Source organism: Hordeum vulgare, chromosome 5H (genome assembly GCF_904849725.1).
Source record: "Hordeum vulgare subsp. vulgare chromosome 5H, MorexV3_pseudomolecules_assembly, whole genome shotgun sequence".
Taxonomy (NCBI): domain Eukaryota; kingdom Viridiplantae; phylum Streptophyta; class Magnoliopsida; order Poales; family Poaceae; genus Hordeum; species Hordeum vulgare.
The window spans coordinates 529040997-529113085 of record NC_058522.1 but is presented as its reverse complement, the minus strand read 5'-3'; the positions used below and the strand labels follow the sequence as shown (position 1 = coordinate 529113085).

General features: G+C 44.8%; 3 protein-coding genes, 2 non-coding genes and 4 pseudogenes across 5 annotated transcripts; 1 reads left to right on the top strand and 8 right to left on the bottom strand.

Moving 5' to 3' along the window:
• The first annotated feature begins 22333 nt into the window (after positions 1-22333).
• LOC123452292 (LRR receptor-like serine/threonine-protein kinase RPK2) lies at positions 22334-27438 on the top strand. Its single transcript, XM_045128925.1, has 4 exons — positions 22334-25724; positions 26362-26426; positions 26677-26881; positions 27005-27438. The coding sequence occupies exon 1, from the start codon at positions 22596-22598 to the stop codon at positions 25677-25679; it is 3084 nt and encodes a 1027-aa protein (XP_044984860.1). The 5' UTR covers positions 22334-22595; the 3' UTR covers positions 25680-25724; positions 26362-26426; positions 26677-26881; positions 27005-27438.
• A 237-nt stretch (positions 27439-27675) lies between these two features.
• On the bottom strand, positions 27676-27748 carry TRNAR-ACG. Its single transcript has one exon. It is a non-coding gene; the product is annotated as a tRNA-Arg (tRNA).
• A 6586-nt stretch (positions 27749-34334) lies between these two features.
• Positions 34335-36748, bottom strand: LOC123452290 (60S ribosomal protein L13a-4). Its single transcript, XM_045128922.1, has 4 exons — positions 36396-36748; positions 36160-36276; positions 35988-36075; positions 34335-34675 (listed from the first exon to the last, which is right to left on the bottom strand). Exons 1-4 carry the CDS (start codon positions 36665-36667, stop codon positions 34532-34534), a joined length of 621 nt encoding a protein of 206 aa, XP_044984857.1. The 5' UTR covers positions 36668-36748; the 3' UTR covers positions 34335-34531.
• Positions 34790-34872, bottom strand: LOC123400500. The gene has a single exon (XR_006610745.1). It is a non-coding gene; the product is annotated as a small nucleolar RNA SNORD24 (small nucleolar RNA).
• Positions 34975-35050, bottom strand: LOC123400532 (annotated as a pseudogene).
• On the bottom strand, positions 35163-35238 carry LOC123400533 (annotated as a pseudogene).
• LOC123400531 lies at positions 35348-35423 on the bottom strand (annotated as a pseudogene).
• On the bottom strand, positions 35568-35643 carry LOC123400530 (annotated as a pseudogene).
• A 1144-nt stretch (positions 36749-37892) lies between the features above and the next one.
• Positions 37893-42536, bottom strand: LOC123452289. Its single transcript, XM_045128921.1, has 8 exons — positions 42407-42536; positions 41379-41695; positions 39128-41276; positions 38946-39027; positions 38796-38862; positions 38519-38704; positions 38351-38411; positions 37893-38253 (listed from the first exon to the last, which is right to left on the bottom strand). The coding sequence occupies exons 1-8, from the start codon at positions 42519-42521 to the stop codon at positions 38081-38083; spliced, it is 3150 nt and encodes a 1049-aa protein (XP_044984856.1). The 5' UTR covers positions 42522-42536; the 3' UTR covers positions 37893-38080.
• Positions 42537-72089: the final 29553 nt, after the last annotated feature.

Sequence of the window (72089 nt, the reverse complement as noted above, 5' to 3'; positions counted from 1 at the left end):
CTTGTATTTGCCAGTCAAGAATGTGCCATCGATAGACAACACCGGACGACAATGCTTGAATGCCTCGATGCATTGCCCAAAACTCCAGAACGCATGGTGAAACACTCCGTCAATTTCCTCCACCTCATGGCACATGCCAGAGTTTCTATGTGTGATTTCTCCCAACATCCTCGGGAGAATATTGTATGCGGCCTCATAATCACCATGCAATATCCTGATTGCATTTGCCTTCGCCTTCCATACCTTCCCATAATTGACCGGGTATCCAAATCGTTCATGAAACGTACTCATGAGAAACTTCACCTTCACAGTTGGATCATGGGATATCTCATTCAACAATTTGTATCCTAAAAATTCAAACATGAGTTGATGGTGTCCCTTTCTTTGGTCGGCCTTGTTAGGCGGTATGTACGTGTGAGTGGCAACACAACTCTTCAGCACCCATTGCCCGGTTTCTTGAGTTTTTCTTCCACGTACCTTCCAAGGGCAACCTTCTTTGTCACATTTGATGATGTACCGCATATTTTGGTCAGAATGATCAATGACAAAGGGCCTATGGTTCCTAATGGCATGGTCACTCAACCATATCTTGAACTCTTGCAAGCAAGCAAACTTGATGCCTTTCTTCAAATAAGCATTCTCATCCTCATCCTTGGGTTTAAGGTCACCAACCTTCGAGCATCGTGTGGGTTCAAGCAACCCCAATCTCATGCCACCATCAACAACAGCCTTGTCGACAAGGCTAAGATCACGAAACAATGCGACACCTCTTTCCTTCCCTGTAACCTTCTTGAAAATTTCATTTTCTTGTGCAGTGCATCCATCCTCGTCCAATTCCTCCGTCGGACCTTCATCATCCGAGTTATAACCATACATACGAGTATCGGGGAGGTTACGATCCATGTCTTGCTGGTGCAGAATCACATCCAAGTTTCCAATGGGATTATAATGAATCTCTTCGGCTTCCTCATAAATGTCAACATGGTCAATGTCATCATCGTGAACATGAGCATCGACAGGATCAACATGAGCATTGTCATCTCGAACATTAACCTTTTCCTCATGAATTAACATGGCTCTATCATTCATCTCAGCTTCATTTGGTGGTTGACTGGAAGACCTGGGGACATACACCGCCACCCTTGCATCATGTATTGGGGAGGAGGCATGTCGGTTCAAGTCAATTTGCAGCAAAGGAGGCTCAACCTTGGTGGCAAACAATTCAAGGGACTTGTCTTGCGATTCAACTACTTTATTCGTGTAAACCTTCCAATGCAATTCTGAGATGATACGCATACTCTTCGATCGAGACGTCACCCCCACTCCGACATCATACATTCCAATGAGTTTAACATCAACATTTGGATCAATCCAATTCAACACACTCCTAACTTTGACAACAAAGTCTTCATAAGTTGGGCTTGAGTAAAAACCATGGATTCTTCCCCTTCATCGGCATTGCCTTTCACAAATGTCCCCTTATCCAAATAATGTACATGAACGAGATCATCCATCTATGTAGATGACAGAATTCTCGTCAATGATAGGCAAACAACAAAATATGAATCAAATAACTTATAAGAATTCTTGGATCAAAAAGTTATGCACACTAGATTCAAATGACAATGCCTAACCCTAACACTAACCCTAACAACACTAACCCTAACCCTAACACTAACCCTAACACTATAGATCAGTATGACTAGTCATACTACACACATTAAAGCATCAAAACAACCATATCATCCAACAAATCCATTGTTTTCAAACAAAAACGACCTAATTAGGGTTTGTATACACGTACAGAATGCCACCAAATGATATGATTCCAACCAACCAAAAATAAGGGGGTGAGGGAGGTACCTTGAGTGATGGAAATGGACTTGATCCACTAGAGAAAACTCAAGCAATGGAGATGGATTTGATGGAGGCAAGAATGGGGCAGGGAGAGGGAAGACGAGCTCCGCTAGGGGGAGGAGGGGGATTTGGGGGTGAATGGGTGCCTGGTGGGTCCAGTCAGTCATTTTACTGGGGTGGAGACCCTACCACCAAGCACTTCGATGGTAGACCATTAAACCCTACCGCCAGTGCTGGCGACGGTAGGCTACTTATCCACGCGAGCTAGCGAGACGACATCGTCTGGCCTAACGGTAACTTACCGCCAAAGTGCCTCGTGGTATATTGTCTCACCCTACCGCCGAGGTCTATGGCGGTAGAAAAAGGGTCACATACGAATTTGTTTTCCCAACGGGGTCAGATCCGACAAATCTTCGTAAAAAGGTCAAAACAATGAATTTTGCCCCTAGACTACCTTCTCGGACCCACTCTTCGGTACAACACTTCCGAGCAAAAACAACTTTTTTTGAGGAACCAGTGGCCATCGGACTACCGATCGTTTCCTTTCTTCCTATCCGACTGGCTGGAGGCCATCCAATCAGAAACACGGTGGGACTTGATCATTCCATAAAACCTTGATTAGTAAAGTTATTAAGCACCCATGAATTGGGACGCTCATCAAGATTGCATGTTTAATTTTGCTTCTTACAATTCTGTTTCTCTCCTTCCATGGCTCGGTTCAGTTGGTTTGGTCAGATCTGGGCCAGCCAGGTCCAACAGCTAAGGCTCGCTTAGAGCATCCACAACAGGACCCTCAAATAACCCCTTATATGTCCGCGAATGTGCCGGTGAATGATCGGACGAAAGAAAGAAGGAAAATAGTGAGCCAACCGGACCTATATGTCCGGGTTGTTCGCGAACCCTCATATCCATCTCAAATATGGGGAGGATATGAGGGCTCGCACACGCATCCGGTCAGTCTGCCACATAGGACGCGACCCCATCCCGGACCACATTTTTCTTTTGTTTAATAATTTTTTCGTTCTCTCTCTTCCTCTCCATCAATCATATGCAAGTGAGCGGACATATGAGGAAAAAATGAGGAGCGTGTCTGCGCGGACAGACAAATAGGGGACATGCTCGGTCATTGATCGGGCACGTCCACGAGTGTTTAAGAGACCGGATTTGCAAGTTTCGTTCTATAGATGCTCTTAGAACAACTCCAACGGGCTACCCATTTCGTCCGCTGATACGTCCATTTTGCATCATGCTTTCATGTTGATATTTATTGCTTTTTGGGCTGTTATTACACTTCGAGGTACAATACCTATTCCTTTTCTCTCTTATTTTGCAAGGTTTACATGAAGAGGGAGAATGCCGGCAGCTGGAATTCCGGCCTGAAAAAGGAGCAAGTTTGAGATGCCTATTCTACGCAACTACAAAAACCGTAAAAATCAACATGGAATTTTTTGGGAATATATAAAAAATACTCGGCAGAAGAGGTACCAGAGGGGCGCCACCTGGCGGCCACAAGCCTGCCAGGCCCGGCCTACCCCCTGGCCGGGGCTAGAGGGCTTGTGGGCCCCCTGTTGCCCCTCCGGCGCTCATCTTTTGCTATATGAAGGGTTTCGTCTGGAAACAAATTAGAAGGGAGATTTCGGGAGGATTCACCGCCGCCACGAGGCGAAACTTGAGCAGAACCAATCTAGAGCTCCGGCAGGACGATCCTACCGGGGAATCTTCCCACCCGGAGTCGGAAATCGTCACCATCGTCATCACCAACACTCCTCTCATCGGAGGGGACTCGTCACCATCAACATCTTCATCAGCACCATCTCATCTCCAAACCCTAGTTCATCACTTGTAACCAATCTCCGTCTCACGACTCCGATCGGTACTTGTAAGGTTGCTAGTAGTGTTAATTACTCCTTGTAGTTGATGCTAGTTGGATTATTTGGTGGAAGAGTTTATGTTCAGATCCTTGATGCTACTCATTACCTCTCTAGTCATGAACATGATTATGCTTTGTGAGTAGTTTATTTTGTTCCTCAGGACATGGGATAAGTCATGCTAATAGTAGTCATGTGAATTTGGTATTCGTTCGATATTTTGATGTGTTGTATGTTGTTTTTCCTCTAGTGGTGTTATGTGAACGTCGACTACATAACACTTCACCATTATTTGGGCCTAGAGGAAGGCATTGGGAAGTAGTAAGTAGATGATGGTTTGCTAGAGTGACAGAAGCTTAAACCCTAGTTTATGTGTTGCTTCGTAAGGGGCTGATTTGGATCCACTAGTTTAATGCTATGGTTAGACTTTGTCTTAATTCTTCTTTCATAGTTGCGGATGCTTGCGAGAGGGGTTAATCATAAGTGGGATGCTTGTCCAAGTAAGGGCAGTACTCAAGCGCCGGTCCACCCACATATCAAACTATCAAAGTAACGAACGCGAATCATATGAACATGATGAAAACTAGCATGACAGAAATTCATGTGTGTCATCGGGAGCGTTTTTCCTCCTATAAGACTTTGTTCAGGCTTGTCCCTTGCTACAAAAGGGATTGGGCCACTTTGCTGCACCGTTGCTACTTTTGTTACTTGTTGCTTGCTACAAATCATCTCACCATACAATCACTTGTTACCGATAATTTCAGTGCTTGCAAATATTACCTTGCTGAAAACCACTTGTCAGATCCTTCTGCTCCTCGTTGGGTTCGACACTCTTACTTATCGAAAGGACTACGATTGATCCCCTATACTTGTGGGTCATCAAGACTCTTTTCTGGCGCCGTTGCCGGGGCGTGAAGCGCCTTTGGTAAGTGGAACTTGGTAAGTAAACATTCATATAGTGTGCTGAAATTCATTGTTACTTGTCATTATGGATACTAATCCTTTGAGGGGCTTGTTCGGGGTATCTTCACCTCGAACGGAAGCACAAATAGTTGCTCCTCAACCTGTTGCACCTACTGAAAATATTTGCTTTGAATTTCCTTTGGGTATGCTTGAGAAACTGCTCGCTAATCCTTTTACAGGAGATGGAACATCACATCGAGACTTGTATCTAATCTATGTAGATGAAGTTTGTGGTTTATTTAAGCTTGCAGGTTTGCCTGAGGATGAGGTCAAGAAGAAGGTCTTTCCTTTATCTTTGAAGGATAAGGCGTTGACATGGTATAGGCTATGTGATGATACTGGATCATGGAACTACAATCGGTTGAAATTGGAATTTCATCAAAAGTTTTATCCTATGCATTTAGTACATCGTGATCGGAATTATATTTATAATTTTTGGCCTCGTGACAGAGAAAGCATCGCTCAAGCTTGGGGGAGGCTTAAATCAATGTTATATTCATGCCCCAATCATGAGCTCTCGAGAGAAATTATCATTCAGAACTTTTATGCTCGGATTTCTCATGATGATCCCACCATGCTTGATACTTCTTGTACCGGTTCTTTTATGAAGAGAGATATTGACTTCAAATGGACTTTATTGGAGAGAATTAAACGCAACTCTGAAGATTGGGAGCTTGAAGAAGGTAAGGAGTCAGGTATGAATTTCCAGTTTGATTGCGTTAAATCCTTTGTTGAAACAAATACTTTTTGTGACTTTAGCGTTAAGTATGGAGTTGACTCTCAGATAGTAGCTTCATTGTGTGAATCATTTGCTGCTCATGTTGATCTCCCCAAAGAGAAGTGGTTTAAATATCATCCTCCTTTAGAAGTCAATGTAGTTAAACCCAATCCAGTTGAAGAGAAAGTCATTGCCTATAATGATCCTATTGTTCCCAGTGCTTACATTGAGAAACCACCTTTCCCTGTTAGGATAAAGGATCATTCTAAAGCTTCAACTGTGATACGTAGAGGCTACATTAGAACACCTACACCCCCTGAGAAAATTAGAGTTGAACCTAGCATTGCTATTATCAAAGATCTTCTATCCGACGATGTTGAGGGACATGATATTCACTTCTGTGAAGATGCTGCTAGAATTGCTAAACCTCACGCTAGAGACAAACATAGGCCTGTTGTTGGCACGCCTGTTGTTTCTGTTAAGATAGGAGATCACTCTTATCATGGTTTATGTGACGTGGGTGCTAGTGTTAGTGCAATACCTCAATCCTTATATGATGAAATCAAATATGAAATTGCACCTATTGAGATAGAGCCTATTGGTGTCACTATTCAATTTGCCAATAGAGATACTATCTCCCTGTGGGAATTGTTAGGGATGTTGAAGTCTTGTGTGGTAAAACGAAGTATCCTGCTGATTTCCTCGTTCTTGCTACCACCCAAGATAGCTTTTGTCCCATCATATTTGGCAGACCTTTTCTCATTACTGTCAATGCTCATATTGATTGTGAGAAGCAAACTGTCACTATTGGTTTTGAAGGTGTGTCACATGAGTTCAATTTCTCCAAGTTTGGTAAACAACCTCATGAAAAGTAGTTGCCTAGTAAGGATGAAACTATTGCCTTAGCCTCTATTGTCGTGCCTCATACTGATCCCTTAGAGCAATACTTGCTTCAGCATGAAAATGATATGCATATGGATGAAAGGGATGAGATAGATAGAGTTGTCTTAGAACAATATCCTATTCTTAAGAATAATCTGTCTGTTGAACTGCTTGGGGATCCACCCCCACCAAAGGGTGATCATGTGTTCGAGCTTAAACAGTTGCTTGATACTCTTAAATATGCATATCTTGATGAAAAAGAGATATATCCTGTTATTATTAGTGCTAGCCTTTCAGAGCATGAAGAAAAGAAGTTACTAAAAACTCTGAGAAAGCACCGTGCTGCTATTGGATATACTCTTGATGATCTTAAGGGCATTAGTCCCACTCTATGCCAGCACAAGATTAAAACTGATCCTGATTTCAAACCAGTTGCTGGTCATCAAGGAAATAAAATCCTAAGATGAAAGAAGCAGTAAGAAAAGAAATACTAAAGCTCCTGGAGGCAGGTATTATTTATCTTGTTGCTCATAGCGATTGGGTGAGTCTGGTGCATTGCGTCCCTAAGAAGGGAGGCATTACCGTTGTCCCTAATGATAAGGATGAATTGATCCCACAGAGGATTGTTACTGGCCATAGGATGGTGATCGATTTTAGGAAATTGAATAAAGCCTCTAGGAAAGATCATTACCCTTTGCCTTTTATCGACCAAGTGCTAGAAAGACTGTCTAAACACAGACACTTCTGCTTTCTAGACGGTTATTCTCGTTTCTCCCAAATACCAGTTGCACAATATGATCACGAGAAAACCACTTTCACCTGCCCTTTCGGTACCTTTGCTTATAGACGTATGCCTTTTGGCTTATGTGATGCACCTGCCACCTTTCAAAGATGTATGATGGCTATATTATCTGACTTTTGTGAAAAGATTGTTGAGGTTTTCATGGATGACTTCTCCGTTTACGGGTCTTCCTTTGATGATTGCCTCAGCAACCTTGATCGAGTCTTACAGAGATGTAAAGACACCAATCTTGTCTTGAATTGGGAGAAGTGCCACTTTATGGTCAATGAAGGCATCGTCTTAGGACATAAAATTTCTGAAAGAGGTATTGAAGTCAATAAGGCTAAGGTTGATGCAATAGAGAAAATGCCATACCCCACAGATATCAAAGGAATAAGAAGTTTCCTTGGTCATGCTGGTTTATATAGAAGGTTCATTAAAGACTTCCCTAAGATTTCTAGGCCTCTTACCAATCTCTTGCAAAAGGATATTCCTTTTGTTTTTGACGATGATTGCGAGGAAGCCTTCGAAATACTTAAGAGGGCTTTGATAACTGCACCTATTGTTCAACCACCTGATTGGAACTTACCTTTTGAAATCATGTGTGATGCTAGTGATTATGCTGTTGGTGCTGTCCTAGGGCAAAGAGTTGATAAGAAGTTGAATGTTATTCACTACGCTAGTAAAACTCTAGACAGTGCCCAAACAAACTATGCTACTACGGAAAAGGAATTTTTAGCAGTCGTGTTTGCATGTGAAAAGTTCAGGTCTTACATAGTTGATTCCAAAGTCACTATTCACACTAATCATGCTGCTATTAAGTACCTCATGGAGAAGAAGGACACTAAACCTAGACTCATCAAATGGGTTCTCTTGCTACAAGAATTTGATTTGCACGTTGTCGACAGGAAGGGTGTTGATAACCCTGTAGCAGATAACTTGTCTAGGTTGGAGAATGTTCTTGATGACCCACAACCTATTGATGATAGCTTTCCCGGTGAGCAACTGAATGTCATCAATGCTTCATGTAGTGCACCGTGGTATGCTGATTATGCAAACTATATCGTTGCCAAATATATACCACCTAGTTTCACGTACCACCAAAAGAAGAAATTCTTCTTTGACTTGAGACATTACTTTTGGGATGATCCTCGCCTTTATAAGGAAGGAGTAGATGGTGTTATTAGACATTGTGTACCTGAACATGAACAGGGACAGATCCTACAAAAGTGTCACTCCGAGTCCTACAGAGGACACCATGCGGGAGATAGAACTGCACACAAGGTATTGCAATCAGGTTTCTATTGGCCCACTCTCTTCAAGGATGCCCGTAAGTTTGTCTTGTCTTGTGATGAATGTCAAAGAATAGGTAATATTAGTAAACGTCAGGAAATGCCTATGAACTATTCACTTGTCATTGAACCATTTGATGTTTGGGGCTTTGATTATATGAGACCTTTTCCAAAATCCAACGGGTATACTCATATCTTAGTTGATGTTGATTATGTCACTAAGTGGGTAGAAGCTATCCCCACTAGTAGTGTTGATCACAACACCTCTATCAGGATGCTTAAGGAAGTTATCTTCACTAGATTTTGAGTCCCTAGATATCTAATGACCGACTGTGGTTCACATTTCATTCATGGTGCTTCCCATAAAACGCTTGCTAAGTATGATGTCAACCATAGAATTGCGTCTCCCTACCACCCTCAGTCCAGTGGTCAAGTAGAGCTAAGCAATAGAGAGATTAAGCTGATTCTGCAAAAGACTGTCAACAGGTCTAGAAAAAATTGGTCTAAGAAGCTCGATGATGCACTGTGGGCTTATAGAACTGCCTATAAGAATCCCATGGGCATGTCTCCGTACAAAATGGTGTACGGTAAAGCATGTCATCTACCTCTTGAGCTAGAGCATAAAGCTTATTAGGCAATCAAAGAGCTTGCTAGCAGTCCCCGGCAACGGCACTAGACAAATGTTGTTGACGTGTTCCTGACTTGATGCCTCCACGACAACGGAGCCAGAACTGCTCCGAGTTGCTCAACAATTAGCAATTGTCTTGCAATGGTCCACCAGCGCGTGGGTTCGGGGCAGTTTTCGAGGGTAGAGTATTCAACCCAAATTTGTTGGTTCGCCCGACAGGAAGTGAGAGGATACTCTCAAGTATTAGCAGCTGAATGTGTCTGATTCAACCGCACCTGAAAGATTAGTATCTGCAAGCAAAGTATCAGTAGCAAAGTAGTATGATAGCAACGGTGCCAGAAACAATCTGTTGACGGCAGACTATTCCTAACTGTTGTATCAATGGCGCCAGAAGTTGCCCGTGGATGGGAAATATTCTTTCCCGTCAACGTCGAGAGAAAAAGTATTGTAGCAGGTAGTAGCAGTGTAACGAGTAACAACAGTGGCAAGGAACAGCAGTAGTGACAGCAGTGGCAAGTAGCAACAGTAGCAAGTAACAGTAGTAGCAAGTAGCAGCAGAGCAAAGCAAGTAACAGCAACACCAACAGTGGGACAAACTCGTAGGCAATGGATCGGTGATTTGTGTGGATGATATTCATCATGCAACAGTTATAACACGGAGAGATATGTGGCTAGCTCCCGTTCGTCAATGTGATGTAGGCATGCATTCCGTGTGTCGTCATACGTGCTTAGGGAAAAGAACTTGCATGGCATCTATTGTCCATCCCTCCCGTGGAAGCGGGGTCCAAAAGGAAACTATGGGATATTAAGGTTCTCCTTTTAATAAAGAACCGAACCAACGCATTAGCACTTGGTGAACACATGAACTCCTCAAACTATGGTCATCATCGGGAGTGGTTCCGGTTATTGTCACTCCGGGGTTGCCGGGTCATAACACATAGTAGGTAACTACAACTTGCAAGATCGGATCTAAAACACACATATATTGGTGACAACATAATAATTTCAGATCTGAAATCATGGCACTCGGGCCCTAGTGACAAGCATTAAGCATGGCAAAGTAGTAGCAACATCAATCTCACAACATAGCGGATACTAGGGATCAATCCCCGTCAAAACTAACTCGATTACATGATAGATCTCATCCTACTCATCACCGCCCAGCGAGCCTACGAATAGATTACTCACGAACGATGAAGAGCTTCATGGAAATGGAGAGGGAAGCAGGTTGATGATGACGATGGCGACGATTTCCCCTCTCCGGAGCCCAAAACGGACTCCAGATCTGCCCTCCAGATGAAGAACAGGATGTGGCGGCACCTCCGTGTCGCAAACGCGGTGAAATCTTCTCTCCTTTTTTTCGGGGCGAAAGTGAATTTATAGAGCTGAGTTTGGGGGCGGCAAAGCCACGTGGGCCCCACAAGCTTGGTAGCCGCCACTAGGGGGGCGACGGCTACAAGGCTTGTGGCCCACTGGCACATCCCCTCCGGTGGATCTTTGCGCAGGTATTTTTCATATTTTCCAGAAATATTCTCCGTAAATTTTCAGGATGTTCCGAGAACTTTCATTTCTACACAAAAACAACACCATGGCAATTCTGCTGAAAACAACGTTAGTCCAGGTTAGTTCCATTCAAATCATGCAAATTAGAGTCCAAAACAAGGGCAAAAGAGTTTGGAAAAGTAGATACGATGGAGGTGTATCAGAGCTCAACTTTGATTTCAAACTTGCTGGTGAGAAGAGGTTATTTGACATTAGCTCGCTTGATGAATGGAGAACTCAGGCATATGAAAATTCCAAGTTATTCAAAGAAAAGGTTAAGAGGTGGCATGATAAGAGGATACAAAAGCGTGAGTTCAATGTAGGTGATTATGTCTTGCTATACAATTCTCGTTTAAGATTCTTTGGAGGCAAGATTCTCTCTAAATGGGAAGGTCCCTATATTGTTGAGGAAGTATATCGTTCCGGTGCTATCAAGATCAACAACACGGACGGTAATTGTCCGAGAGTTATAAACGGGCAGAGAATCAAGCATTATATCTCAGGTACTTCCATAAATGTTGAGAGCAATATTATCAATACCATAACTTCGAAGGAGTACATAAGGGATATTTATCAGCCAGTTTCACACTCCGAAAACGAAGAGGTATGTGATTCGGTAAGTAAACCGACTCCAAAACCTTTCCCGTAGCAATTTTCCTCCGTTTTGGAATATTTGAAAAATAGAAAAATTTAAAGCAGTCCGGAAAGTGCCCGAGGAGGCGACAAGCTTCCTAGGCCCGACCTACCCCCTGGCCGGGGCTGGAGGGCTTGTGGCCACCTCATGCGCCTCCCGGACTCCATTTTCGTCCGGAGTACTCCTTCTGGTCTGGAAAAAATCATTATATATTCTCCCGAAAGGTCTGACCTATGTATCATGCAAATTCCCTTTGTTTTCGTTTCGAGCCTGTTTTCTGCCGCGGAATTAGGGCAAGATGTCTTCTCAAGATTCACAGGGGGAGAGCTATGTGGCAGATGACCTTGCTAACCCCAAGGTCTATGGGGACTTCGATCCTTATGGCTGGACCACCGAGAGGAAGAAGATTATGATCCCAAGGGGAAGGAGCAAACGAGTTCCGATGAGGAGGAGGCTCCTCTACCTCAAATTGGAGACACACATGTGGATTTCAAGAAGTCAAGCCTCCCCGACTCAAGAAAGAAACCCAAGACTTTGTTTATCCCTTCTCGTTTCTTGCACGAGAGTAAGCAGGAATTATGCCAAAGGGTGTTGAAGCTTGAAGAGGAAAATGATGATCTGAGGGAGCAAAATTTTATGCTCAAGTGGAAATTAAACAAGCTCAAGACCTCTTCAACAACTCCACCACCATCACCTCCAAAGGAAGACAACTGAGCATGGGTATGGGCAATCCCCTTGGCTTGTGCCAAGCTTGGGGGAGTTGCCCCGGTATCGTATCACCATCATATCTTTTGCCTTTACCTTTGTTTTAGTTTGTTTCTTTTTAGTTTTCTCTTTCTCTAGTAGAATAAAAGTCTTAGTGTTTTAGTCTTGAGTTTTGCTTTGTGTCACCCCCGATGTATTCGAGCTCGTGAGCCATATAATAAAGAGTGTCTTAGTTGAGGGCTTTGCCTCTTGCCATGATCAAGAGAATGGGAAAAGAACAAAAGCATGAGAGATCATATAATGATCTTATGGGAAGTGATGGCTTCACATATAAAAAGAATGATGATTGAAACTTGTTGAGGGTAGACAAACGTAGACCTTGGTCATTGTTGCAATTAATAGGAAGTGATAAAGAAGGAGAGGTTCACATATAAATATATCATCCTTGACACCATCTATGATTGTGAACACTCACTAAACTATTACATGCCTAGAAGTAGAGGTTGGACAAGGAAGACATCATAATGAATTGTGTTTGCTTGGTTCCGAACAATGTTATATGATTAGAGATCCCGTAGCATGTGACGATTGCTTCCACCTCATATTAGCCTAAACTCCCGCACCAACTAGAGATACTACTTGTGCATCCATAAACCCTCAACCTAGTTTTGCCATGAGAGTTCACCATACCTACCTATGGATTGAATAAGATCCCTCAAGTAAGTTGTCATCGGTGCAAGCAATAAAAAATGCTCCCTAATATGTATGATCTATTAGTGTGTGGAAAATAAGCTTTGTACGAACCTGTGATGAGGAAGACATAAAAGCGACAGATTGCATAATAAAGTTCTTTATCACAGGAGGCAATATAAAGTGACGTTCCTCCGCACTAAGAGGACACGCATCCCAACCTCAGAAGCGCATGACAACCTTTGCCTCCCTCTGCGAAGGGCCTATCTTGTACCTTTACTTTTTGCCCTTGAAAGAGTCATGGTGCTCTTCACCAATTCCTTGTTTCGCCTTTATCTTGGATAACGTCACATTCTAGGGAAAGATCTATATTCATATGTCAACTTGGAGGTAAGTATTCATGAATTATTATTGTTGACATTACCCTTGAGGTAAGCAGTTGGGAGGCAAAACTATAAGCCCCTATCTTTCTCTGTGTCCAGCTGAAACTTTGATCTCATGAGTACCACGTGAGTTGTAGCAATTGTAGGGAACGAAAAGATGATTGAGTATGTGGATTTGCTTTACAAGCTCTTATTTGACTCTTTCTGATGTTGTGATAATTGCAATTGCTTCAATGACTGAAGGCTATCGGTTGTTGATTCTCGGTAAGGTTCTTGATTCATGCTTTACTTTGTGAAGAATTTGTCACTTTAGCATGAGGAATTATATGTTGGTATTGCTGTTCTAATCTTGATCATGATGCCTGCATGTTCGTATCTTGTTTTGTAGATATCTCTCTCCCTAAACATGTGGTCATGTGTATTGAGCTAGGCTTTCGCTTGAGGACAAGCGAGGTCTAAGCTTGGGGGAGTCGATACGTCCATTTTGCATCATGCTTTCATGTTGATATTTATTGCTTTTTGGGCTGTTATTACACTTCAAGGTACAATACTTATGCCTTTTCTCTCTTATTTTGCAAGGTTTACATGAAGAGGGAGAATGCCAGCAACTGGAATTCTGGCCTGAAAAAGGAGCAAGTTTGAGATGCCTATTCTGCGCAACTCCAAAAGCCGTGAAAATCAACGTGGAATTTTTTGGGAATATATAAAAAATACTCGGCGGAAGAGGTACCGGAGGGGCGCCACCTGGAGGCCACAAGCCTGCCAGGCCCGGCCTACCCCCCTGGCCGGGGCTAGAGGGCTTGTGGGCCCCCTGTTGCCCCTCCGGCGCTCATATTTTGCTATATGAAGGGTTTCGTACGAAAAAATAAATCAAAAGGGAGCTTTCGGGAGGATTCGCCGCTGCTACGAGGCGGAACTTGAGCAGAACCAATCTAGAGCTCCGGCAGGACGATCCTGCCGGGGAATCTTCCCACCCGGAGTCGGAAATCGTCACCATCGTCATCACCAACACTCCTCTCATCGGAGGGGACTCGTCACCATCAACATCTTCATCAGCACCATCTCATCTCCAAACCCTAGTTCATCACTTGTAACCAATCTCCGTCTCACGACTCCGATCGGTACTTGTAAGGTTGCTAGTAGTGTTAATTACTCCTTGTAGTTGATGCTAGTTGGATTATTTGGTGGAAGAGTTTATGTTCAGATCCTTGATGCTACTCATTACCTCTCTAGTCATGAACATGATTATGCTTTGTGAGTAGTTTATTTTGTTCCTCAGGACATGGGATAAGTCATGCTAATAGTAGTCATGTGAATTTGGTATTCGTTCGATATTTTGATGTGTTGTATGTTGTTTTTCCTCTAGTGGTGTTATGTGAACGTCGACTACATAACACTTCACCATTATTTGGGCCTAGAGGAAGGCATTGGGAAGTAGTAAGTAGATGATGGTTTGCTAGAGTGACAGAAGCTTAAACCCTAGTTTATGTGTTGCTTCGTAAGGGGCTGATTTGGATCCACTAGTTTAATGCTATGGTTAGACTTTGTCTTAATTCTTCTTTCGTAGTTGCGGATGCTTGCGAGAGGGGTTAATCATAAGTGGGATGCTTGTCCAAGTAAGGGCAGTACTCAAGCGCCGGTCCACCCACATATCAAACTATCAAAGTAACGAACGCGAATCATATGAACATGATGAAAACTAGCATGACAGAAATTCCCGTGTGTCCTCGGGAGTGTTTTTCCTCCTATAAGACTTTGTTCAGGCTTGTCCCTTGCTACAAAAGGGATTGGGCCACTTTGCTGCACCGTTGCTACTTTTGTTACTTGTTGCTTGCTACAAATCATCTCACCATACAATCACTTGTTACCGATAATTTCAGTGCTTGCAGATATTACCTTGTTGAAAACCACTTGTTAGATCCTTCTGCTCCTCGTTGGGTTCGACACTCTTACTTATCGAAAGGACTACGATTGATCCCCTATACTTGTGGGTCATCATCCGCCACCATCCGTTTGGGTTCACGCAGACAAAAGTTAAGGCCCAACGCGCTGACCCATTGCCAAAATGCGTTCGCTTTGCGTCTGTGCTGACCCATTTCCGACCCAGATTTGGGACTGAAATGCATCAGCGTGGATGCGCGCGCCCTCTCGGTGTCTGCCTCAATCACCGGTAGTCAACTTAATTTATGACAGCCACCCTCCACGGGCCCATGCGTGAGCGACCGCAGTCGGCCTTTTTTAATCCGAGCGTGCGGTGGGGTTTGGCCTCACCTGCTTCCAGAACCCCCCCATCCCAATCTCGCCACCTCATCGATGACCAAACCCTAGCCAACAACCATGGTCGTATCCTTCCAAAACAAGGGTGAAAAGGACGTGGATGTCGCCTAGAGGGGGGGTGAATAGGTGCTATAAAATAGTTAAGGTTTAGGCTTGAACAAATGCGGAATAAAACTAACGTTTAATATGTCAAGCACAAAACCTACAAAAAACTAGGCTCGCCTATGTGCACCAACAACTTATGCTAAGCAAGATAAACAACTAAGTGATAGCAAGATATATTACAATAAACAATATGTCTATCACAAAGTAAAGTGCATAAGTAAAGGGTTCGGGTAAGAGATAACCGAGGCACGGGGAGACGATGATGTATCCCGAAGTTCACACCCTTGCGGATGCTAATCTCCGTTAGAGCGGTGTGGAGGCACAATGCTCCCTAAGATGCCACTAAGTCCACCGTAATCTCCTCACGCCCTCGCACAATGCAAGATGCCGTGATTCCACTAAGGGACCCTTGAGGGTGGTCACCGAACCCGTACAAATGGCAACCCTTGGGGGCGGTCACCGAACCCGTACACGTGGCAACCCTTGGGGGCGGTTACCAGTACCCGTACAAATTGCTCGGGGCAATCTCCACAACCTAATTGGAGACCCCGACGCTTCCCGAAGCTTCACACCACAATGATTGAGCTCCGAGACACCACCAAGCTTCTAGGACGCCAAAGCATCCACGAATAACAATATCAAGGGTACTAAGTACCAAAGGTAGTAAGCTTCTCAACTTCTCACTTCCACGTATCACCGTGGAGAACTCAAACCGATGCAACTAATGCAATGGCAAGAACACACGAAGTGGTCAAGTCCCTCACACTCAAATCCCTCCACAACAACAAAAGCTATGGAGAAATATGAGAGGAAGAACAAGGAGCTCACAAAGAACTCCAAGATCAAGATCCAAGGGGTTCCCCTCACATAGAGGAGAAAGTGATTGGTGGAGATGTGGATCTAGATCTCCTCTCTCTTTTCCCTCAAGAACAAGCAAGAATCATTGGAGGGATTGAGAGTAATCAAGCTCTAAGAATGTCAACAATGGAGGTAGAACAAGAGCTCAACGGATGGATAAAACCAAGGGGGAAGAAGACCCCCTTTATATAGTGGGGGAAAGAATCAGACCGTTACCCCCACTCTCTGCCCGAGCTCCAGCGGTACTACCGCTGGCTGCAGCGGTACTACCGCTGGCACTCCAGCGGTACTACCGCTGGGACCCTGGTAGTGCAAAGGCACTACCACCGCCAAGAAAGTCTTCGCAAAAAGGTCCGTCCACGAACAACCGCTAGGCAGGCGGTACTAAGCTCCTGGAGCGGTACTACCGCTGACCAGGGGCGGTACTACCGCGAGCCAGCGGTACTACCGCTAGGGCCAGCGGTACTACCGCCAACTCTAGCGGTACTACCGCTAGGTCCAGCGGTACTACCGCTAGGTCCAGCGGTACTACCGCTCGCCACTGAAACAGCCATAACTCTCGCATACGAGCTCCGAATCGAGCAAACCCAAGCTTGTTGGATTCAGGACGACAAGGGCTATCCAAACAGCGATGATATAAAGATGTGAGTTATGAATATGCCAATGATCTTAAGACCATGAGGTTATTAATATGCCAAACATATAGAGATGTGAGATCTCTATGAATGAAGAACCGGCAAAAACTCCAACATCGAAAACATCATAGTAGATGCATATGGACTCCGTTTTCGATGAACTCGAGCTTGTCACGAAGATGACCATAAGCTCTAAAACTCACAAAGAGAAACACCAAACAAGAACCAAGAAGTATGATGCAAGGATGCAAATGGTTTGAGCTCTCAACGAACGATACGATCAAGCTACTCACTTGAGATCCCCCCTTGATAGAACATCAATCTATCCTAACCAGAAAACCTATCAAGGGCAAACCTATACCTTGCACCTCGTCCTCTTGAGCTAGATGATGATGATCTTGGCTTCCTTAAGATGGACCACCTTTCTTGATTGTGTTGGCTTGATGAAGACTACTTGATTGCTCCCCCATACTCACTATGGGTGAGCCACTCTTAAGCATATCTTCACAAGTCCATTGCCACCACAATGGACGGCAAGCTTCAAGCATGCTATCTTCATGCTGATCCACTTGAACTTGCACATCGCAATCTTGATGACGATCACAACTTGACGTCATACTCCATGGGTTGTATGAGATCTTCCCTTTGACGCAAGCCCATGGAAACACACCTAACCCCCACATAGAACTCTCACGAAGACCATGGGTTAGTACACAAACATGTAATGGACAATGCTTACCATACCATGGGATCACTTGATCCCTCTCGGTACATCTTGTACGCTTTGTGTGTTGATCATCTTGGTTTACTCTTTGTCTGAGATCTTGATCAACCATTGATGATGATCACAACTTGACGTCATACTCCATGGGTTGTATGAGATCTTCCCTTTGACGCAAGCCCATGTAAACACACCTAACCCCCACATAGAACTCTCACGAAGACCATGGGTTAGTACACAGACACGTAATGGACAATGCTTACCATACCATGGGATCACTTGATCCCTCTCGGTACATCTTGTACGCTTTGTGTGTTGATCATCTTGATTTACTCTTTGTCTGAGATCTTGATCAACCATGTGTCTCTATGACCATTCTTTGGATAATACCATGGGATCACTTGATCCCACTCGGTACATCTTGTATGCTTTGTGTGTTGATCATCTTGGTTTACTCTTTGTCTGAGATCTTGATCAACCATGTGTCTCTATGACCATTCTTTGGATAATACCTTGAATACCATCTTGGTCATCATATAAACTCCTTGAACCCAACAGACGGACTTCAAGAAGTGCCTATGGACAAATCCTATAAATGTAACTTAAGGCAACCATTAGTCCATAGGAATTGTCATCAAGTACCAAAACCACATATGGAGATATATGCTCCAACAAAGGGCAAGGCCCCCGTCTACCCCACGCGATCTCCCCGCCGCGCGGTCGAGATTGATTAATAATTATGGGTCCCTTTGTGCTCGTGCGCTGAGATCAAGATACTACCCCTCAGGTGATATGTTAAACTGTGAGATGCAGAAGGGGCCCTCTTATGCCTGGCAAAATATCTGGGCTAACATTCAAACTTTCAAAAAAGTATGCATGTGGAGAGTAGGAGATGGAGCAAAATAAATATTTAGGATGACTCTCGGATTCCAAATAGTGCATCGAGGAAATTCATTACAGTGCGTGGAAATCAAGTACCCACCAGAGTGTGTGAGTTAATAGATCCAACAACACGAGAATGGTATGAGATGCTCGTGCGGGAAAATTTCTAGAATATTGATGTAGAGCGCATCTTGCAAATACCCTTATTCCATGAGGATACAGAGAATTATATTGCATGGCATTTGACGAAGAGTGGAACATTCACGATACGTTCATCATATTATAAACAGTGGGGAGAAAATTATCATCAAAATAATATGGGGTGGACGAACTTTTCCTTGGCACCTCATCTGACGTGGAAGAAATTGCGGAATTTAAAGGTACTGGCAAAAATCAAGATTTTCTTATGGTGATGCTTACATAATTTTGTCCCATGCTTTAGTGTACTAGCAAATCGTCATGTTGGGAATATATCATGGTGCCCAATTTGTCAACATGGGGCGGAGGACATAGCACATCTTTTGTTCACGTATGAAAGATCGAAGAAAGTTTGGGATTCAGCTTGGGATTTTAGCGGATGTCTCTTTTGCCAGTATGACTGGCAGGTCTGGAGCTGCCATGTTGTTGTTTATATTGTGTGATGATTCATATCAACAAACATACACTGTACCAGTCAAATTACCAGAACTTGTCGCAACTGTTTGGTTGTATCTTTGGAGGCAAAGAAGGCAACTAGTTAGAAGATAGGATGCACAAAATGCATAAAGGACAAGTCGTGGTGTTATCATGTCGGTCCTTCACTATGCTCGTGCAGGAGGGATGATACGTCTCCAACGTATCTATAAGTTTTGATTGTTCCATGATATTATATTATCTGTTTTGGATGTTTTATATGCATTAATATGTTGTTTTACATTATTTTTGGAACTAGCCTATTAATCTAGAGCCTAGTGCCAGTTTCTATTTTTTCCATGTTTTTGAGTATTGCGGATAAGGAATATTAAACAGAGTCCAAATGGAATAAAATCTCCAGAATGATTTTCCTTGGATCAGAAGAAACTCAGAAGACTTGGAGTAGGGGGCAGGGCACCTGCCGGGAGGCCACAAGCGTGCAGGACGCGCCGGGGGGGGGGGCTGGCTGGCTTGTGGGTCCCCTGCAAGTCTCCTAACCCTATTCTTTGGCCTATAAATTCCCAAATATTCCTCCATCGCTAAAAAGAGCCACGGAAATACTTTTCCGCCGTTGGGAGCCTTTGTTCCCGTGAGATCCAATCTGGGAGCCTTTTTCGGTAATTTGCCGCAGAGGGAATTAATCACGAAGGACATCTACATCAACTCCATCGCCCCTCCGATGATGCGTGAGTAGTTCACCATAGACCTACGGGTCCATAGCTAGTAGCTAGATGGCTTATTCTCTCTTTTTGATCTTCAATACCATGTTCTTCATGATCTTCACGAAGATCTATCCGATGTAATACTCTTTTGCGGTGTGTTTGTCGAGATTCGATGAATTGTGAGTTTATGTTAAGATTATCGATGAATATTATTTGAATCTCTTCCGTATTCTTATATGCATGATGTCATATCTTAGCAAGTCTCTTTGAGTTATTGGTTTGGTTTGGCCGACTAGATTGGTAATTCATGCAATGGGAGAAGTGCTTCGTTTCGGGTTCAATCTTGCGGTGTCCTCACCCAGTGATATGGTAGGGGTAGCGAGGCACGTATTGTATTGTTGCCATCGAGGATAAAAAGATGGGGTTTTCATCATATTGCTTTAGTTTATTCCTCTACATCATGTCATCTTACTTAATGCGTTACTCTGTTCTTCATGAACTTAATACTCTAGATGCAGGCAGGAGTCGGTCGATGTGTGGAGTAATAGTAGTAGATGCAGAATCGTTTCGGTCTACTTGACACGGTCTTCATGCCTATATGCATAATCATTGCTTTGGATATCTTCATAATTATTCGCTTTTCTATCAATTACTCGACAGTAATTTGTTCACCCACCGTATTATTTTCCTTTATGAGAGAAGCCTCTAGTGAAACCTATGGCCCCCGGGTCTATTTTCCATATTATACTTTCATATCTATAAATCAAAAATACCAAAAATACATTGCTGCAATTTATTTACTTTTGTTTCCGCAATCTTTTATATCTATCTCTATCAGATCTCATCCTTGCAAATAACTCTGAAGGGATTGACAACCTTTTTAGCGTTGGGTGCAAGAGTTTGATTATTTGTGTAGGTACTACGATTGGGGCCTTGCTTGTTACTCCTACTGAATTGATACCTTGGTTCTCAACAAACTGAGGAAAATACTTATCTACTTCGGTGCATCACCCTTTCCTCTTCACGGAAAAACCAACGAAAGCTGAAGAGGTAGCAAGGGACAAGCAAGGTCTTTCCAAAAATCAACAAGTGGTCGGTTTTCCATGCAGGACAACAAGTGTTGAATGTCGATGCATCTTTTACAGAGGTGAATATATCGGTACATGTGGAGCAGTTATCCATGATCACGGGGTAATTTTATAAGAGCTTCAATGGCAAGGTTGAAAAATGTAGTTGATGTCGTCTCAGCCGAGGCAGCGGAGTTACTCGAGGGGCTCAAATTAGCTCATAATACTGGATTCTCTAATTTGGTGGTAAGGACGGACAATATTATGGTGGTGCATGCTCTTAGTTAAAATGAAGGACAATCCATGATGACAGTGCATGTGCTAGAAGATTATCGTAGTATCTTAGTAGACTTCAAGAAGGTTACTATTAGAGAGTCGAATAATGTAGTTCATGAGTTAGCTAGATGGGGACGGGGGAATAACCCTTTTGTTTGGAATGACGATTGTTAGGGGAATTACCTGCGGCTAGACACGACATTCCATGGCATAACCCGACAAGATCAAAGGGCCCATATCCGAGACCCACATGGCATTAACGGGCTGACTCTCTATGGGCTGGACCATTGTAGGAACGTGGCAAGATAAGCAAGACCCGAGCTGGGTAGATAACTTCGAAAGAATAGACCCGGACCAGGATCCGACTTTAATAGAAAATAGACTAGTTGTAGTCCTATTAGAACTCTACATGTAAGTTGGCCCCTTTAACTTATATAAGAAGGGGCAAGGCAGCTCAAGAGGGACAAGTCAGGACACACACACGAGTCTTAGAGAAGATCAAAGTAGAAGCTCTCGAGACCAGAGGTAGCGAAATATCACCCTTGTAATTGAGATTATGATCATCATCAATAGCAATCAAGCAGGATGTATGCTTTTATCTCCATCGCGAAGGGCCGAACCTGGATAAAACTCGCGTCTTCCGATTCCGACTTACCCGTTCAAGTTATCACCTAGCAGGAGTGGCCTCTCAACTAAATTCTCCTAAAAAACATCTTATCGTGACAAAATCATGACAACGATCCTCCAAACTTTATCATGAAATTGTTGACTGACGATGTAACTGTTATTTGACGACTGTAAAGTATGCGTGTCCTGAAAAAACTAGACCGGCGGTTCCAATGATCGAACCTCCTTGCTCCACTCCAGGAGCCATGCTCTACCAGCTCTGAGAGAGGTGTGTGAAACCATCCTACAGCAGTAATCGTGCACTGCTTTAACCCCATCCACATCCCCAAAGAAAACCGGAGCATGGGCAGGCAAAGACACGGTCAAAACCCAAAAGCATGGGCGCCTGGTCATGGTCAGGCCCCGGCACCGGCACCAGCACCCTCATCAGCAAAGTAACAAAACCCATCTTTCCGAGGGCAATACGGTCATCATACCCAAGAACCTCCCATCCCAAGCAATTAAATAAAAAAAGAAAACAAATAAACGGGGGACGGAGGGAGGAGGAATTACGGGTGGAGGGGCAGCGCAGCGGAGGACGGGAGACGCGACGACGAAACCGCAGCGAAGGAGGGAGGCAGCAACACAACACAAGGGGGAAGCGGGGCAAGACCAGACCCGCAGACCGGCACCAACACCAACCAGAAACGGGGGGAGGCACAAGAAATCGCCTCCGCACCCTCGGAGTCCCCCGATATCGCGCGCGCGCCCGGGCTCTTCTTCTTCCCCATGTGAGCTTGCCCCTCCCTCTCCCTCTCCCCCTCGTCGGTCGTCGCCTGCCCTGCGCTGCACCAACAACCACAGCACCCGGGCTCCTTCGGCTGGGCGGATATGGTGCCCGCTCGCCGGAGCGCCGCCGCCGTCCCGCTCCTGCTCCTGCTCCTGCTCGCGGTCTCCGTCTCTTCCACGTCCCCGTCGCCGGACCGTGGCCAGGAGCAGGACAGATCGGCGCTTCTCCGGCTCAAAGACGCCGTCCCCTCCGCCGGGCTGTTCGACCGGTGGTCCCCGGGCGCCGTCGGCGCGGACCACTGCTACTGGCCGTGGGTCTCCTGCGACGCCAGGTCCCGGGTCGTCTCCATCCTCGCGCCCTCCGGCTTCCCGCGCGGGAGCGGGAGCGGGGTCGCCGGCCGGCTTCCCCCGTCGGTGGGGCTCCTCACCGAGCTCAAGGAGCTCGCTTTGCCCTCCCTCGGCCTTGTCGGCGAGATCCCCGCGGAGATCTGGCGGCTGGAGAAGCTCCAGCATGTCAACCTCGCTGGGAACTCGCTCCGGGGCGCCCTCCCGTCCGCCTTCCCGCCGCGGCTGAGGCTGCTCAACCTCTCCTCCAACGCGCTCAGCGGCGAGATCCCTGCCTCCCTCTGCAGCTGCACCGAGTTAAAATACTTGGATCTTTCCGGCAACCGGCTCAGCGGGTCCGTGCCAGCGGCCGTCGGCGGCCTCCCCAGGTTGAGGCATCTCGTCCTGTCCCGGAACCTTCTTGCCGGGAGCATCCCCTCTGCTCTGGGGAGTTGCACGCAGCTCCGCTCGTTGCTCCTCTTCTCCAATATGTTGGAAGGTTCCATCCCACCAGAGCTTGGAAAGCTGAGCAAGCTGCGGGTTTTGGATGTGTCGGGTAACAGATTGAGCGGTCCGGTGCCCAGGGAGCTAGGGAATTGCTCAGGTTTGACGGTTCTCGTGCTGTCGAGCCAGTTTCATGCAGTGAAATCACATGAGTTCAATCTTTTTGAGGGAGAGCTTCCGGAGAGTGTGACAGCTTTGCCAAAGCTTAGGTTGTTATGGGCGCCCAAGGCGGGCCTGGAAGGAAATCTCCCAAGCAATTGGGGAAGCTGTCAAAATTTGGAGATGGTCAATCTCGGAGGTAATTCACTTGCTGGAGTGATTCCGAGGGAGCTAGGGCAGTGTAGGAACCTCAAGTTTCTCAACCTCAGCTCCAATAGACTGTCCGGTTCGCTTGATAAAAATCTTCATCTGCATTGCATAGATGTGTTTGATGTCAGTGGCAACAAACTCTCAGGCTCAATTCCAGCATCTGCGGACAAAGAGTGTGTATCGCAGCAACCGTTGGATGGCGTGACATCTTGCTATTCTTCGCCCTTCATGTCCCAAGCTGTGGCAGAGCTATCATTGGGTTACTGTGGCTCAGGAGAGTGTTCAGTTGTATACCATAATTTTGCAAAGAACAGGTTTGGAGGCCGTCTTACATCCTTGCTACTTGGTGCAGACAGATATGGAAACAGGACCTTGCATGCATTAATTCTTGATCACAATAACTTCACTGGATCATTGGCTGCAATTCTGTTGGAACAGTGCAGCAACTTAAATGGTTTGATCGTCAGCTTCCGAGACAACAAGATATCTGGTGAGCTCACAGAAGAAATCTGCTCAAAATGCCATGCCATCAGAGTTTTGGTTCTAGCCGAGAATCAAATTTCAGGAGTGTTGCCTGCTAACATTGGTCTGTTGGATGCTCTTGTAAAGATGGACATCAGCAAAAACTTTCTGGTTGGTCAAATACCTGCCAGTTTCAAAGACCTCAAGAGCTTGAAATTTCTCTCGTTAGCTGCAAACAATATCACTGGTCAGATACCGTTTTCTTTGGGGCAGTTGAAGTCACTGGAGGTTTTAGATCTGTCATCTAATTCTCTCTCTGGGAATATCCCTAGTAATATCGTGACACTGAGAGGCCTCACCACACTTCTGCTGAACAATAATGAGCTCTCTGGTAACATTGCCGATCTTATCCCTTCAGTATCACTGTCTGTTTTTAACATTTCGTTCAATAACTTGGCTGGGCCGTTGCATTCGAATGTGCGAGCACTCAGTGAGAATGAGGCTAGTCCAGAACCTGAGAATACACCCAGCGATGGCGGAGGCTTCACCAAAATAGAGATTGCCTCAATAACCTCAGCATCAGCGATTGTTGCAGTTCTCTTGGCCCTGATCATCCTTTACATTTACACTCGAAAATGTGCATCAAGACCATCAAGGCGTTCTAACAGGAGAAGGGAAGTGACTGTTTTTGTGGATATTGGTGCTCCTTTGACATATGAGACCGTTGTACGCGCTGCTGGCAGTTTTAATGCAAGCAATTGCATTGGAAGTGGTGGCTTTGGAGCAACATACAAAGCTGAGATTGCACCAGGCATTCTGGTGGCAATAAAGAGGCTCGCTATTGGAAGGTTCCAAGGTATTCAGCAGTTCCAAGCAGAGGTGAAAACTCTTGGAAGGTGTCGGCATGACAATCTTGTAACACTCATAGGGTACCACCTCAGTGATTCAGAGATGTTCCTAATATACAATTTTCTGCCTGGTGGTAACTTGGAAAGGTTTATACAAGAAAGGACAAAGAGACCGATTGATTGGAGAATGCTTCACAAAATTGCTCTAGATGTTGCACGTGCACTTGCATATCTTCATGATAATTGTGTCCCACGCATTCTGCACCGGGATGTGAAGCCAAGCAACATCTTGCTCGACAATGAGTACACTGCATACCTTTCTGATTTTGGGTTAGCAAGACTACTTGGGAATTCAGAAACTCATGCAACCACCGGTGTCGCGGGTACTTTTGGATATGTTGCTCCAGAGTATGCGATGACTTGCCGTGTTTCTGACAAGGCTGATGTGTATAGCTATGGAGTTGTACTGCTTGAACTTATTTCAGACAAGAAAGCGCTGGACCCTTCCTTTTCTCCATATGGAAATGGATTCAACATAGTTGCCTGGGCTTGCATGCTTCTGCAGAAGGGTCGAGCTCGTGAGTTCTTCATAGAAGGGCTGTGGGATGTGGCTCCGCATGATGACTTGGTTGAGATTCTGCACCTCGGTATCAAGTGTACCGTGGACTCTCTTTCTTCTAGGCCCACAATGAAGCAAGTTGTTCGGCGACTAAAGGAACTCAGGCCACCCTCTTACTAGAAATTGTAACTCTAGTATGACATACGTCTCAAGACTGAGAGCAAGGTAAATTGAGCAAACTTTCCTCGGTATTCATGTTGTTTAACTTTTCAGCCAAAATATGATGGGTATGATTACGGTTTTCTAGTTGGTAGCGTGGCATTTTTTGTCGCTTGCTACTTGTTTATTTTAGGAACCGTAGAAGCACATAAAAGGCCAGTTCTACATAAATCTTTTCATTTGGTGCCTTTGCTCGACTGTTCATGTTTGAATACTGTCAATTTATGCTGTCCGTAGTTTGACGACATTGTTTTCTCTTGTCAACCTATAGTATGTCCGCCCCTACTAAATTGGTTGTTGTTCGCATACATTGACTATATAGCTTTCTAGCTCTCTTAGTACAATTTTGGAAATTGGCACAATAACTTTCTGGTAGAAGTATGTCATGATTCATAATCCTATGAAATTGCTGTGAGGCTGTACCATTTGTGAGTTTGTATCATCTACATCTTTCATTTGTATTCCGATCAATACTGGTACTTAAACAAACTTAGTGCACTCGAAACTTGAACTTAAACCTTGTAATCACTAGCAACCATAATTAATTCCTTTATGTTAACTTTGTATGCTAGACTGTTCTATGGCCACTTGTGAAGAAACAATGCTTTTATGGTGTCCTTGATTAACGGATTTGTTCCTGCAGATAGCAACTGCAGTATTGAAGGGATGAATTCGTTGATCCTGATCAACAGATGATTTGCTGTCAAAGTAAGTCTATATTCCTTCAGCATGGTTCGAACATGGGCTATATAATTGACTGATTTTTCTAGATGATATTGAAATCTTGTTGCCACATGCCAATTTTCGGTTGCATTATTTTATAAAAGATAGTGCTGTTAGTTGTTTGGAATGGAAAACTATGAATGCACGTTTATGATAGGTTTTCTTATTGGCACACCATGAATCTATGGCATCTTTTCTATTAAGTACTGATGAAGCTCTGGTTTCCTTCATGTAGGCTGTTGAGGATTCTGTTTGACCACAACAACCCAGGATACTCCTGACAAATTAGTGGACACGGTATCCATGTCATATCCTCGGGTCATTCGATAATTGACCAGTACCAAGTGCAGGATTGGGTTACTGCACGGCATACTGGTACCGCTGAAACGACCGTCGCTCCAAGGGACTCGGAGGGAAGTTCTGCTGCACCTAGCATGACTGTAAGCAACATCCTTCCCCTGAAATGTTATCTCCTGGTTTCCTGCCATAACATCAGTCGCCTCCAGGATTGTTGCGTACATTCGACTTAACATAATGGTGCTCTTCTTCCCCTCCCATTGCAGTGATGAAGCATCGCAGACGAGATGAAAACTATCGCTCGTCGTGGTTCAGCGGCCTTTGTTGGAGTTCTGTCGCGATCCATGAAACACAGAGGAAAGCCCTGTCCTGTCTGTGTCCCGTGCTGCCTTCCTCTCCACGGATGAGGCGGCAGAATGGCTGATCACTGAAGTGAAGGGAAACCTCGCCGTTCTTCAAGCGGCGGCCCGGAGCAGCGATTATTATCAAAAATCGCTTGATTGGCTGACTTGGCCTTTGTAACAGTATATAGTTTCCTTGCTGCTTCCTATTAAAAAAAGCAGGGCCATGTGGCCTTTTTATTATACTATAGCTAGTAAAAAAGGGTGCGTATCGTTTCCTACACTTGTAGCAACCGACACTAGAAGATGCGTAATTTTTTGGGCAGAGCAGTGCTCAGCAATGGCATGCTTCAAACATACGTACGACAGATGCATGATATTGAGATGGCTGCGATCTGTATCACGACAGTGAAAGATTTTTTTTTCTTTTTGAGTTGAGTGAAGGAAGTATGTGATGAAATATAGTAGAAAAAAAGTGATTGAAAAACAAAAAGAGATCGACTCGAAAGATTTTTTTTTTTTTTTTTTGAGTTGAGTGAAGGAAGTATGTGATGAAATATAGTTGAAAATAAGTGATTGAAAAACAAAAAAGAGATCGACTCCGCTGGGGATCGAACCCAGAATCTCTGGTTTCGTAGACCAGCGCCTTATCCATTGGGCCACGGAGTCTTCGATGCTGTTACGTCACATCCTCCTCAGAACACAAACGGCCAGAGAAGTATATGCTCAAGTATCTTTTTTTTTTTTTTTTGCGATGAGCTCAAGTATCGTCTTGATTTAGACATGTGAGATTGTGTTATAATAAATAAATGCGATAGGTATCCGGTGATGTGGCACGTGCGGTTGGATCGAGAGACAGGCAGGCCATCAGTTTTTTTTTTTTTTTTTTTGAAACGGGGCCATCAGCTTTTGATGAGCCGAGTGAAGGCCTGAGCCACACGACTCACAATCGGCATGGCGGCGGCGCGACCGCGCGGGCACCACAAGCAAACCCGTAGAACGGCAACCCCACTTGCCTTGTTGTGGTGACTTTGCGTGGCCGGATCTACCGTAGCTTCTTTTGATCAAGTGGCCGAGGCCGAAGTGATGACTTTCCAGCAGGAGAGCTTTTTTATTTTCTTTCGCTAAGCTAAGATTAAGCTCCTTTTTTTTTTGGCTTATAGGGTTTAAATCTGAAATTTCATCAACCAAGATGGATTGTGAATGGATGACACTAGTTTTAGCTAGTCAATGAAATATTTTTTACAAATTTGATTTCCAAAGCAATAAATATAGTACCCTCTTCATTGGACTTGCATGATGCATGTAGAAAAAAATGTATGCATAACCGCTAACTTTCTTTCTGTTATCTCTATGAATTAAATACGATGTGAGACTCAAACACTTTAACTCATTTATACTCAAAATGAGTCGGATATAATGAAAATCTGATTTTTTTTAGATAAGCCGTATAAACCGAAAAGGAGGGAGCATTGGAAAGAGGATTTGCAGTTTATGTTATGTCAACCAGATGCTGCTAGAGCATCTACACCCGCATTGCTATAAAAATGCCCTTTTATAGGTGCGCGGGAATCGACCGGACGCGTTCAAGGAGTGGACCCAGGCTCGCATCATGTTTAATCAATGTACTATGGCATGCAACACAAAATCTATGTACTACCGCACTACTCGTCATCGAAGATGTAGACGACCTCTGTGCCGGCGCCAGACGAAAGCTTCAGCTCCTCATCAGAGTCCAACTACGCCAAGGCTTCGTCCACCTCCATGCCTACCTGATGGAGGTAGTGGTGGTTTTCCTCCATCTCGACCTCCGACTAGATGGAGTCGAGGATGGCTTGATGCTCTGCCGCCTCCTCCGCTTGGGTGACCTCAAGTTCGTCCAGCGTGTCACTCATGTCGAACCTAGCAGCCAAAGGTGCTAGATCCGCCTTTGGCTGCTAGGTTCGAGTCCTTTATGTTCACGCCTGACTCCTCCTCCTTCTCCTCCAGAGAGTCGAGAGGCAAGCCTAATACAATCCAAGCGTCGCGTCGTGACTAGATCTCCGTTAAGAGCTCCAACCATGCTCCATAGTGTGCATGGCATAGGTGGTGATCCGCTAACGGGCCATGGCTACCGACGGACGATGAGCTTCGAGTAGATTTGGAGCGGCAGCGAACGGCGAGGGTGGAAATGGGAATGTCTAGGGATAAGGGGCCACCAACCGGCTGAAATAACTAGATTTGGCCCCTCAACGTGTCCCGTCGGAGCGGCGACATGAATGCGCCTCATCGGACCAACTTAGTTTCGACGTTTGTCCATGAGGGTCTTGCTCGTCAGTCCGACACACCCAGGCGTGTCCGGGCCTCCTCATACTACCCCACATATGGGTTAGATACGAGGGATGCCAGTCAGCCTGGACGTATAGGACCGGCTTAAGGAGCCCGATTGGATCGCGATTTTGTGACCTATCATAGACCGGGTCGTCGACACGTGCGTATAGGGGGCATTTGAGGAGCCCGGTTATAGATGCTCTTACGGTCTAAGAGCACATCCAACAACCCCCTATCTCTAAATTAACACCCGTTTACGAGAAGTTGATGTAAAAAACTCTCCAACGGTTCTCGTAAAGTGACCATAACTTTAGGAGATCTTGTAAACTGACCATAACTTGAGGAGATCTTGTAAGAATGGCATTTTCTTTCAGCAGGACTCTTCCTGTATCTTTTTGGTGGGCTAATATTTCAACACCTACCACCACATGCACCACACCTATGCTACCGCGCCAATCCTCCGCCCCTCCCCGCTAGGCCACCACTTGTCCGCCTCCGCCAGGCGAGGATCCCACGTCGTGATCCATGTGTGCCGTCGTCGTGGCCCGGGCGCGCCACCGTCCCCCGTTGCGTGTCTCCTCCTTTCTTCTCGCCTCATCTCCTCCTTCACCTCCTCCGCTGCCCAGCTCCAACTTCCATCTTCAAATCTTAGTTCAAGAAACCGATGCGATAACGACATTTGAGGAAATACTTCACCCAACCTTTTTTATGTTCTAAAAAATTGTATGACAATGAGGTTGATCATACTTGTTCAAACCTTTTTTCACGACTCGCCTTCCGACAAGGCTGAAGAAATCGATGATGGCTATGTATGCATGCATGGTGGCATACAAGAAGGTTCAGTCCATCAGAACAAGCAAGTCGGTCACGCGAAGCTATTGTATCTCTACTTTGGTAGGATCCGGTGTATGGTGCAAAAACATTTACAAGATTTTGAACGTCAACGAGGTTGTTCTTACGCATTGCGTATAGCGTCGAAAAACATTGTATGTACTTTCAACAAATAAGAACTGCAAGTGGTCAACAAGGTTGTAATATGATAAAGGCGAGTGTCATGATTTTTCGATGAGATGATACCTATAGATTTAATGAACGACTTTAACGATCCGACTACAAACGTACATAATTTTTATAAAAAATTGTTGAAATTAGTGTCCATAAGAGAATTTCAGAAAAATCTCCAAGGGCCCATGTAGGTGGTGACATGATAAGGTGGTGTTGGAAAGTTTAGTCCCACCCCGCTACTGGAGGAGAAATTGGACCCCTTTATAAGGGTCTCTCTTCCATATGCTATTGGATAGTGAGAAGAGAAGGTGCCCTCGCGCACTCCTCCTCCGTCGCCTGCCTCGCCGCGGGTTGCGGGAATGAGCCGAGCTCATACCTACGCGCTTAGCGACTCCGTCCCGTTTACCGCGTACACGGTCGACGGGAGAGCAATCCTCCGAAACCCCGCCTCTAGGGCGGTTAGGTTTTTGGGGAGCGATCACGCGACTGCTCGCCCGATCGTCTCGCTCTTGAAGCTGAGAAGAAGAGGACAGAGGATGTTGCTGCTGCTACGGCCAACTGGCCTATTGGAGGGTATGACTCTTATCCTCATGTTCGTATTTATCCTACAGTACTACTTGCATGCATAGATGTATCTACTATATGTGTAGTATGTGCTAGGTTAGCTCAAGATCAGTACATCATTAGTCTAGTCAATGCCATGCTAGTTATTATCTCGTGGATTAATACACTCGAAAAATTGCCTATTTACTCAACAAAAATCACCCCATAAATATGCATGTACGCAATCTTTCTTATTGTATCCAACATAGTCATATCCTCATCACAATAGTTTGAAAAAATAATTGCAAGGAAACGATAATGCTTGCATATGGATGTCAAGCTGATTCTATTGTGCATTGACAGTTTATAGAAATAAACGAAGTCCACCATTGCGATATTTGGAGAACAATATCTTCATGCTTCTAATGGAGAGGACACTGCAAGATTTCTTGAGATGGATGCATCAAAAGGCTTTCTGAGAATTATTATTATGTATTCAGGTTTGAGTTAAATATACTGTAGCCATCACATTATTATTAGTATTTGAGTTTGATGCATCATTGTTTGAATTATTATGATGAGACTAGACAAAGGCGAGTGCTATCAATCATCCGGCTGATCCAATGTGGGATCAACCGCCTCGCCAGCCGCTAGATTTGCTTGATCATAACCGTTAGATTGGAAAGCCAACTCGTTTCTTTTCCTTTCATGCTGTGTGTCCCATGCGCTTTTGCGTCCTCAGACTCTCAGCCATGCGCGCACATGCACGTCCACGGCTTGTAGTGGTATGCAATAGTGTGCATCTTTGGAACTGAAAAATGGCCGCGGTCGTAGAAGCATTTCCACATCCATCGACCTCTTCGGTGTAATTGAAGCATCGCCATGACCATTGAGCCATGCTTCATTGTATCACCGTAGTTGTCGACACTGTCACATCACGCCTCATCATGGGGGTCGTCACAACATTGTCACGATCGTCGTGGTCGCTGAAGCATTGCCATGGTGATTGAAGCACACCTTGTAGCATGGCCACGAACGTCGACGCCGTCACGGCAAGCCTCGTGGCGGTCGTCTCGACGCATAATTGCCGTGGTCGTTGAAGCATTGTCAGGATCACTAATGCATGCCTTGTAGCATGGTCACTGTCGTCGATGTCATCATGGCACGCCTCATCATTGTAGTTGTCAAAGCACTTCCACAAACTATTGAAGCACACCTCCCAACGTAAACACGAACTTCGATGCCATTGTTGCACGCGTCATCGTTGTGGTCATGGAAGCATCGCCGTGGCCATTGAAGCACGCCCTACAATAAGCACTATCGTAACATCCACCCAGTACCCTTCGGCGGCTTGGCGGCACTAGCAAAGGATGCATACATGGCCCCCGACTTTATAGCACCTCGACGCAAGAGCAACTCCACCACTCCCCTTGCAGCATCACCTTCAAGCGTCGTCAGCGAACATCGCAACAGCAACTCCATCGTCCTCCGCAACATCACCGACGCCATCGCGGTGTCACCTAAAAATTCACCTCGACGCATCCCGAGGACTGTCGCAACATCAACTCGAGCATCGGGTGGCTGCTGTAGCAATGGCGGAACCCACTCTTGCAACATTTTTTTTTGAAACGGAGGCATTGCCTCATCTATTAAATAAGCAGAAGATAATTGCCGAGTTAATCACGAAAAACTAGGCAAAAACCGATATAACAAGGACCTAGCCCACTCCCTTGACTTACACACTCCGGGCAAAGCCCACCCTTAACGACGACACGTCAACCTACGGCCAAACAACACAGCTCCGACTCTGACGGAGAACTCTGAAGGACAAAATCAGGCATGGCTGGCGCCACGAAAGATTGCCGAACGGGCTATCTGCAAGTAGTCATCGTATATACCGAGGGGCCCTCCGTCGCAGCTTCAACTCCACTGCAACAAACAAACCGAGGCAAAGTCGTGAACACGCCGAAGAAGAGCCGACTACCGCAACCATTGTCGCGTCGCCGACATCGCTCCCACCATCATCGTTGCCACAGAAGTCTGGACGCCACACCCGCCACCAACCACCGTCCACTAGTCCCGTTCACCGATGTCAAGCTCCCAAAACGAAGCCTTCAAGAGGGAACACGACACCAAGGCGTCGTCATCGTCCGATCACAGATCAAGGTTTCCCCCAGAGAGACCAAAATGGCCAGATCCGCGCAGGAGGGGTGGGAGAACAAGCAACGATGCCTCCAACCACGGCCACAACCACCGCCATCGCTGGTCACAGCACGAGGCCAAGACATGGTTTTCACCAAGCTCCACACCACCTAAGCCGCACATCATCCTGCATTGGCGTCAGCTAGCCCACCAAGCCTCTTCCCGCGCTCTCCACCTTGCACCAATGCCGACTGCAACACTACGCGAGACTAATGCAGCCGACGGTACCCCCATGGTACCTAGCGGCCGCCAGGCCTAGATGAACACCACACCTCCGAAGCCGCCATGACCTAGACTCGAGCACCACCAGATCCAGATCAGGGTCAAGGGTCCCAGGCCGCAGCCACCGCGGAGGCAGCATGACTAGACGACGCATTCCTCTCCAGCCCGCTAGAGGACCGAGCTCCGCCGCACCATGCCGCCGCCGGGAAGCCTGGCGCCCCCGCGAGGAGAGAGAGAGAGGGACGCGGCAGGAAAGCCCGGGCAGTGCCGGCAGCAAGGGGGAAGGAGGGCCGACGACGGAAGGAGCAGGGGTTCCCTCGAGTCACCTCAGAGAGGGACGCGGGTTGGGGTGGGGAGGCAGGACTCTTGCAACATTGGAGTGTCTATGGCTGCCTTGGAATGGTGGGATCGGCTTTCCAGCATCGCATGTCCCACTTGCAACATTCGCGGACAACCTTGTTGTGTCCGCATGTCCCACTTGCAACATTCGCTGACAACCTTGTTGTGTCGAGCGCGTTTGGCTGCACCAGCAACGTGGACGATTTTGATATCTTCCAAGTAAAATAATTTTGTTGTATATTTTCTCTTTTTTTGTTTTATTGGTTTGTGTTTTTGCTGAAAAAGTTTAAAATGTCTTATCAAATTTTAATTAGAAGAGAGGCATGGCATTAGGCCAGCGGTGATGGCGTGCAGGGAGTGCGGAGGGCCAAGCAAAGGCTGCATGCAATGATCAGCAGCACGATGCGCAACTGATTTCTGAAAGTTATCAGCCGGCTGATTATAACACTTTTCATTAGTACTTTGTTTATTACAGAAGTTGAGGGGAATCCCAAAGTATAGTTGTACACTAAGATTTTTAACGTAGCTCAGGAAATCGCTAAAACACCCGCAACAGGCCATAACAAGGGGCTGCCAAGGCTGTAGTGAAGAGAAAAGGCTACAGCACCATATAATCACCTGATAGACATTCACAAGAATCTTCAAATGCACACATTTGATAAACGAAACAGTTGACCCAAGTAGAAAATTTCAAATGAGGGTAGCAGAACTGCATGCATAACAAAGGTTTACCAACCAGGTTGTACTAACACAGAGTTACCAAACTACTTAAAGACAAGAGGAGGACAGAGGTTTCCCAAAACTGATGGCGCACAAAAGCTCTGATCTCTCTTAGTATTTGATCGGGGCCAGGATCTCCAGCTGAGTTCCCAACTTCTCCTCGGCTGCCTTCTCGGCCTTGACGCGGAGCTTCGCCAGCTGCTTTCTCCTGTCGTACGAGACCTTGGCCTTCTCCTTCCTCTTTTCCTCCAGCTCCTGAATACAGGCCAAAGAGCGATGAGAAACGATATGCACAAACATCAGCACATAATGAACAAAAACTGGCAACAGGGGATGTACTGTAATGATAACAAAAGACTAGAACTAAAGAGCCTCAGAGATCTTGGTGGTTGAGATCATCAAGTGGGATAAACCCATCAAGAGTAGCAAATATTTTGATAACATCACAGGCTCAAAAGAAAATAGAACACCAGCAAAACTGCGGAATAAAGATGCAGAGAGTTTAACTGAAACCCAAAAGAGAACAAAATCTAGTAAGAGCACAAAAAGGCATGATCTGTCAGAAGTAGTTGGTTGTGATAATCATTTAGTATCAGTGGGAATCCGAACGATTTTCTTCATCACACAGAAGCATGTAATTGTACCCAATAGAAGACAGAGAGTAACAAGGTTGCAACCAAAATAAGGAGTGCATGTACAGCCAGTCATATAGCAATGCAAATGTAATTCAGGAGATGCCATGATCCGTCAGAAGTAGCTGGTTACACTAATCATGAAATATCAGTGGGAATCCGAACGATTTTCTTCGTCACCCAGAATCGTGTTAAACCAATAGAACACAACGAGCAGCAAGATTCATAACCAATGTTGGATTACAGTCAGTCTAAAGCGGTAAAAACGTCCAAATGAAATTCAGGAGATGGCATGACCCGTCAGAAGTAGCTGGTTATAATAATCATGAAATATCAGTGGGAATCCGAACGATTTTATTCATCACCCAGGTCATGCACATCTTGTCAGCTAGCAGAACATAAAAGAAGCGGATTCAAACTGTATTGCTAAGAGGTTTGCAAAATACTAAGAAAGGCACGTATTGCCAAATGATAAAAGAGTACAAATATGCAGATATAATCCAAGAGATGGCATGATCTGTCAGAAGTAGCTGGTTGTAATAATCATGACAAATCAGTGGGAATCCGAACGATTTTATTCATCAGCCAGATCATGCACATCTCAGCAAGCATGAGTACAACTAGACCCAGTTCTCATCAATGACTGCAAGCATGAGCAAATAAAATTCTTCACGGTATAATAAAGCATGATCTGTAAATGGCTTCTAAAATCCGTGGGCATCAGCATAAACATTTTCCAAATGCAGAACAAATCATTTATCAACAGGGGAGCATATATGACAAAAATCTGAATATCTACTAGAGTACCAGCAAACCAGAGTGAACTTTCATTGAATGATTAGTACAACTAGACCCATTTTAGTATAGCAGGACCGTAACAATCGAACGCTAGCAACTAGTGAGCACCGAAGAAAAAAGGAAAGGAAATAGCTTACCCTGATGGTGTCGGCGTAGTTCCATCCGACCTCCTTGGAGAGCTGGCCCAGGAGGCAGTACCTGTGCCCGGGCTGCAGCCTCAGAACCCTGCAATATCACAAGCAACGTCAACACCAAACATACATATACGACGTACGCAGAGATCTAGAAGACAGTCGAACGCCGACGTACTTGAGCGCGTCGGGGATGACCATGCGCTTGGTCCTGTCGTACGGCGGCGGCACACCCTCGTACGCCTTGAGCCTGGCAAGTGCGGCCTCGCCCCTCGCGGTCTTGTGCGGAATCATACTGCAGAGCGCCACCAAGCAAAGCATCATAAGAACACACAAACCCAAATGGGAACGGCGACATAAGTACAGAGGCGGAAGCGACGGATCTAAGCGGCGGCAGCGTCGCCGGCGACGTACCCGCGGATGGTGCGCCAGAGGATCTTGGCCGGGGCGCGGAAGTGGATGGGGCCGTGGGATGGCTTGGTGTTCATCCTCTTGCGGAGGAAGCGGAGGTACTTCATCTTCTGGCGGACGAGGCCGCCGGACATGCAGATCTCCTCGCAGCGGACCACCACCACGCGCTGCCCGTTGAGCAGCTCCTTGGCGACGATCGACGCCAGGCGGCCGAGCATGTGGTGGCGGGCGTCCACCACCACGCGCTTGGCGCACACGCCGGAGCCGGACACCATCTCGCCTCTTACCTGGCGGCGGCGGCGCAGCTACTAGGGTTTGGAGTTCGGGGGGTGGAGGCGGAATGGAGAGCAGTGCGGCGCTTAGGGTTTCGTATTTATAGATCTCCGCGTTTAGGGTGTCTTGCATGGGCCAGTTGCTGGGCCGCTCCCGTCCGGGCTGTAGTGTTAAATGGGCTAGGCTTATTAGGTTTAGAGGCTTTACGAGTTTAGAAAAGTTTATTCTGCGCTGACGGGCTTGCTGAAGGATTTTGTCTGACAAAGATATACTGTACGTTTGTGGGTAAAAAAAAATGCCAAATGTTTTAAATAAAGTACTGAAAATATATTATCTATGAAAATGAAACTGGTGACCTTCAAAAAGACAATGTCATCCTAAATAAAAAATCAAATGTGTCGAGGGAGGAATTATTCGTACTCCCTCCATCCATATATATATAGGGCCTAATGCATTTTTCGAGATTGCCTTTGACTATTGATAAGATTAATAGTATATGAATTATATAATGTGAAAATTATATCATTGAAAGCTCATTTCACGTACGAATTTGAAGATATGCTTTGTGTAACTTGCATGCCATATATTATTGCTCTAACATATGATCAAAGTTAGTCTCGAAAAACGCATTAGACCCTATATATATGGAAAGAGGGAGTACAAAGCTTTTTGTCGATGAGTTAAATGGCTGATAATAGTAAGAAAAACAAAGAGGCTGGTTCAATTCTCTAAACTAAATTATTATTATTTTATATCATAGAAGATAAATTAATTAAGCTTAAGTTTATAATTGTTCGATTGCGCTATTCTCGTCTGTGTGAACATAGCTTTGCGAACGATTTCATGTTCCGCAAATTATGTTATTGTCTAACTAACTCCTAAAACACACATAGAAACATTGCACTTGCCGCAAAGATGAATCTATACAATTTTTTTTGTAGATCATAACCAAAAATAGAAGGAAAAAACATGTATGAAAGCAGTTCAAAAACATGGGACAATGGTACTACGTAGCAATACTACTTTCTTGAAGTGGTGTAGATGTTATCCAGTACTGGATTTTTTTAAACAGTTCAAAACTAATGGGATAAACGCTGGAGTAGTACCTTTAGGGCTCACGAGAAAATGGGTGCAAGATATAAAAGAACAACACAGAACCACATCAGTGCCTAGGTAGGGAAAAACATAAAAAAATAAAAACTGAATAAATATAAGGCTTTCCAAAAATTCGAGTCACCGGTACAAAATTCATTCATATTCACATCCGTACAAGTTATAACTGTTGGTGCCCAAAAATCCACGGTAAAATTAGTTTGGAGGTCAGGTATACAACAAACATGCGACAACTTCCCCTCATGTCTGAAGAATCAACACAAGATCAGTCTACTAGTCCGCCTCACTAGATATTGGGACGTTCAGGCACAAGTTAATGCACCATACTCTTTACCAGCTATTTCAGCATAGAAGTTCCAATTTGGATCACTCTGTGTAATAAAAGGTTGACCAAATGGATTATTGCCAACGTAGCACTCAACATCATCTGCAAAAACGAGTTTCTCCAGATACATGCGAAGATCTCCATCAGGACCTGCTTATCGGAAATTGTAATTTATATGCATCAATAGGCTGTAGTAGTGTAACAGGTAACTACGTAAGTACATCAACATGAAGTGGTGAATGCATACCCAATGAATTGTCGTTCTGGTTAAGATAGCTGAACGGTTGAGGAAAAATGGCAGTGTGTGGCTGCATAACATTGGCATGAAAATATGCATTATTCTAATATAGAAATGATACAGTTAAACGAGACACTTAAACAAGACGCTGGTATATGGAAACAGCTGAGAAAATACCGGATTGCGCAGAGCCTTGTAAGGAGAATCGTCCACAAGTAATGTATTGGAAGGTGAAAATTCTCCCTCCTTCCAAGGAAGACCAGGTTCTTCCTTATTCCACAGTTTCCTCAATTCCTTCAGTACTATTGGTTTGTGCACGTTCTCCAGTGTGTTACGTCCAGTCATTGTGCATTTATCCCTGGCCTGCCCATATGAAGGTCATAAAACATATTAGGACCAAAATTACATACAGTCGACCATGTCCATCTACCACAGGTTTGTTTCTGTTACTTACCCAAGAAAACAGTAGGTATGGTTTGAAATCACTCATGAGGATGTCAACAACAGAATCAACATTTTTCCTAGAAAAATGATAAATCACACATTAGTAAACATGGAGCAATGAGGATAAAGTAAAACAAAATATGTGGATAGTAAATAGTACCGTTTCCTTGAGGACCATACACCTAGCTCGAAATTTTTTATGCAGAAGTTGAGAAAATCATCACAGTAAGGCCTTCGGAAGACTGGTAGAAAGGTGTAGTACTATATTAATATCATCTGTCACAGTTCTATATCTGCATTTTCACAAACAATAATTATGGACAATTGTACAAGTAACTTTACCTAGTTTCCTTCGAACTTTTGCATCAGCCATGTGAGCATTGTGGAAATCTTCATTGATATCCGCAAGCAGGCCATTGAGATCTAGAATAAGAAGCTTTTTCTTCCGAATCCCTATCAAGGAATCTCTTGGCGGGAAGGACATTCTAAGCTTTTCGCTGTATGCCTGAGCTAAACTTGAAGGGCTTATCCGGTCATTGTTGTGTTTTGTTGATAAGCAAGTTCGTTCTTTCTCCTGCATTTCATTTCTTTCAGTACTGGTATGATCCAAATAACTTCTTCCAAATCCATGCTCTAAATTCTCATTGGCGTCTGATCCATACATGTTCATACTATGATGAACACCTTCCCTAAAGTTAGGAATTGCCCTTCCTAGCTCAAAGAAGTTTGCATCTTCATTGAATAGATACGACTGGTTCCTCTGAAATCCATGATCTGAACTCCCCATGGTCCTTGATTCATAGATGTTCATACTATGATGAACACCTGCCCTAAAGTTAGGGTCTGCCCTTCCTCGCTGAAAGAAGTTTGCACCTTCATCGCATGGATACGAGTGGTTCATCTGAAATCCATGTTCTGAATTCCCCATGGAGCCTGATCCATAGATATTCATATAGTGATGAACACCTGCCCTGAAGTTAGGGTCTGCCCTTCCTGACTGAAAGAAGTTTGCGCCCTCATCGAATGGATACGACTGGTTCCTCTGAAATCCATGTTCTGAATTCCTCATGGCGCCTGATCCATGGATGTTCATATTATGATGAACACCTGCCCTAAAGTTAGGGTCTGCCCTTCCTAGCTGAAAGAAGTTTGCACCTTCACTGAATGGATACGACTGGTTCCTCTGAAATCCATGCTCTGAATTCCCCATGGCGCCTGATCCATAGATGTTCATATTGTGATGAGCACCTGCCCTAAAGTTAGGGTCTGTCCTTCCAAGCTGAAAGAAGTTTGCACCTTCATCAAATGGATACAACCGGTTCCTCTGCAACCTATACTCTGAATTCCCGATGCCTCCTGATCCATACATGTCCATACTATGATGAACACCTGCCCTTAAGTTAGGGTCTGCCCTTCTTAGCTGAAAGAAATTTGCACCTTCACTGAATGGATGTGACCGGTTCCTCTGAAACCTATACTCTGAATTCCCCATGCCTCCTAATCCATACATGTCCATACTATGATGAACACCTGCCCGTAAGTTAGGGTCTGCCCTTCCTAGCTGAAAGAAGTTTCCACCTTCACTGAATGGATGTGACTGGTTCCTCTGAAATTCATACTCTGAATTCCCTATGCCTCCTGATACATAGATGTTCCTACGGTGATGAACATCTGCCCTGAAGTTAGGGTCTGTGTTTCCTGTCTGAAAGAAGTTCGCACCTTCATTGAATGGATACGACTGGTTCTTCTGATTTTCAGATGGTAAGACCTTTTCTATTCCAGCACTATTAAATGACGTACGAAGAATAGCTTCTCTCGTATGCTTACCAGACCCAAAATTCTTGCGCTCTTCTGAGATGTTAGGCTGGGAAACAAGACCAGAAGGTATGGTAACATCTTCACTAACTGCATTCTGATAAACTTTTTCTTCAGTTGATGAATGTAAGCAGTCGGTCTTCACATCTGCATCAACTATAACTGTTTGAAGTGGCATCAGAGACACATTCCTGCTTGCCAGTTGGCTGGAGTCAAGCACGCATGAACCCAAGGATGTTGCAACATTCTCAGTTTCTTTCTCTTTAAGTGAACCAGGCAGAACTTCATCACGGTTCTTTTGAATGGTACTGTCTACATTCAAATTTCCCCCATCTGTGATCTCTGCATTAACTACTGTGAATGAGTTTGTCAGGGATACCTCATCTGGATTTTTCTCTAGCCTCAAACCCGTGCATTTAGGAGCTTCTGTGTGGTTCTCAGTAACCATCGACGTCAAACCGGAGGTACCAGTGCTAGTTGGCAAAGAAAGATGCTGTGAAGTGCTTGTGTCATGAACATGACTACTGTTCTCTTTTCCTCTACTTCTATTCTTTTGCCTCTTCTCATCCTTCAAGCTGCTAGAGTTAAGAGAAGATCTGTTATTGTTTTCCTTCAATTCTTCCGAGATCCCTGCCAAGTCGGCATTCTTCCCGTCTTTGCATGCTGGATCTTCATTCTGAAAATCAATATTAACATTAGCATTTCAAGGGACTATTAAGTATCAACACTAGTACTTCCCGCTTCCTAGTATGCTGCAATTACAACACAAGCAACTTACATCGGATTTCTTTAAGAACTTGCTCCTTGCATCTTTGGTTTCTACTACAGAAATCTCACGAGCATGAGATTTGCTGCCAGCACTAGGAACATGTACTGACTCTTTATTTCCAGGCTGAAAATTCCTCTTCCTTGTCCCATCCGAGTTTACTGACTGCTTGGACGTAGTCTGCACTGAATTATCACCCAAATGTGCTTCTGAATTCCGGGGTGAATCACCTTGAGTTGAAATAGCGGCTTCGTTGCCATTCTCCGGATTGCTAATAGCTGCGTGATGTAGGCCTCCTTGAGCATCAGCTTGTGTACTGTCAGCAGTGTCTGCAAGTTAAGAGCAATCGAATGAGCCTGTCCTTACACAACTACTATTATTAAATCTAAAATTCCCCAAGCCAAGGTTGAAGCTTAAGTAAAAAAAGTAACACAACACAATTAAACAACCGACATGCCCTTTTTGTCATGTGTTGTTTTGCATTATAAGATGTTAAGTTGGCCCAAAAAAGAGGGGCTCTCATGTCTTGCCACTTGCTTTTTACAACACGCCGTGTTAATCTGGGGTATCGCTGCTCCCGGGCTCACTGATCCTAGCCAACATCTGTGAAGTCGTGTAACATTGTGTTTATGTCAGTAGGTTTCTCGTTTTGGCTGATAACTGAAGGAGATGTTTAGCTGATCGCCAACTACAATACAACAACATAACAAGGAAAAAAAACAGAGAAACGGTAGAAACAGGAAGCCTATCCTACGAAACAGGAAAGGAAAACAAGAAAAATAAAACAGCACGGTCGTCTCGCTACAGAAAAAAAAAGGCTTGAGAAGCTTACACGGCTTCACAAATGTTGGCTGGCTTGTTCGAACTGATCGAATTACTCGTCTCTATCTAGGGCAATGAGACCGGGAGCAGCAGCAATACCGCAGGCAGATTAACGCGGCGGCTTGTGAAACGGAAACGAAGCTTTTCTGCGATTACCGCGACGGCAATGGTCGGACGCAACACGCAAGCACAAAAACCTCCTCCTATCGGCCGCGTACCTGTGACGGGAGCTCCCTTGCACGACGCGGCGCCGGCGGTGGCAGGGGCGCCCGGGGCTGCGGGGCCGTCCGGGGGCGGCGAGGGCGGGCTCGCCGCGGGCGGCGGCGGATCCATCCGACGGATCTGACGTCGGAGCGGAATCGAGAAGCGGAGAAGGGAGGCGAGGGGACGGGATGGACGAGGAGGCCTGAAAAGCGCGTGCTGGCAGAGGAGGCAACAGTAGTGATGACGCCTTTTGGTGTGCAGCCTTGGCTTGGCTTTGGCTGGCTCTGCCTCGTGCGCTCCCAAAGTCGTACCGATGGCGGAGCAGGTGTGTCGCCACCGGTTTGAATTGACCGCTCTGCTCTCCGGGTCCGAGCTGACCGAGGCTCCCGTGGGGGGGCGACTCGGGTGTGCGAATCGCTCTCGTGCCAGGAATTTCAAAAAATAAAAAATGTTCATGATTTTTTTTTTAGGTTTTTCTTGTTGATTGTTGGTTTTACGATGACGCCATTCGAAGTTTTATAAAACACTTTTTAGGACATGGGTATATTCGATTTAGTTTGGTGTGGATGTTCGTTCGGTTCGCACGGGGCTAGTGCCAGAGTAATCATGTAGTGTGCATCTCAAGCGAAATAAAACAAGGAAAATGTTTAAAATCACCCGTGTATGCTGTTCGCCACGCGTTCTCGTGAGGATCGTGCACCGCTTTCTTCAAGCCACCCTTTCCTTGCCTTATCTCTTGAACATGGTTGTCTCCTACCTCTCTCATTTGCTTTTTTCATCTACTCCGCCCGGTAACATCGTAGTGAGCAAGGCTACTACACACATGATCCAAGAAACCTCACTCTAAGGAAAGAGGTTGACGATCAGCTCAATCACTCTGCCTTGTTCATCCTACAAGCAGTTGTTCTTATTAAAGATCTTGCTCATTTGCGTCCGTTCACTCGTGCCAAAGATTGTTGGGAGGACATTATTTTCATGTACAAGGGAAGCTCTAGTATTCAACGATCTAACTATGAAGTGATACTTGATGAGGCCGATGAATTTGTTATAATTGAGGATGAGGACCCTCGTGAGCTCTACCGAAGGATGACAACGCTTGCAGTTGATCTTCAAGATCATGAAAGCAAAGATGTGGATGACAATTGGATCAAGCGTAAGTTTCTCAAGGCTATCATGCCTTTCAACAAGTCCATGTCCTCCGTCATCCGTCAAAGGCCGGACTTTCACTCCATGTCCTCAAGTGATGTGTTGGATGAGTTTATTACCATGAACATATTGAACAAGGCCGCTGACAATGCTCTAGCTTGGGTCCAACGGTCAAGAAAAAACTCTCTCAACCTTGCTTTGAAGGCCAAGGTTGTTGTGGAGGAAGGCGAAGAAGAAGAAGAGGAATTGTGCCCCGAAGACACCAAGTACGGTTGTCACGAGCATATGGCTCTTTGCGTCAAGGCAGTTTTGGGGCAACAAGAGAAACTCAAAGCCCAATTTCTCCAAGAACAACTCAAATGGGTCCAAAGGCAAGCGACGAGTGAGGACTTGCTACAAGTGTGGCAATGTGAGTCACTTTGTGGCTGACCGTCCTTATGAGAAGAGGGAAGACAATGGTGGCAAACTTATTCGCAAAGACAAGGCCAAGCCCTTCCCAAACAAGAACAACTTCTTCAAAAACAAACCCCAAAAGATGTTGGTGGCTCAAGAAGAGTATCTAACTGATGAGGATGATGATGATGATGCAAGTGGTGAAGTATTGGGAATGACCACGGTGGCCATTGCATCTTCTTCCTCAAGCAAGATGTCCCTCTTCAACGCCCCCAACGAGAACCGCATTGCGAAGTGCCTTATGTCCAAGGCATCCAACAAGGTAACCTCCAACATCAAAACTAACATTTCCACTACCTCCTCTCCTATGGTTAGTGGAGATGAACACGAGGAGATTAATGATGAAGAAAACTCCTTTGATAGATTCATGAGAAAAATCAAGGTTAAAACCAAGAAGCATTTTGTTGCTCTCTTGGAACAACTCGGAGAAGCTAATGACCTCATCGAAACTCATGAAGAAACTATCTCTACTTTGCAAGGACATAGTCGCGACTATGACGATGAGATAGCGGATCTCTCCATTGCTGTTGAGGAAAAGCAAGGGCTTCGTTTGGCTCTTGAGGAGTCACACAACAATGACCTTGCTAAATTACAAAAAGATCATGAGCATGTTGTTGTTCTTACTCGTGTGCTTGAATCTGAAAAGGTTGCACTTGGGGTTGACCATGCTAGACTCAAGACAGAGCTTGACATACTTGACAAGGCCCACAAGGCCTTGAAGAGTGCTCATGCTTCATTGAAAGAGTCTCATGCTCAACTCCAAGTAAAACTTACTAAGGAGATAGCCACGTGGCCTCCGTTTGTTTTAATTGATAATGCACATGCTACTAGCCCATGTGAAAGGATCGATATGGTTGACTAGAGGGGGGGGGGTGAATAGGCAACGACCACTTTTTAATTAATCTTAGCAAGTTAGGGTAAGCAACATAAGGGTTCACTAAAATGACAACAAAGAGGTGAACCTATATGATGCTAACAACAAAGATAACTAAGACAAGTAAGAGATACACAACAACATAAGAATACACAATGTAAAGGTTAGAGATAACCACAAGTGGAACCAATGAAGACGAGGATGTGTTACCGAAGTTCCTTCCCTTTGACAGGAAGTACGTCTCCGTTGGAGCGGTGTGGAGGCACAATGTTCCACAATAAGCCACTAGGGCCACTATATTCTCCTCACGCCCTCACACGATGCGAGGTACTGTGATTCCACTATAGGTGCCCTTGAAGGCGGCGACCGAACCTTTACAAACAAGGTTGGGGCAAACTCCACACAAAGTTTGGAGGCTCCCAACAAGACCACGAAGCTTCACCACAATGGAATGTGGCTCCGAGGTGACCTCAACCGTCTAGGGTGCTCAAACACCCAAGAGTAACAAGATCCGCAAGGGATTGGTGGGGGAATCAACTTTTCTCTTGGTGGAAGTGTAGATCTAGGCCTTCTCAACCAATCCCTAAAGAATCAACAAGTTTGATTGGCTAGGGAGAGAGACCGGGCACTTTTGAGCTTAGGGAGCAACAATGGAGCTTGGGAGGGTCAAAGGTAGGGTTCTAGAGCAAGAAGAACCCCTTATACAGTGTGGGGGAAAATCCAACCGTTTTCCCACTCACAGCCCGAGCCTGCGGTACTACCGCTGGCTGCAGCGGTACTACCGTTGGCTGCAGCGGTACTATCGCTGGCTGCAGCGGTACTACCGCTGGGCCCGTGGTAGTGCAGATGCACTACCGGGCCAACCACCGCCAAGAAAGTCTTTGCAAAAAGTCCGACGAAGTACAGCCACTAGGAAGGCGGTACTAAGTTCCTGGAGCGGTACTACCGCTGACCAGGGCTAGCGGTACTACCGCCAGCTCCAGCGGTACTACCGCTAGGGACAGCGGTACTACCGCTGGGAGACCTTTTTGCTTAGAGGAGATAAACCATAGGCGGGAGCCACTCCAAAGTTGGAGGGAAAGGGAAAGGAGATAAAGTGTGCGTGCAAAATTGATTCCACCCAAACCTTTCCACTACGGGTCCCCTCTTAATAGTACGGCGTTCCTATGACTCAAAGAAAGAGAATCGTAGAGTACACCGTGCTTCTATTCCATGGAAGGGGGGCGAGTCGTCTTGTGCCGTTGACATGTGTTCTCTGAAATCTCAACACACACGATTAGTCCTTTGCGGTACTGTCATCAATCACCAAAATTACTTAGGCATAAAATATGCCCTAACAATCTCCCCCTTTTTGGTGGATTGATGACAATACCGGATTTGCACACTGAATAGCATGTGAACATAAAGATAGTGGTAGAGAAAATTAAGGAGCATATGACTCACATCATATGATAGAAATAAGTCTCACAGTAGTCCAAGTCTCACATCACACAAAGCAAAGATAGCAGATAAGAGCAAACCAAGTTCAAAGCAAACACGATAAAGATAAGCAAAGCTAAAGCAAAGCGCAAATCCAGCTCCTAGACTCTCTCCCCCTTTGGCACAAGACACCAAAAAGGGCACACCTAACGACAGAGGTGGTCACTACGCATCCTCATCAGCCCCAGACTCGTCTGTGGCATCCGGATCGTCCTGCTCCTCCTCATTGTCCTCCTCAGATGCCTCCTCCTCTGCATCAGACCACTGATAACCTTGAGACCGCATCCAATCAGACTCTGGAGTGATGTCATCCTCTGAGCCGCTGGATATATCAACATCAAGTGTCCTCAAGACACGCTTGTGCCTCTGACGGTTCTCCTTCTGGGCCACATGAGACTGATATTGTCTCTTGCCTGCATACAGAAGAGAGTCTTCATTTTATCCTTGAGTTTCATTGCCCAAGATGGCATAGCAGAAGAGCGGGACTGAGAAGCGGGGCCTCCTTTAGCAACAGTCTCTGTGTCAGTGTCCATGTGCTGAGACGAAATGGATGGGTTGGCCCATTTGTCTTTGATACGGAGCTTGATAGGATCATGTACAAAGTAATCAGCCTGAATAGGGAACTCATCGACCAGATAGACGTCGTGCCACCTCTGGCGAATATAGGCAAACAAGTAGGGCCCGTAGATGGGAACCTTGCGGTTCATGATGCAGTTCCAGAGCTCATTGAACATCACATGGGCAATATCGAGAGGGGCAGATTCCTTAGTCTTAGCCTCCTCACATAGCAGAATCATCTCAGCTAGATGACCATGCACCTCGTCAAAGTTGCCAATGCGAGGAAAGAGAGTGTTGCAGAAGATCCGATGCATGATATCCAGATGCTTGGGGAGCACACCTTTCTTCACATAAAGTTGTTGCAGCCTGTCCTTGGGGGTGGCAGTAGATGAAGATGGAGCATGAGGACGCAACCCAAGAGGAGTTTCATCTCCATGAAAGTCGACCTTGAGAAGCTTCATGAATTCTGACCAGGAACTTGTCATCTTCTGAGTACCGGTCATCCAAGTCATGGTGCACTCGTCATCAGGTGCAAAGTGAACAGTGACATAGAATTGGGCCACAACATCTGGATCAAAGTCGCGCTTGAAGGTGATGATCTCCTTAATGCCAAGCTTGTCAATCAAAGAGAGAGCCTCACCAAAGTAATCCGGGTTCCGCTGAAGGTGAGCAAAGTCAATCCACTGTACTGGAACAAACATCTTCTTGAAGTGCTTGATGATGTCGCGATAGATCATGCAGTGATCCCGTGACCAAACATGCTCGACATTCTTGATCTGAGCCTTCTCTTCTAGATAGTGATTGCGGGTGCGGAACCGCAGAAACTCCTTAGGGGGCATATTGCGAACGTTGATCCCCTTGGTCTTGTGAGCTGTCTTCTTGAAAGACTTCTTTTTGAGATTCAGACCGGAAGTGGCAGAGCCCTCTGGAGCATCAGGAGTGCGATACTGCTTCGGTTGGGTGTCCCGTGGGGGATTCGAGCGGCGAGCACCACCTGTGACACACAAGACACACACCGAAAAAGAGCGACAGGAGGAGTCAAGGCAATGAGCAAAAAGAAGCATAAGAGTAAACTCACATTGCCAAACAAAGCGAAAAGAAAAGAAAAAATATCCTCCTGGCGGTAGTACCGCTACCCGTGGCGGTAGTACCGCTGGGGTCCTGGCGGTAGTACCGCTACCCGTGGTGGTAGTACCGCTGGGGTCCTAGCGGTAGTACCGCCAGGCTGGCGGTAGTACCGCTAGGGGGTTGACTTTCAGATCTGAATAGAGAAAAACCCATAAGAACGGCTAGATTAGATTGACGAGGGCCATGGCTACTGCATAGAATCACTACAAGAACCACCATAGCCCTAATCACATGAGGATCTCAAGCACATCTAGATAAAGACATGCCTAGTCAAGAGGATTCAAGTTTTAGATCTAATCCAAAATAAGAGAAAAAGTACTTGATCTAAAACATGAAGAACCTAGGGCATGTCAAGATAAAAGCAATGAATCATAGGACCTACACTCCCCTAGAATATCACCTTTGTTCCATCCAAGAACAAAGCACAAACCATAGCCATGGATCCAAATCACCAAGCTCCTAACCCTAGAACAAGAAAGCACCAATCAAGAGAATAAAGGGAGGAGCTTTACCGGTGTCCATGACACTTGATGGAGGAAGGAGGAGTGGAGCAAACCCACCAACTCAAGGGAGAGAAGGGGCTCCGCAGTTACAGATCCAAATGGGGGGAGTTCGGGGTAGAGGAAGGAAGAGCCACGAGGAAGAAGAAAGAGGGCAGAAAAAAGGGCCCCCCTCCTTTATATAGCCCAAGGGGTACGGCCCAGCGGTAGTATCGCCGAGGTCCTAGCGGTAGTACCACTGCCTGTAGCAGTAGTACCGCTGGGGTCCTGGCGGTAGTACCGCTCCCCCTTGAGACAGCCCTAAAAGCCCTAGTCAAGTCGTGGTAGACTCGGGTCCTGGCGGTAGTACCGCTACCCCTGGCGGTAGTACCGCCCAAAATGGCACAACGAGACATATGATTTCATGAAAAAGACATGGGCAACGACTAGTCAGTGTAATAAAAAGATAGCACCAGCAAGATATACTGACTCGTCATTTTGTATCCTTTCTTCCATATGAGAGAAAGGTGGGGGCGGTGGCCGAGGCCACCTATGTTTGAGGCAAAGGTATGACACCGCGAAGAATTATCCTTGGGTTCATGACCAACGCTCGTCTTTGAAGCACAAGTGCCATTTAGTAATGGCTAAAGTGAAAGACTTGATCAATTTATGCATAATGGGGGGAGGGAAAGTTCATTGAGAGAACAACACTCCCCCTATGTCCATGCCTACATCTAGAACAAGATCTAATGCATAGTGAGGTGCAAAGTGCCTAGCTTCAATCCACATTACTTGAATCAATGATATTTAGCTCATGCCTTAACTCCCGGAACCTTGCTTCATCTAGGGGCTTAGTGAAAATATCTGCAAGTTGCTCTTCAGTGTGGATGAAGTGAACCTCAATATCACCAAGCTTGATATCTTCACGAATGAAGTGATGGCGAATATCAATATGCTTGGTCTTGCTATGTTGCACCGGGTTGAGGGAAATCTTGATAGCACTTTGATTGTCACATAGAAGAGGCACTTTGTCACAAGTGACACCGTAATCCTTTAAAGTTTGCCTCATCCGTAGCAACTGTGCACAACAACTTGCAGCCGCCACATACTTAGCTTCGGTGGATGATAGTGAGACACAATTCTGCTTCTTTGAAGACCAACTTACCACTGAGCGACCAAGGAATTGGCATCCTCCAGAAGTTGACTTCCTCTCCACACAATCTCCTGCCCAATCTGAGTCAGAATAGCCCACTAGGTTGAAGTTTGCTCCTTTGGGATACCATAGACCAAAGTTTGGGGTATGAGCCAAATATCGAAAGATGAGCTTAACAACCATATAATGATTTTCTTTTGGTGCGGATTGAAACCGTGCACATATCCCTACACTCAACATAATATCTGGTCTAGATACACAAAGGTAAAGGAGGGATCCAATCATGGAGCGATATACCTTTTGATCCACTGCTTTACCATTGGGATCATTGTCAAGCTTGCATCTTGTTGGCATGTGGAACTTGACCGGCTTGACATCTTCGATATCGAACCTTTTGAGCATGTCTTGAGTGTACTTGGCTTGTTTGATGAAGGTCCCTTCTAAGCCTTGTTTAATCTCGAATCCGAGGAAGAACTTCAACTCTCCCATCATGGACATCTCAAATTTCTCGGTCATTAGTGGAGCAAATTCTTCATTGAAAGAAATATTAGGAGAACCAAAAATGATATCATCAACATATAGTTGGCATACGAACAAATCCCCTTTAACCTTCTTAGTAAAAAGAGTGGGATCTATCTTCCCAATTTCAAACCCACGATCTTGTAACAACTCAGTAAGATACTCATACCACACACGTGGGGCTTGTTTAAGGCCATAGAGTGCCTTATTAAGTTTGTACACATGATTGGGGAGCTTGGGATGTTCGAATCCCGGGGGTTGTTTGACATAGACCAACTCATTTAAAGGACCATTAAGAAAAGTACTTTTCACATCCATTTGCTGTAATTTGAAATTATGATGAGAAGCAAATGCAAGCAGCACGCGAATAGATTCTAGACGAGCAACAGGGGCAAAGGTTTCACCGTAGTTGATATCCTCGACTTCGGAGTAACCTTGAGCCACCAATCTTGCCTTGTTTCGAATCACAATCCATTGGTATCTTGCTTGTTTTTGAAAATCCATTTGGTCCCAATGACATTATGTTCCTCCTTTGGTCTTGGCACTAAATCCCGGACTTGATTACGCTCGAAGTTGTTGAGTTCTTCATGCATGGCCATAAGCCAATCCTCATCATCGAGCGCTTCCTGTACCTGTTGAGGTTCACAATACGAAACAAACGCGTGATGATCACAATAATTCCAAATCTGTTGATGGGTGGATACTCCCCTTTTTAAACTACCAAGTACATTCTTCATAAGATGTGACTTGACTCTCAGCTTGTTCGCAATCTTGGCTGCTCGACGCTCCAAGAGTTCTTCATTGGATAACTGGGGAGCATCGACTTGTTTACTTTGCTTGCCCTTGCGTCTTGAACCTCCCTTGGCACCGACTTTTGGTGCTGCAGAAGGGAATTGCGAGACAGTATCCTGATCAACTTGATTTTCGACTTGAGCAGGTTCACTTGTTTGTCCTTGTACTTGTGGTTGCTCTTGATCTTGATCTTGTGCTTCTATTTGGTCTGGATCTTGTAGTTCACTTGATCTTGATCTTGAGCAGGTTTGGAACCTTGGGTAAGTGCTTGAACATCATGGGACACATCACCATCGTTGGGCAATTGATCTTGACCTTGAGCTTGTTCAACTTGTTGAGGGTGTTCTCTTTGTTCATCGGAAGCGTGTGGGGCTTGTGAGGGTGATGGCTCCACTTGAGTAGAGCATTGTCCTTCTCCTTCGGCCACAAGGGGTTCCTCAATGGGGAGTATTTGACCAATCCCCATTCTTCTTATGGCTTGGGGAGGAATTTCATCACCTACATGGCTACATCACAAATACCACTTTGCTCCACTTGGGAGCCATTATTTTCACCAAACTCCACGTTACACGTCTCCCCAATGAGTCCGGTGGACTTGTTGAGGACACGGTAAGCGTGAGAGTTTGTAGCATAACCAACAAAGATGCCCTCTTGTGCTCTAGAATCAAATTTAGCTAAACGTGCACCTTTCTTGAGAATGAAACACTTACAACCGAATACCCAGAAGTACTTGAGATTGGGTTTGTTTCCGGTGAGAATATCATATGGAGTCTTGTTCAAGCCTTTGCGGATATAGAGCCGATTGGACGCGTGACATGCTGTGTTGATGGCCTCAGCCCAAAAGTTATATGGAGATTTGAATTCCGCCATCATTGTTCTTGCAGCGTCCATCAAAGTCCGGTACTTCCTTTCCGCCACGCCATTTTGTTGAGGGGTATATGGTGCTGAATATTGATGTTTTATTCCCTCATCACCTAGAAACTCATCTAAGGTGTAGTTCTTGAACTCGGTGCCGTTGTCACTTCTAATCATCAAAATCTTTGCTTCATGTTGACGTTGAGCTTCATTAGCAAAGTTGATGACAGTTTGTTGAGTCTTACTCTTCCTCTCGAAGAAATATACCCAGGTGTATCTTGAGTAGTCATCAACAATCACCAAGCAGTACTTTCTGCCTCCAAGACTATCAAATGATGGAGGACCTAAAAGATCCATATGGAGGAGCTCCAATGGCCTCTTAGTGTAAATGAGAGTCGTTGGACGATGAGTAGTTTCATGAATCTTTCCTTCAATGCAGGCACTGCAAGCACGATCTCTAGCAAAACTCATATTTGTTAGTCCACGAATATGGCCCCCTTTGAGAATACTTTGCAAATATCTCATATTGACATGAGCTAGTCGGCGATGCCAAAGCGAGCCCACATCAACTTTAGCCATTAAACAAGTCGCAGTCTTAGTAGGTCGCTTTGAAAAGTGCACTACATAAAGACCATTTTCGACATATCCAACATAGGCTACTTTAAGAGTCTTGTTCCACAAGAGGACCATAGTATCAAGATTAAAGAAAGTGGAAAACCCATAATTGCAAGTTGACGAACCGAAAGTAAATTGTAGGCAAGAGACTCAACAAGCATGACCTTCTCAATAGATAACTCTTGAGAGATGACCACCTTACCAAATCCCAGTACCTTTGACGAGGATGCATCGGCGAATTGGACATGGGTGGGCATAGATGGAGAAGGATGCACATCCACCACTAAGTCCTTGCTTCCGGTCATATGATTTGTTGCTCCACTATCGAGCAACCATGACACCCCACCGGAAGAAAACTCCTGCAATAGATCAAGGCTTGGTTTTAGGTACCCATTTTTGAATGGGTCCTTTAATGTTAGAGATAAGGGTCTTAGGAACACAAATAGCCCATTCAATGGAATCATAGTAAGAACCAACAAATCTGGCATAAACATGCCCATCACCAGCACGACATAAAACATAGGAAGGATTGAGTTTGCCGGCTGTGTTAGTAGGAATGGTTTTGCCCTTCTTGACGTTACCATCGTCCACCTTGTTCCTGTTCACCTCCTGTGTCCCTTCGCCCTCTTTGACAAAGATGTCCATGAGGGTAGGGGATCGTTTGTTCCTATTCCTCCTTTTTCCTTTTGACTTGGAGGTAAGTCCAAGTCCCTCCTTTCCTACAACACCCTTTTGATTGCTCAAGAGGTCGTTCAGGCTCTTCTCGCCTTGTATGCATGACACAAGGCCCTTCTCAAGTCTCTCCCTTAACTTGGCATTTTCCTCCACAAGATGTACATGCTCACAACAAGGGTTAGTTGTACAAGCATTATCAATTAACACAAAGGGAGGACAAGTAGAGATTTCCTTGGTATGCTTTGCTTGGAGTTGATCATGAGACTCTTTCAGAGAGAAATGAACACCTTTAAAGACCTTGTGAGCCTTGTCAAGTGTGTCAAACTCCACTTTGAGTCTGTCATGGCCAACCCCAAGAGCATACTTTTCAGACTTAAGCATACGAGTAAGAACAATATCATGATCTAGTTTCTTCTGCATTTTAGCGCAGTCATCGTTGTATGACTCCTCAAGAGCCAAACGTAGAGTGCGCTCCTTTTCTAGTGCAATAGATAATTCAACAATCTCATCCGCATAGTCACGACTATGTCCCTGAAGCTCAGAGATGGTCTCCTCATGAGACTCGATGAGGTCATTAGCCTCACCCAGTTGTTCCAAGAGAGCAACAAAGTGCTTCTTGGATTTGTTGGGGAACGTCGCAAGGGAAACAAAAATTTTCCTACGCGCACGAAGACCTATCATGGTGATGTCCATCTACGAGAGGGGATGAGTGATCTACGTACCCTTGTAGATCGTACAGCAGAAGCGTTAGTGAACGCGGTTGATGTAGTGGAACGTCCTCACGTCCCTCGATCCGCGAACAATCCCGCGATCAGTCCCACGATCCAGTACCGAACGGACGGCACCTCCGCGTTCAGCACACGTACAACTCGACGATGATCTCGGCCTTCTTGATCCAGCAAGAGAGACGGAGAGGTAGAAGAGTTCTCCGGCAGCGTGACGGCGCTCCGGAGGTTGGTGATGATCTTGTCTCAGCAGGGCTCCGCCCGAGCTCCGCAGAAACGCGATCTAGAGGAAACACTATGGAGGTATGTGGTCGGGCAGCCGTGAGAAAGTCGTCTCAAATCAGCCCTAAAACCTCCGTATATATAGGTGGGAGGGAGGGGAGGAGGCAGCCTCAAACCCTCAAGGTTTGGCCGAAATTGGAGGTGGAGGAGTCCTACTCCAATCCTACTTGGAGTAGGATTCCACCTTCCCACTTGGAAACTCTTTCCACCTTGTGTTTTTTCCTTCTCAAACCTTATGGGCCTTAGTGGGAACTTATTCCAGCCCACTAGGGGCTGGTTTATCTCTTCCCATAGCCCATGAGACCCCTTGGGGCGTGACACCCCTCCCGATGGTCCCCGGCACCCCTCCCGGCACTCCCGGTACACTACCGATGAGCCCGAAACTTTTCCGGTAATGCACGAAAACCTTCCGGTAACCAAATGAGGTCATCCTATATATCAATCTTCGTTTCCGGACCATTCCGGAAACCCTCGTGACGTCCGTGATCTCATCCGGGACTCCGAACAACATTCGGTAACCAACCATATAACTCAAATATGCATAAAACAACGTCGAACCTTAAGTGTGCAGACCCTGCGGGTTCGAGAACTATGTAGACATGACCCGAGAGACTCCTCGGTCAATATCCAATAGCGGGACCTGGATGCCCATATTGGATCCTACATATTCTACGAAGATCTTATCGTTTGAACCTCAGTGCCAAGGATTCATATAATCCCGTATGTCATTCCCTTTGTCCTTCGGTATGTTACTTGCCCGAGATTCGATCGTCAGTATCCGTATACCTATTTCAATCTCGTTTACTGGCAAGTCTCTTTACTCGTTCCGTAATACAAGATCCCGCAACTTACACTAAGTTACATTGCTTGCAAGGCTTGTGTGTGATGTTGTATTACCGAGTGGGCCCCGAGATACCTCTCCGTTCACACGGAGTGACAAATCCCAGTCTTGATCCATACTAACTCAACTAACACCTTCGGAGATACCTGTAGAGCATCTTTATAGTCACCCAGTTACGTTGCGACGTTTGATACACACAAAGCATTCCTCCGGTGTCAGTGAGTTATATGATCTCATGGTCATAGGAATAAATACTTGACACGCAGAAAACAGTAGCAACAAAATGACACGATCAACATGCTACGTCTATTAGTTTGGGTCTAGTCCATCACATGATTCTCCTAATGATGTGATCCCGTTATCAAGTGACAACACTTGCCTATGGCCAGGAAACCTTGACCATCTTTGATCAACGAGCTAGTCAACTAGAGGCTTACTAGGGACAGTGTTTATGTCTATGTATCCGCACAAGTATTGTGTTTCCAATCAATACAATTATAGCATGGATAATAAACGATTATCATGAACTAAGAAATATAATAATAACTAATTTATTATTGCCTCTAGGGCATATTTCCAACAGTCTCCCACTTGCACTAGAGTCAATAATCTAGTTCACATCACCATGTGATTCCAACGAATCCAACACCCATATAGTTATGGGGTCTGATCACGTCTTGCTCGTGAGAGAGGTTTTAGTCAACGGTTCTGAAACTTTCAGATCCGTGCGTTCTTTACAAATCTTTATGTCATCTTATAGATGCTGCTACTACGTGCTATTCGGAAATGCTCCAAATATCTACTCTACTATATGAATCCGTTTCACTACTCATAGTTATTCGGATTAGTGTCAAAGCTTGCATCGACGTAACCCTTTACGACGAACTCTTTAACCACCTCCATAATCGAGAAAAATTCCTTAGTCCATTTGTTACTAAGGATAAATTTTGACCGCTGCTAGTGATTCAATCATGGATCACTCTCTGTACCTCTCAACAGACTTTGAGTCAAGGCACACATCAGGTGCGGTACACAGCATGGCATACTTTAGATTCTACGGCTAAGGCATAGAAGACGACCTTCGTCTATTCTCTTTATTCTGCCGTGGTCGGGTTTTGAGTCTTACTCAAATTTACACCTCACAACGCAACCAAGAACTCTTTCTTCGCTGATCTATTTTGAACTCCTTCAAAAACTTGTCAAGGCATGCATTTTATTGAAACTTTCATTAAGCGCTTTTGATCTATCTCCATAGATCTTTGATGCTCAACGTTCAAGTAGCGCAATCCAGGTATTCCTTTGAAAACTCCTTTCAAACAACCTTATATGCTTTACAGAAATTCTACATCACTTCTGATCCACAATATGTCAACCACATATACTTATCAGAAATTCTGTAGTGCTCCCACTCACTTCTTTGGAAATACAAGTTTCTCATAAACCTTGTACAAACCCAAAATCTTTGATCATCTCATCAAAGTGTATATTCCAACTCCGAGATGCTTGCACCAGTCCATTGAAGGATCACTGGAGCTTGCATACTTGCTAGTACCTTTAGGATCGACAAAACCTTCTGGTTGTATCACATACAATGTTTGCTCAAGGAAACCTGTCGAGAAAACAATGTTTTGACATCCTACGTGCAATATTTCATAAATAATGCATCAACAACTAACATAATTCTAACAGACTTTTAGCATCGCTACGAGTGAGAAAGTCTCATCATAGTCAACTGTTTGATCTTATCGAAAACATCTTTGCGACAAGTCGAGCTTTTCTTAATAGTGACTTATCACCATCATCGTCTGTTTTCCTTTAAAGATCCATCTTTACTCAATAGTCCTCTGACCATCAAGTAGTTCTTCCAAAGTCTACACTTTGTTTTCACACATGGATCCTCTCTCGAATTTTATGGCTTCCAGCCATTTGTCGGAATCTGGGCCCACCATCGCTTTCTCCATAACTCGTAGGTTCACTGTTGCTCAACAACATGACCTCCAAGACAGGGTTACCGTACCACTCTGTAGTAGTACGCGACCTTGTCAACCTACGAGACTTGTAGTAACTTGATCCGATGCTCGATGATCACCATCATCAGCTTCCACTTCAATTGGTGTAGGCGCCACAGGAACAACTTCCTGCACCCTGCTACACACTGGTTGAAGTGATGGTTCAATAACCTCATCAAGTTCTACTACCCTCCCACTCAATTCTTTCGAGAGAAACCTTTCCTCGAGAAAGGATCCGTTTCTAGAAACAAACACTTTGCTTTCGGATCTGAGATAGGAGATGTACCCAACTGTTTTGGATATCCTATGAAGATGCATTTATCCGCTTTGGGTTCGAGCTTATCAGACTGAAACTTTTTCACATAAGTGTCGAAGCCCCAAACTTTCAAGAAACGACAGTTTAGATTTCTCTAAACCTCAGTCTATCCTGTGTCATCTCAACGGAAATACGTGGTGCCCTATTTAAAGTGAATGCGGTTGTCTCTAATGCATAACCCATAAACGATAGTGGTAATTCGATAAGAGACATCATTGTATGCACCATACCAAATAGTGCGTGGCTATGACGTTCAGACACATCATCACACTATGATGTTCCAGGTGGCATGAACTGCGAAACAATTTCCACATTGTCTTAACTGCGTACCAAAACTCGTAACTCAGATATTCATTTCTATGATCATATCCTAGACAGTTTATCCTCTTGTTACGACGAACTTCACTCCGAAACAGAATTGAACTTTTCAATATTTCAGACTTGTGATTCATTAAGTAAATACTCTAGTATCTACTCAAATCATCATTGAAGTAAGAACATAATGATATCCACTGCGTGCCTCAGCACCCATTGGACTGCATACATCAAAATGTATCACTTCCAACAAGTTACTATCTTGTTTCATCTCAATGAAAACAAGGCCTTGCTCATGTGGTATGATTTGCATGTCACTAGTGATTCGAAATCAGGTGAGTACAAAGATCCATCAGCATGGAGCCTCTTCATGCAATTTATACTAACATGACTCAAGCGGCAGTGCCACAAGTAAGTGGTACTATCATCATTAACTCGTATCTTTTGGCACCAATATCATGAACATGTGTAACACTACGATCGAGATTCAATAAACCATTGAAGGTGATTATTCAAGCAAATAGAGTAACCATTATTCTCTTTAAATGAATAATCGTATTGCAATAAACACGATCCAATCATGTTCATGCTTAACGCAAACACCAAATAACGATTATTTAGGTTTAACACCAATCCCGATGGTAGAGGGAGCGTGCGACGTTTGATCATATCAACCTTGGAAACACTTCCAACACGTATCGTCACCTCGCCTTTAGCTAGTCTCCGTTTATGTCGTAGCTTTTATTTCGTGTTACTAATCACTTAGCAACCGAACCGGTATCCAATACCCTTATGCTACTAGGAGTACTAGTAAAGTACACATCAACATCATGTATATCAAATATACTTCTTTCGACTTTTGCCAGCCTTCTTATCTACCAAGTATCTAGAGTTGCTCCGCCTCAGTGACTGTTCCCCTTATTACAGAAGCACTTAGTCTCGGGTTTGGGTTTAATCTTGGGTCTCTTCATTAGTGCAGCAACTGTTTTGCCGTTTCACGAAGTATCCCTTCTAGCCCTCGCCTTTCTTGAAACTTAGTGGTTTTTCAAACCATCAACTATTGATGCTCCTTCTTGATTTCTACTTTCGCAGTGTCAAACGTCGCGAATATCTCAAAGATCATTGTATCTATCCTTGATATGTTATAGTTCATCACGAAGCTCTCAAAGCTTGGTGGCAGTGACTTTTGGAGAACCATCACTATCTCATCTGGAAGATTAGCTCCCACTTGATTCAAGTGATTGTCGTACTCAGACAATCTGAGCACACGCTCAACGATTGAGCTTTTCTCCTTTACTTTGTGGTCAAAGAATTTTGTTGGAGGTCTCGTACCTCTTAACAAGGGCACAAGCATGAAATCACAATTTCATCTCTTTAGAACATCACTTATGTTCCGTGACGTTTAAAACGTTTTCGGTGCCTTGCTTCTAAGCCATTAAGTACTTTGCACTGAACTATCGTGTAGTCATCAGAAACGTGTATGTCGGATGTTCACAGCATCCACAGACGACGCTCGAGGTGCAGCACACCGAGTGGTGCATTAAGGACATAAGCCTTCTGCGCAGCAACGAGGACAATCCTCGGTTTTACAGACTCAGTCTGCAAAGTTTGCTACTATCAATTTTCAACTAAATTTTCTCTAGGAACATAAAAAAACAGTAGAGCTATAGCGCAAGCTACATCGTAATTTGCAAAGACCATTAGACTATGTTCATGACAATTAGTTCAATTAATCATATTACTTAAGAACTCCCACTCAAAAAGTACATCTCTCTAGTCATTTGAGTGGTACATGATCCAAATCCACTATCTCAAGTCCGATCATCACGTGAGTCGAGAATAGTTTCAGTGGTAAGCATCCCTATGCTAATCATATCAACTATACGATTCATGCTCGACCTTTCAGTCTCATGTGTTCCGAGGCCATGTCTGCACATGCTAGGCTCGTCAAGCTTAACCCGAGTGTTCTGCGTGTGCAACTGTTTTGCACCCGTTGTATGTGAACGTTGAGTCTATCACACCCGATCATCACGTGGTGTCTCGAAACGAAGAACTGTCGCAACGGTGCACAGTCGGGGAGAACACAACTTCGTCTTGAAATTTTAGTGAGAGATCACCTCATAATGCTACCGTCGTTCTAAGCAAAATAAGGTGCATAAAAGGATTAACATCACATGCAATTCATAAGTGACATGATATGGCCATCATCACGTGCTTCTTGATCTCCATCACCAAAGCACCGGCACGATCTTCTTGTCACCGGCGCCACACCATGATCATCCATCAACGTGTTGCCATCGGGGTTGTCGTGCTACTTATGCTATTACTACTAAAGCTACATCCTAGCAAAATAGTAAACGCATCTGCAAGCACAAACGTTAGTATAAAGACAACCCTATGGCTCCTGTCGGTTGCCGTACCATCGACATGCAAGTCGATATTTCTATTACAACATGATCATCTCATACATCCAATATATCACATCACATCGTTGGCCATATCACATCACAATCATACCCTGCAAAAACAAGTTAGACGTCCTCTAATTTTGTTGTTGCATGTTTTACGTGGTGACCGAGGGTATCTAGTAGGATCGCATCTTACTTACGCAAACACCACAACGGAGATATATGAGTTGCTATTTAACCTCATCCAAGGACCTCCTCGGTCAAATCCGATTCAACTAAAGTTGGAGAAACAGTCACTTTCCAGTCATCTTTGAGCAAAGGGGGTTACTCGTAACGATGAAACCAGTCTCTCGTAAGCGTACGAGTAATGTCGGTCCAAGCCGCTTCAATCCAACAATACCGCGGAATCAAGAAAAGACTAAGGAGGGCAGCAAAACGCACATCACCGCCCACAAAAACTTTTGTGTTCTACTCGAGAAGACATCTACGCATGAACCTAGCTCATGATGCCACTGTTGGGGAACGTCGCAAGGGAAACAAAATTTTTCCTACGCGCACGAAGACCTATCATGGTGATCTCCATCTACGAGAGGGGATGAGTGATCTACGTACCCTTGTAGATCGTACAGCAGAAGCGTTAGTGAACGCGGTTGATGTAGTGGAACGTCCTCACGTCCCTCGATCCGCCCCGCGAACAATCCCGCGATCAGTCCCACGATCCAGTACCGAACGGACGGCACCTCCGCGTTCAGCACACGTACAACTCGACGATGATCTCGGCCTTCTTGATCCAGCAAGAGAGACGGAGAGGTAGAAGAGTTCTCCGGCAGCGTGACGGCGCTCCGGAGGTTGGTGATGATCTTGTCTCAGCAGGGCTCCGCCCGAGCTCCGCAGAAACGCGATCTAGAGGAAACACTATGGAGGTATGTGGTCGGGCAGCCGTGAGAAAGTCGTCTCAAATCAGCCCTAAAACCTCCGTATATATAGGTGGGAGGGAGGGGAGGAGGCAGCCTCAAAACCTAAAGGTTTGGCCGAAATTGGAGGTGGAGGAGTCCTACTCCAATCCTACTTGGAGTAGGATTCCACCTTCCCACTTGGAAACTCTTTCCACCTTGTGTTTTTTCCTTCTCAAACCTTATGGGCCTTAGTGGGAACTTATTCCAGCCCACTAGGGGCTGGTTTATCTCTTCCCATAGCCCATGAGACCCCTTGGGGCGTGACACCCCTCCCGATGGTCCCCGGCACCCCTCCCGGCACTCCCGGTACACTACCGATGAGCCCGAAACTTTTCCGGTAATGCACGAAAACCTTCCGGTAACCAAATGAGGTCATCCTATATATCAATCTTCGTTTCCGGACCATTCCGGAAACCCTCGTGACGTCCGTGATCTCATCCGGGACTCCGAACAACATTCGGTAACCAACCATATAACTCAAATACGCATAAAACAACGTCGAACCTTAAGTGTGCAGACCCTGCGGGTTCGAGAACTATGTAGACATGACCCGAGAGACTCCTCGGTCAATATCCAATAGCGGGACCTGGATGCCCATATTGGATCCTACATATTCTACGAAGATCTTATCGTTTGAACCTCAGTGCCAAGGATTCATATAATCCCGTATGTCATTCCCTTTGTCCTTCGGTATGTTACTTGCCCGAGATTCGATCGTCAGTATCCGTATACCTATTTCAATCTCGTTTACTGGCAAGTCTCTTTACTCGTTCCGTAATACAAGATCCCGCAACTTACACTAAGTTACATTGCTTGCAAGGCTTGTGTGTGATGTTGTATTACCGAGTGGGCCCCGAGATACCTCTCCGTTCACACGGAGTGACAAATCCCAGTCTTGATCCATACTAACTCAACTAACACCTTCGGAGATACCTGTAGAGCATCTTTATAGTCACCCAGTTACGTTGCGACGTTTGATACACACAAAGCATTCCTCCGGTGTCAGTGAGTTATATGATCTCATGGTCATAGGAATAAATACTTGACACGCAGAAAACAGTAGCAACAAAATGACACGATCAACATGCTACGTCTATTAGTTTGGGTCTAGTCCATCACATGATTCTCCTAATGATGTGATCCCGTTATCAAGTGACAACACTTGCCTATGGCCAGGAAACCTTGACCATCTTTGATCAACGAGCTAGTCAACTAGAGGCATACTAGGGACAGTGTTTATGTCTATGTATCCGCACAAGTATTGTGTTTCCAATCAATACAATTATAGCATGGATAATAAACGATTATCATGAACTAAGAAATATAATAATAACTAATTTATTATTGCCTCTAGGGCATATTTCCAACAGGATTCTCCCTTAATAGTGCACAGAAATTTGTCAAGATCATGCTCATTAAGTTCCCCAACATCACTATCATCAACACAATTCAACAATGAAGGAGCAGTAGCGATGTTGGTCTTAATGATGGGGGTTACCTGATCGATACCTTTTGCCATGAGGCACTTGGCGATGTGGTTCTCGTTGGGGGCATTGAAGAGAGACACCTTCTTGGGAGAGGGGGTGGCAATAGCAACAGTTGCAGTTGCCACCATATCATCATCATCATCATCATCATCGGAAAGGTACTCTTCAAGGGCCACCATACCCTTTGGGTGGGGTTTCTTCACAAAGTTGTTCTTGATTGGGAATGACTTGATTTTGTCTTTGCGAATGAGCTTGCCCCCATTGTCTTCCCTTTTCTCATAGGGACATTCGGCCACGAAGTGACTCACATTACCACAGTTATAGCATGTCCTCACTCGTTGCTTGAGTTTGAACCCACTTGAGTTGTTCTTGGTGAAGGTGGGTCTTCAGTTCCTCTTGTTGCCCCAGAACTGCCTTGACGCAAGATCCATGTGCTCATGATAAGCATACTTCGTGTCTTCAGGGAAGCTCTCCTCTTCCTCATCCTCTTCTTCTTCTTCAAAAGCCGCTTTTGCCTTTAACGCAAGGTTGGGTGAAGCTGTCTTTGAGCGAACACGAGCAAGTGCATTGTCAGCTGTCTCGTTCATGATTGACATTGCAATGAATTCATCCAACACCTCACTGGAAGACAAGGAGTGAAAATCTGGTCGTTGGCGAATGACAGATGACATGGCTTTATTGAAAGGCATGATGGCCTTGAGAAACTTGCGCTTGACCCATGTATCATCCACATCCTTGCTCCCATGGTCCTTGAGAGCCACATCAATAGCAGTCACCCTTCGATAGAGATCCCGAGGGTCCTCGCCTTCCTTCATCACAAACTCATCGGCCTTATCAAGTACCACTTCATAGTTGGACCGTTGAATGCTTGAGCTTCCCTTGTATAACACCATAATGTGCTCCCAACAGTCCTTGGCCAAAGTGAAGGGACGCAAGTGAGGAAGATCTTCAGGTGGCACTACGGACTGGAGAATAAACAATGCAGAGTGATTATATTGATTGTCCACTTCTTCTCTTGGAGTGAGGTTGCTTGGGTCATGGGGATAGTAGCCTTGCTCTATGATTCTCCACAAATTTGTTGAGCTGCGATTCAAATGAGACTTAATAGAAAATACCCAGTTAGCAAAATCACCTTTTACAAGCTTAGGAGGAGGACCAACAGGATTAAGACGCGGTGTGGGAACCGGTCCTCCATAGACTAAGGGTGGTGGAACATATGCATAAGTCCCATTCCCATCATTTTCGAGAGGAGGGGAAGGTTGCATACCTTTATCCGTTTCCCTAAAGGAATTGGCCTCTGAATCCGTGTTGGTGGGTTTAACCACCAACACCGGTTCGGGAGAACTTTTAATTCCCTCAATTAACTCTTTAAGCATGGTCTTGACCTCGTTCGACAAGGACGCCTTGAGTGCGGCCATAGCCGTATTCAAGTCGTCCCTTGTGATCGAAGTCAAGTCCATGGCCTCGGTTTGCGCACGGGGAACTCCCTCATCATCTTCCATACTCTTCGGGTGGTGAAACCCTTAATAAAGAGACGTGGCTCTAATACCAATTGAAAGGATTGATATGGTTGACTAGAGGGGGGGGGGTGAATAGGCAACAACCACTTTTTAATTAATCTTAGCAAGTTAGGGTAAGCAACATAAGGGTTCACTAAAATGACAACAAAGAGGTGAACCTATATGATGCTAACAACAAAGATAACTAAGACAAGTAAGAGATACACAACAACATAAGCATACACAATGTAAAGGTTAGAGATAACCACACGTTGAACCAATGAAGACGAGGATGTGTTACCGAAGTTCCTTCCCTTTGACACGAAGTACGTCTCCATTGGAGCGGTGTGGAGGCACAGTGCTCCCCAATAAGCCACTAGGTCCACCGTATTCTCCTCACGCCCTCACACGATGCGAGGTACCATGATTCCACTATAGGTGCCCTTGAAGGCGGCGACCGAACCTTTACAAACAAGGTTGGGGCAAACTCCACACAAAGTTTGGAGGCTCCCAACAAGACCACGAAGCTTCACCACAATGGAATGTGGCACCGAGGTGACCTCAACCGTCTAGGGTGCTCAAACACCCAAGAGTAACAAGATCCGCAAGGGATTGGTGGGGGAATCAACTTTTCTCTTGGTGGAAGTGTAGATCTAGGCCTTCTCAACCAATCCCTAAAGAATCAACAAGTTTGATTGGCTAGGGAGAGAGATCGGGCACTATTGAGCTTAGGGAGCAACAATGGAGCTTGGGAGGGTCAAAGGTAGGGTTCTAGAGCAAGAAGAACCCCTTATATAGTGGGGGGGGGGAATCCAACCGTTTTTCCACTCATAGCCCGAGCCTAGCGGTACTACCGCTGGCTGCAACGGTACTACCGCTGGCACTCTAGCGGTACTACCGCTGGCACTCCAGTGGTACTATCGCTGGCTGCATCGGTACTACCGCCGGGCCCTTGGTAGTGTAGATGCACTACCGGGCCAACCACCGCCAAGAAAGTCTTCGCAAAAAGTCCGACGAAGTACAACCGCTAGGAAGGCGGTACTAAGTTCCTGGAGCGGTACTACTGCTGACCAGGGGCGGTACTACCGCCAGCACTAGCGGTACTACCGCTAGGGCGAGCGGTACTACCGCCAGCTCCAGCGGTACTACCGCTAGGGACATCGGTACTACCGTTGGGAGACCTTTTTGCTTAGAGGAGATAAACCATAGGCGGGAGCCACTCCAAAGTTGCAGGGAAAGGGAAAGGAGAGAAAGTGTGTGTACAAAATTGATTCCACCCAAACCTTTCCACTACGGGTCCCCTCTTAATAGTATGGCATTCCTATGACTCAAAGAAAGAGAATTGTAGAGTACACCGTGCTTCTGTTCCATGGAAGGGGGGGGGGCGAGTCGTCTTGTGCCGTTGACATGTGTTCTCTAAAATCTTAACACACACGATTAGTCCTTTGCGGTACTGTCATCAATCACCAAAATTACTTAGGCATAAAATATGCCCTAACACCATGTTGTGAGCATGTACATCTTGTGGATGAGAATGCCAAATTAAAGGAACAACTTGAGAAAGGCCTTGTGACATGCATTCAAGGAGAAAAGAATCACAATGACCTTATAAGCAATCAATAGGAAGTGGTTGCTAAGGAAGGAGTTGGGTTTGCCCCCAGGGCCAAGAAAAACAAGAAGATCAAGACCAAGCAACCTCCCTTGCTTAAAGAATCCTTTGTCAAGGCTGGGGAGGGTACTCGAAAATAAGAAGAGCAAAGCTAAGGATGGTAATGCCAAGAAGGGCAAAACCCTCCCTCCTAACAATGTCGGCGACTTTAACCCATCTTATGTTTTATGCCGTGCTAGTGATGGAAATGTCTATGCTAAATTTGTTGGTTCCCCTTATGAGTACATTGAATGGTCTATTTGGGTTCCTAATACCCTTGGTACTAACCTGAAAGGAGAATTATGGAGCAAATAAATACCGGAGGGGGTCTGCCTGTGGGCCAGCACACATCAGGGTGCGCCCACCCCACGTGGGCATGCCCTGTTATGTGATGGGGCCCACAAGGCTCCTTCGACCCTAATTCCAGTGCTATAAATTCACATCTTCGGAGAAAAAATAGAGAGAAGATTCCATCGCATTTTACGAGATGGAGCCGCCGCCACCTCCTGTTCTTCCTCCGTCCCACTCCGTCTTCATTATCTTGTCACCAAGATGGACATCACGTAGCAACATATGGCACATGATCAAAGCTAACAAGTAGGACATCATCTTACAATGATCACTACTAACACATGAGAACTGCTTATAGTTATTAGTGCTAACAGTGATCAGAGATATCAATTATCAATGATATCACTGATCAAAGCTAACAATGATCAGTGCTAACAGTGATCAAAGCTACCCTGATTAGAGCTACCAATCACCAGGTCAAGCCACCACTCACATGTCCTACTCTGATCATGTATGTACTATGATAACCACAAGTATAGGGAATCGTTTGTAGCCCTTTTTGATAAAAAGAGTGTCAAACCCAACAAGGAGCTAAAGGTAGAACAAATATTCCCTGAATTTCTATCGACCACCGATACATCTCTACATACACTTAACGTTTGCTTTACCTAAACCAAGAATAAAACCAGAAGTACTTTGCGAGAATGTAACTAGAAATAAATTGCAAGATAATAAATATAGTAGTGTAGTAGCAAGCTTTTTGTAACACAAGAGAAGGATTTGTCCCTAGGCAATTCACTATGTTACTAGACCGATAGCAAGTTTTTATGTGAGAGAGGCCACTGCTAGCATGTCACCCCTTACATGGAATTCTATGCACTTATGATTGGAACTATTAGCAAGCATCCGCAAGTACTAACGTTCATTGAGGCAAAACCCAACCATATCATTAAGATATATATTGGACCCCCTTCAATCCTGTATGCACCAACTTCTATGTTAGGAAGAAGTATTATGTCACTCTTCCCTCCAATGCATAGTACTGTCAACATACAACTAACCCTATGGTGTTATCCACACGCGCACTCATATGATCGGCACCAAAGGGCAGCAACATATCCACAAGCAAATTAAACTAATAATAGCAATTTCACCAATTAGCCCATAGGACAAAACAGATCTACTCAAACATCATATGATAGCCACCAAAGAGGTGGAGGTGTAGTTCCTCTCATAATAATTGCAAGTAGGAGCAGTAAGCACATGCATATTATAACCATCAAAATCATCATGTGTAATGGTAAAATGTAACCCATCAATATAATCCTTAATAAGAGCAAACTTTTGAGAAATAGTGTAGTTGGGATAATTCAAAAAGATAATAGGACTATCATGTGTGGGTGCAATAGCAACAACTTCATTCTTAACATAAGTAACTATAGCAAGTTCACCTTCACAAGCAGAATTCATATTGGCATCTTGGCCACAAGCATAGCAAGCACCAATTTCATCAAAAAGGGATATTTCAAAAGAATCAACGAGATCATAGCAGTTATCATAGCATTCATCCTTCGGTAAGCATGAAGGGGAAATAAACAATGTATGAGCCGAAGAGTTACTCCCATCAGAAGGTGGGCACAGGTAGCTAATCTGCTCTTCCTCCTTTTGTTCTTCACTCTCCTTATCATCTTTTCATCTAATGAGCTCATAGTTTTATCAATTTCTTCTTCCATAGGCTCCTGCAAAATATTAATCTCTTCTTGGACAGCAGATGAGTCCTCAATATATAGTTTAACATAAGCATTAGAAGCATAGTTTTCATAGCTATATTTAAGTATGACAAAAATTTCAGATTTGTAAAGAGTAGCATCATACTTTTCAATCAAAGAAGCAATTTCATAAGCACCCTTAAAAACAACAAATTCTTCAATTTGTTCAACATCATAATAACTATAAACACCTTTAGCATAAGAACATAAGATTCCATTATCACTAAACTCACATTGGTAGGGAAGGTGTTTCTTAGGGTGTTGAGAACAACAAGTAAAATCATATATTTCACATAAATTCCAAGCATAACAATGCAAAGTATTAATACGATGTCGTGAAAGTTTCCCTTTTTCAGATAAGCGGTGTCGCACATAATAAGTATGATCATCTAATGATTTGCCCTCAACTAAACTAGTTGGGCTTTCAGCACGAGCACATAGGGATCAAAGATGGTCCAAGTAAAAAAGCTTCAACAATATGATAGATTTTGGGTGGTTCTTGAACCATTGGTTCAGTAGGTACAACTATTTTTTTGGTATTTTACGTTTCCTACCCATAACTAAATATAGAAAACAAGAACAAAATAAAAACTACTTAGTGATAAAGCAAACTAGCACACACGAGAATATTCACCCCACGCTATTGCTCCCTGGCAACGGCGCCAGAAAAAGGTCTTGATAACCCACAAGTACAGGGGATCATTTGTAGCCCTTTTCGATAAATAAGAGTTTCAAACCCAACGAGGAGCTAAAGGTAGAACAAATATCCCCTCAATTTTATCGACCACCGATACAACTGTACACACACTTAACGTTTGCTTTACCTAAAACAAGAATAAAACTAGAAGTACTTTGCGAGAATAAAACTAGAAATAAATTGCAAGGCAATAAATATAGTAGTGTAGTAGCAAGCTTTTTTAACACAAAGAGAAGGATTTGCCCCTAGGCAATTGACTACATTACTAGACCGATAGCAAGTTTTTATGTGGGAGAGGCCATTGCTAGCATGCCATCCCTTACTTGGAATTCTATGCACTTATGATTGGAACTATTAATGCTCATTGAGGCAAAACCCAACCATATCATTAAGATATATATTGGCCCCCCTTCAATCCCGTATACATCAATTTCTATGTTAGGAAGAAGTATTGTGTCGCTCTTTCCCTCCAATGCATAGTCCTATCAACATACAACTAACCCTATGGTGTGATCCACACGCGCGCTCATATGATGGGAACCAAAGGATAGCAACATATTCACAAACAAATTAAACCAATCATAGCAATTTTACCAATTAGCCCATAGGACAAAACAGATCTACTCAAACATCATAGGATAGCCACATATCATTGGGAAATAGTATCTAGTGTTGAGCACCATGTTTAAGTAGAGAGTTATAGCAGTAAAAGAGGTGTTACGCCGGTGCATAGAGGGGGAGAAAGTTGGTATTGACGGCGGCAAGATTGTTGATGTAGATCGCCGTCACGCTCCTTGCCCTGGCGGCACTCGGCACCACCAGGAGAGAGGGGGAGATAGCCCCCCTCCTCCTTCTTATTCATTGGCCTCCCCCCAGATGGGAGGAGAGTCCCCCCTTGTGGTCCATGGCCTCCATGGGGGCGAAGGGGCACGAACCCCTCCGAGATTGGATCTCCCTCTCTGTTTTCTTTTGTTTCACATTTCTGTTTTCTGTCCCTTCACCATTTCGTAAATTTCCGGAGATCCGTAGTTCCGACCCGACTGAAATTTTTACACGATTTTCTCCATAAATTATCTTTCTTGCGCTCGAAGGAGAGCCACAACCGACTTACGGGGTGGCCACTGACTGCTGGTGCTCGCTAGGGGGTATGGATGCATCCTGGTATCTAGTGAAGGTTGTGAGCCTCACATGACCCTGATTCCAACTCCCAAAAATCATATATATTCCAAAATAATTCTCCATAAATTTTTAGCGTGTTTGGACTTTGTTTGGTATGGATATTTTGCTAAACAAAAACATGCAATAAACAAGAACTGGAACTTGGCACTAGATCAATATGTTAGTCCAATAAATCATATAAAATTTTGCCAAAAATATGTGAAAGTTGTAGAATATTTTCATGGAACAATAAAAAATTATAGAATCGACGGAGATGTATCATCCTACTTGCACCTATTATTTTTGGCATTCTAGTATGTCCTACTTGCACCACATGCACTCATGTACCCTAGCAACAAGAGCAAGAGGAGCACTAAAAACTAACATCAACAACAAGAACAATAGCATATACACTAGTAACAACACTAAGAACTAACAATGTGGCAGTAAGAATGAACAATGTGTCAGTACAAACTTATAATGTGACAGTACAAAGTAACAACGTGGCACTAAAACGATGCAAACTAATGTTGGATTATAAACAATGTACCATGTGGGATGAAAAAAGTACGCATGCACTCCCGTTCATCCCCAAATCAGTGGATTCTAATCAAATTTGGTCGAATCTTGTTGAATCCAGTCGTATCAGATCGAATCGGGTCGATTTTATAGTCCACAATCTAGTCTGACACAACTAGAACTACCCTAAGAACCCTAAGTATGAAGCAAAGGGAGATTTGAGAGCTTACAGTGGGGGTTTCCGGTGTAGCATATTGCGGTCATGAGGGAAAACCCGGTGGGAAGAGGGATGCTGGCGGCGCCGATGAAGAGGACCCGACAATTCTGAGGGTCGTGGCCGTGGACCTCTCAAAGAACAATTGCTCCCTAAGGTGGTTTTGGTAATTAATAACAACATGTGTGTCATTGAACTAATGATTCTATCCAAGTATATTTCAGAAAAGTTCAAAGATGCATTGGCTAAAGGATTGTGAGGAGAAGCCCCTTGATGCAAGGAAAGGAATATAATTGACCAAGTTTCAACCAAGAGGGCTCTACATTTTATATTTGTGAGAAATCACTTTTGAGTCCATAGGAAAGCTAATACTTTCCAAAGGGGGTGAGGTATCTATGATGAATTTCTTGCTCAAGTTCTTAGAGATAGACACCAAAAATATTCAGTCATTCTCCCACACAAATCTCTGTCCAAAGCCTAAACATCAAAATCATGCCACCAACATTTCCACTCGACCCTACCGATTTTTTAGAGACAAATCCTATGCCAAACCCTAGAATCTCGGTACCACCAACTTCCACTTTGGTGCCACCGAAAATCAGTGACCAACTTTCTGGTTTGTCGATTTCAAGAATCGGAATTTTCGATTTTCAAAATCGGTCTCACTGAGATTTGGAAACTGTCGTAGGTCACCATATTGGTACCACCGATATTCCTATATCGGTCTCACCGAGAATTCGAAAGTTGCCGCATTTAGTGAAACTCGGTACCACCGGGATTCAACTCGGTGTCACCGAGTTGGGCAATAATGTTGTAATGGTTGTATTTTTGGAGATGCCTATATATACCCCTCCACCACCTCTCATTTGCAGCGGAAGCACTCAAAACACACACACACACACACACACACACACACTTGCCATATCCATTTTTCTCATAGAGAGCCACCTACTCATGTGTTGAGATCAAGAGATTCCAATCCATCCACTAGAGACTTGATCTCTAGCCTCCCCAAGTTGCTTTCCACCCAATAAATCTCTTCTACACATGCCAAATCTGTGAGAGAGTGATTGAGTGTTGAGGAGACTACCTTTTACAGCACAAGAGCAAGGAGTTCATTGTTCTACCACATCTATTACCTTTTGGAGGGTGGTCCTGATAGATTGGTTAGGTGCCGCTTGGTAGACTTCTACTTTGTGTTGTGGAGTTTAACCAAGAAGTTTGTAAGGGGAAGGATATCGCCTACTTCGTGAAGATCTACCCCGAGTGAGGCTAGTCATGTGTGGACGTAAGCCATGGTGCAGTAGACAAGGCCGCTTCTTCGTGGAAACCTTACGGCTGGAGCCCTCCATGGACTCTTGCATCCATTACCCTCCATGGGTTGAAGTCTCCACTAATGTGGACGTACGGTAGCACCACCTATCAGAACCATGCGAAAAATTATTGTGTCAACCTTTGCGTTTGATCTTCCTATCCCTTCCCTCTACTTACATTTGCATGTCTTTACTTTTCGCTGCAATACTCTTAGATATGCATCTATAGGGTGTGCTTGACTTGTTAAAAATGCTAAAACTGTCCCACAACTAAAATTGAGTAAAGACTAAGTTTTATTTGGTCAAGTAGCATAATCACCCCCCAATAGACATACTTCGGATCCTACAAGTGGTATCAGAGCTTTGGTCTCCATTGCATTGGTTTCACAACCTAGGAGAGTATGGCGTCTAGTAAGGGAAATTACCACCGTATAGTTCCTTATTTTGATGGTACAAACTTTGCTAGTTGGAAGCATACGATGAAAATGCATATTCTTGGTCATAACCCCTCCGTATGGGCTGTT

Coding starts and splice junctions, on each gene's coding strand:
- LOC123452292 (XM_045128925.1), top strand. CDS start 22,596: ATGGTGCCCGCTCGCCGGAGCGCCGCCGCCGTCCCGCTCCTGCTCCTG.
- LOC123452290 (XM_045128922.1), bottom strand. CDS start 36,667: ATGGTGTCCGGCTCCGGCGTGTGCGCCAAGCGCGTGGTGGTGGACGCC. Junction 36,277..36,395: donor CTCTGGCGCACCATCCGCGG/GTACGTCGCCGG, acceptor GGCGCTCTGCAG/TATGATTCCGCACAAGACCG. Junction 36,076..36,159: donor GTCATCCCCGACGCGCTCAA/GTACGTCGGCGT, acceptor GTGATATTGCAG/GGTTCTGAGGCTGCAGCCCG.
- LOC123452289 (XM_045128921.1), bottom strand. CDS start 42,521: ATGGATCCGCCGCCGCCCGCGGCGAGCCCGCCCTCGCCGCCCCCGGAC. Junction 41,696..42,406: donor CAAGGGAGCTCCCGTCACAG/GTACGCGGCCGA, acceptor CTTAACTTGCAG/ACACTGCTGACAGTACACAA. Junction 39,028..39,127: donor AAAAGTTCGAAGGAAACTAG/GTAAAGTTACTT, acceptor CCTTTCTACCAG/TCTTCCGAAGGCCTTACTGT.